This window comes from Pan paniscus, chromosome 1, assembly GCF_029289425.2.
Source record: "Pan paniscus chromosome 1, NHGRI_mPanPan1-v2.0_pri, whole genome shotgun sequence".
NCBI classification, from domain to species: domain Eukaryota; kingdom Metazoa; phylum Chordata; class Mammalia; order Primates; family Hominidae; genus Pan; species Pan paniscus.
Genome location: NC_073249.2, coordinates 96,412,351 through 96,474,992, shown reverse-complemented (window position 1 = coordinate 96,474,992; position 62,642 = coordinate 96,412,351). Strand labels below are relative to the sequence as shown.

General features: G+C 46.0%; 4 protein-coding genes and 1 pseudogene across 4 annotated transcripts; 1 reads left to right on the top strand and 4 right to left on the bottom strand.

Annotated features, from left to right (window-relative positions):
- Nucleotides 1-10,961: 10,961 nt before the first annotated feature.
- On the bottom strand, nucleotides 10,962-12,879 carry S100A12 (S100 calcium binding protein A12). The gene is made up of 3 exons (XM_003817183.4): nucleotides 12,810-12,879; nucleotides 11,707-11,864; nucleotides 10,962-11,222 (listed from the first exon to the last, which is right to left on the bottom strand). Exons 2-3 carry the CDS (start codon nucleotides 11,842-11,844, stop codon nucleotides 11,082-11,084), a joined length of 279 nt encoding a protein of 92 aa, XP_003817231.1. The 5' UTR covers nucleotides 11,845-11,864; nucleotides 12,810-12,879; the 3' UTR covers nucleotides 10,962-11,081.
- A 4,155-nt stretch (nucleotides 12,880-17,034) lies between these two features.
- Nucleotides 17,035-19,134, bottom strand: LOC100991962 (lysosomal-associated transmembrane protein 4B-like; annotated as a pseudogene).
- An 8,131-nt stretch (nucleotides 19,135-27,265) lies between these two features.
- Nucleotides 27,266-28,405, bottom strand: S100A8 (S100 calcium binding protein A8). Its single transcript, XM_003817177.4, has 3 exons — nucleotides 28,275-28,405; nucleotides 27,629-27,791; nucleotides 27,266-27,477 (listed from the first exon to the last, which is right to left on the bottom strand). Exons 2-3 carry the CDS (start codon nucleotides 27,767-27,769, stop codon nucleotides 27,337-27,339), a joined length of 282 nt encoding a protein of 93 aa, XP_003817225.1. The 5' UTR covers nucleotides 27,770-27,791; nucleotides 28,275-28,405; the 3' UTR covers nucleotides 27,266-27,336.
- A 5,376-nt stretch (nucleotides 28,406-33,781) lies between these two features.
- On the bottom strand, nucleotides 33,782-36,870 carry LOC100994509 (protein S100-A15A). Its single transcript, XM_003817182.2, has 2 exons — nucleotides 36,379-36,870; nucleotides 33,782-33,958 (listed from the first exon to the last, which is right to left on the bottom strand). The coding sequence occupies exons 1-2, from the start codon at nucleotides 36,526-36,528 to the stop codon at nucleotides 33,782-33,784; spliced, it is 327 nt and encodes a 108-aa protein (XP_003817230.1). The 5' UTR covers nucleotides 36,529-36,870.
- An 18,313-nt stretch (nucleotides 36,871-55,183) lies between these two features.
- On the top strand, nucleotides 55,184-62,277 carry LOC100994149 (protein S100-A7-like). The gene is made up of 3 exons (XM_003817181.6): nucleotides 55,184-55,227; nucleotides 56,730-56,887; nucleotides 57,809-62,277. Exons 2-3 carry the CDS (start codon nucleotides 56,747-56,749, stop codon nucleotides 57,971-57,973), a joined length of 306 nt encoding a protein of 101 aa, XP_003817229.3. The 5' UTR covers nucleotides 55,184-55,227; nucleotides 56,730-56,746; the 3' UTR covers nucleotides 57,974-62,277.
- Nucleotides 62,278-62,642: the final 365 nt, after the last annotated feature.

The window sequence follows — 62,642 nt, the reverse complement described above, 5'->3', positions numbered from 1 at the left end:
GCTCCCCCTAGGCCCTCTGCCCACCACTACTTATCACAATGTGCCTAAATATGTTTATGACTCTGCCTACCCCTCCAGACTGATAACTCCAAGAGAGCAAAGTCCATCTGTTTTTTTTTTTTCTGATTTATTCTCAGCACCTAGAGTAGTGGCTGCTACATAGAAGGTTCTCAGCAAATATTGCCTGTATAATGGCCTAAGTTTCTCATGTGTTCTATGCTCTCTTCTCAAGGGATGATGTGGAGAAAAAAAGCAAGAGGAGATCAAAACCTGCAAATGGAAGGCTTCTGCATTAGCATTACAGAATCTCAAACCTGAAGGTAAGGAGCAGCAAGTTAATGGAATCGGAGGGCCCCTCCACCCCCTGTTCAATCAGACCAATTTGATTTGAAGGAAGAGATTTGTCTTGAAAAAAGTGTGAAAACTATGGACTTAATCCAGTCTGCCCCACCCACACTCTAGAGTGATTCTTGCCAACATCCCTGCCAAGTGACTGAACCAACCCTGCCTGAATTCCTCCAGGAAAGGAGAGTTTCCCCCTTTGGGAGTGACACTTGGAATGTCCCTCATTATACTGAGCCGAAATCCATCTCCTCATGCCCACCCAGCATTAGTCCTACTTTTCCTCCCCTTTGAGGACACAGAACAAATCTAACCCCTTATCATCCATCCTCCCATCCACATGTTTATTCCTCCACTTCTTCAAAACACCCTCCCTAAATTACATCCAGGCTTTCTCCAGCCTCTTCACCTTTGCACCAAAAATGCTGTGCTCCATCCTGGTGTCTCTTATAAGTCCCTTAGGATCCATCAAGCCTCAGAGCCAGTGTTACTGCTTCCTCACCATCCACCCTTCTCAAGAAGATAGGGACTTCCTCCTCCAGGCCCACAGAACTCTGACAATTCCACCATTGCACTTCAAATACTGAATGGCAAATACTCATTTGCCAAGACTATGAACCCCTGAAAGCAGGGACTATGGCTGATTTTCCCCCACATTCAAGATCTCAGCATGGACCATCCACTTGTTCATCCACAAAGTGAAGATAGGATGGTTCTAGAGCAGAAATGGGTGCTTTGCTCGAATGTGGGTGTGAGGTAGGAGTGGCTCTCAGGAACTGGGGTTGGGGGTGCCAGCTGTCTGGAGACCTGGGACTGGCAGAGAGCAGAGCAGCTGAGTGGCAGGATGACCCAGAGACCTCCTCAGGTAACAAGGATTCTTCCATTTACCTTGTCTCTAGTAACTCAGTCTGCATGTAGGCAATTGTTTCAGACCCTGGGGGAAGGTCTGAAAACAAGCCACTTGCACCCTGTGGAATTTTCTTTAAATGTAGTTGAACAGAACTCATCAAGGTGACTTAACCTCTTCATTCCCATTAGCCTCTTTCATTTCAAAAAAAAAAAAAAAAAAAAAAAACCTCATTCTGTTGAGTAGAGCAGAGTGGGCTTCTTTTCTCAGATAGAGAGAGCAAGCATGTCCATGTCCATGTCAAGGTTAAGATTCCCACTCCAAGTGGAAATCAGTAGCTATCTCTGTGATTAATGAGTCCTTTGGGGAAACATGACCTTTGGGGACTTTCCCAGCACCATGGTGACTACAGAATCAGAGACAACCTGTCTTCAGATGACTATCCAACAATTCCTGCAACAATGAGTTGCCCTCCAGGCTGGTGTTAGCAGTGGAACCTGAACTGCTAGATGCCTTTCTGGGAGGAATGAGGAAGGATCAGAAGTGGTCTAAGCTGCTAAACTCTTCCCAGACACTTCACAGTGCTCTGAATGTGGTCTGGGGCCTGGGTGGTGGTGGGATGGCTCCAGAACTTGGGGGAGAAATGAATTCACTTGTCCACTCACTTGTATGTCCCTTCATTCACTCAACAGACATTAACTGCAGACTTACTATGTGTCAGGCACAGTATAATGCTCTGAGGGGCCTTCATGATAAATAAAGCTTGTCCATGTTGTCAAGGAGTTCTCGGGCCTGCAGGGAGACAAGACAGCTCCTCAAATTAATCTGATGTGGAAAATGAGAGGCCAGGGAGGTCCAGCTAAAAGATTTCGGTGGGATGTAGTTCGGTGGGACTTTGAGGTGGGAATGATGCCCTTCACTGGGGCCATCTCCATGGAGGGGTAAGTATCAGTGTGACATCAAGGCTGGTACCTGGAGACATCCCGGGATAAACATGAAGGTGCTTCAGGAGACCAGGTATGCAAAGGCCTGGAAATGGGCAGGCGTGGGGTTTGAGGGGGAATGAGGAGCACTGGGGGCATGGCAGGGAGAGGTAAGAGAGACAGATGAGAACAGGATAGGTACCAGGCCAAGGAACTCACACTCCATTCAGCAGAACAGGGGCAGAGCCCCGAAGGCTTCAGGGAGGGCAATGATATAATCACATTTGCATTTCATAGAAGTTTCTCTATCTGTGTTTTATGGGATGGGTTTGGGGTGGGAATGAGACCCCAGGCACATGGCCTGTGGGGAGTCTGTTGCAAGAGCCCAGGTGAGCACTTAAGAGTCCAAGCGGTGCTTCTCAGAAAAAGTAAAGCTAGAGCCTCAAACTACCCCAAGCTTCACCTCAATTAGGCGAGGTGTGACTGCAACATGATAAATAAGATCATTTCATGCTGTTTGCCAAGACCTTTCCAGGAAGGAAGATCTCAGCTTTCACCAGCCCGGTGAGCCAACCTTACACAACCCTGATGCAGCCCTGCTCTGAAGTAAGCTCCATAATCCAACCCCAATGCACTGCCCCTTCTTCCAGCAGTTGCTTAAAACATATATTTTAGAAAGCCCCGTGTCATGGATTTTGACACTCCAATTACCAAAGTGACAGCAGGACTGAAACAACTGGTTTCTCAAGTCCTATTGCCCCTTGGGGCTCTGACCTGAAACAGTTTCTCTATCCCAAGACGACAATCAGTCCCTGGATGATTAGACCACCCCTGTCTTCAGAGATCCACTCCCAGACACAGGAGACAGGGAAAGGGAGCCCCTGAGGGACAGCCAGCTGGCCTCCATCCTGAGTGTCCCACGGAATGCAGAGTCCCAACTAAACACAGAGCACCGCTATTGGTGCTGGCTCAAAACAGCTACATCTAGGCTTTCCTTTTCTGCGTGAGCTCTCCCACTCTTGCCCACGTACCCAAAATTGCTGCATGCAGACTGTACAGTGAGGAAGGGGTTTGTTGCCAAGACCCGAGGTGAAGAGGAAGAGGAGGGTGGCCACCAGCAGGGGCGGCAGGGGCAGCAGGATTCCAGCATGCAGCCCGCACCTTCAGCATCCCCCGCCTTGACTTGGAGTCTGATCCTCCCTCCTCTCCCCTGCCTCTCCCCCAACCTTTTCCCTCTTGATTTGCCCCCTCTCTTTCTCTCTCTACCTTTTCTACATCCTCTCCCTGAGCTTTTTCTCACTTACTGCCTTCTGCCCTCCTGTTCTCTGTGGTAAAATGCAGTTCTATGTGGCTGGGTGCTTTCAGGGAAGCAACTAGGGGTCATATCTAACCTTTGTGAAGTACCTATGGGTCATACCTAACCAGAAATGGCTCCCTCAAAACACAAGATGTCCCAATTTCGAGTCTACTCCTCATAACAAAAGGAGACAATCACAAGGGAAAATTGTTGAAGGTCTTGGGGAATCAAGTCTGGAAAAGGTAAGCAAAGGAGCCATGACAGCTGCCTTCAAATATCGCCAGGGTCCAGGGAGAGGAGCCCACCCTGGGGGCAAGGCCTCCAAACCTGCTGTGGTGTGGCTCATTTGCTGCCAGGCCCTCCCACTCTCCCAGCACTGCCTCAAGCATCGCCCTCGCATTCTACTCCAGGCGTTCATTCCCTCCGGTAGGAAACAGCTCCATGCAAAGAAGCCAACATTCATCAGCTGTTCAGTCTGCAAATACTCATTGAGTGAGAACTAAATGCAGAGCACTGTTATAGGTGCCGGGTCAACAAAACTGCATCTAGGGGAGAGTCAGACAAGAGGCAAGTCAAGAAATAGATAGCCCAGATCATTTTAGATGGTGATGAGTTGCACAAAGAAAATAAAGGGGACATGCTAACAGGACTGCTTTGTGGGCCGGCAGCCAGGCAAGGAAGCAACGCTGGAAATGAGGCCTGGATGACAAGAAGCCGTCTCCACAAAGATTTCACCCCAAACACATTGGAGAGCCTTTGGAGGGGTTTAATCAGGCAGGTGATGTGATATGATGTATCTGGAGGAGAATATTCGGCAGCTGTGTGGAGGGTAGCCTGGAGAACCCCAGAGCAAAAGCATGAGGACCAGTTAGGAGGCTGCTGAGCCTGGTCTTATGTCAAATAGTGTGCTAGATTCCCTGGCTTCACAGAGCCCTCAGTCCAGTGGGGGCACAATTACCAAACAGATATTTTCTCTATAATACAATGTTGTGGGCAAAAGACAAGCAAAGGCAGATGATAAGCACAAGATGCCCTGAGAGAACAGAAGGCACTTTTTGCCGTCTTATTGGCTGTGGTGTGGGGGAGGGGAGTAGAGGGGAGCCGGGGGGCAGGGGTAGAGGGAAGGAGAGAGAAGGAAAGCTTGCTTGGACTAATGCCCAAGCTGAGTTTTCAAAGGGCAAGAATTGCACTTCCGTGTGCCCAGTGCTGTGTTAGGCAATAAAAGAAATCAGAGAAACATAGGAAGTAAGGGCTCTTGCCCTCCAGATTTTTAGTTTGCTTTATCTTAACTTGAAAGGCTTCTTGTGTTGGCCAAGTCAAAATGATGAGACCTAGCCATTCTCACATCAGGGGCTTCTGATAGTCATTTTGTTGAGCCCAGATCCTTCTCCTGAGCTCCAAGAGCCTGATGCACAGGCTGGCATGGCTTGGCTTGTGGTGTACTGGAAGCCTGCCTGAAATATCCTCCTGAGGGCAAAGTATTGCACATATAGCACCCAAAATAGTGTTATTGGTGTCCTTTATCACTCAGTAATGCCTTTGCCCAGACAGCTTTGTCAGGCTCATCATTCCAGCAGCAGCCAGAGAGCAGAAGAGGGAGGTCAGCCCCAAATTGGAAGGGGCCTAAAGTCTACTCTTGATGGAAATACATGAGGAAGATATGAACAGGTGAGCTCCCTGGAGGATGTGACGGTTGAGTCAGGCCATGGTGTATAAGCAGGTGTTCTAGAGCCAGAGAAGGACCCAGGTAGCCTAGTGTCTGCAACAGAGCAGACACAAAAAAATGTTTGTGAATGAAGGGGTGAAAAGGCACTTCAGACAAAGAGAACAAGAGGACAGCAGGAGCAAAACCCAAGAAGTTTGAAAGCCGTGGAGAAACTAGAGACTGTTCTAGAGTGGCTGGAGAATAGGGCCTCTGGGGGTGGACAGAGGGTGACAGTGAGACAGGGCCTCCAGAAGCAACAGGGCCAATCCCTGGGCTCTGTGGATCTAACAGTGCTTGTGTTCATTTGCTTGTTCCACGACACCAGCCACAGTCACAGGGTCTAGTCTCTGTGTATTCATGAAGGGACTGGAGATCACTTGTGCAAACAGCACACTATATACATGAAAAAACTGAGGCTCAGAGAAGGGAAGCCATTCGCCCAAACTCACAGAGCCAAGCAGTTGAGCTGGGAGTCTAACCAAGCTCATTTGATTCCAAGTCAAGGGCCCTTGTCACTGTCCTTAGGTGCCGCTGACTGATGGATTTTGACCAAGGTTAGCAGCCCTTAAAATTTTTCTAGCCATGATTTAAGTTCAATTTGTGGTTCAGTGGGCTATTTTGAAACAAAATTACAGCTGGTGAATGTTTTCACAATAGCAAATGTGCTGGGCTTTTGTTCTCATCGGTTAGTTGTTGGTTTTTTTGTTGGTTTTTTTTTTTTAACAGATTCTAATACTACTATGTATATCAGAAGTGGTCCCAAATCAAGGTGAGTGCATCAAGGGAGTGGCCTAGTTTGCAGAACAGCTTGGTCTAGTTCAAAGGCCTTTAGAGGAAGACATTGCATAACTTCCCTTGGTTCCTTATCTTACACTGGTCAACTTTAACTATCCAAGCCACCCCTAAATATAACCTCAATCTGCTTCGGTTTAAAATAATCTATACCTATTGTGCTGTGGCAGAGGGTGGGTCAGCTACAATCGTTACCTCCTGTCTAAATTATTATCTTACTATTATTGCTAATGTTTGTTGAGTGCTTACTCTGCATCAGATACTGTGCCAAGTGCTTTCCATGTGCTATGAGATGACCTAATCTTGGCCGGTCACATGGCTCATGCTTGTAATCCCAGCACTTTGGGAGGCCGAGGCAGGCAGATCACGAGGTCAGGAGATAGAGACCATCCTGGCTAACGCGGTGAAACCCCGTCTCTACTAAAAATACAAAAAAATTAGCCTGGTGTGGTGGCGGGCACCTGTAAACCCATCTACTCGGGAGGCTGAGGCAGGAGAATGGCGTGAATCCGGGAGGCGGAGCTTGCAGTGAGCCGAGATCGTGCCACTGCACTCCAGCCTGGGAGACAAAGCAAGACTCCATCTCAAAAAATAAAAAAAGGAAAAAAAGGAGATGACCTAATCCTCTCACCAACTCTGGGAGAGGGGTGCTGTGGTTATCCCCATGCTACTGATGGGGAAATTGAGGTTTAAAGATTCTAAGTAACTTGTTCAAGGTCTCACAGTTAGTAAGTGGCAATGCTAGGATTTGAATACAGAAGCATAACTTCTAGCCTCACACTCTCGACTGCTACTCTTTAGCACCAAGGGACATCCTCCTTCCTACCCTCTCACTAAGTGATGTTCTCCTTCTAGACCCTGCACCAAGTTCCCCTCTATCCAACTGAAGTCTCTCAGAGCACTAACACTGGGTGACACCTGAGTATTCACCTAGTCTAAAACTTTCCAAAATAGATGTTTAAAATTCCTTTGAATTCTTCAAAAATAAAGAAAACAAAGACCCAGAGAGGCAAAGTGATTTGGCCAAGGTCATGCATTGAGGGAAGGCTTTCCCCAAATGCTCTCACATTCTCATTCACATTTGGTGATAGAAGCCTTCCAGGCTTGGGCCATTCCAGGACTCCCTTCCCTGGGTCACACATTCCTTCCTTTTCTGCCAATCCCACTTCACCCCCATCTTCAGGCTCTCCCCTCAACCCCATCTACAGGCTTCTACTTTCTCACACACTTTCCACACAACTGCAGTTGTTTCCTTTGATGGGGGTGGTCAGCAAAGCTTCACCCCAAGACCATGTGCCCAGGACTCATCATTTGTCACTTGTCCTGAATCCCAGCTTCCCATACACTGTCTCCGCATGGCTTCACAGTAAATAAGCCGAAAGTCAAACCCACTCTCCTGCAGTAAAAAGCCCCCCTTCCCACTTTTCCTCACATCTGTCTTGCCTGACCTCCAGCAGGGTATCTAACCTTTCTAAAATTCTTTAATTTTGCCACCTGGCCTGCCCCTGCTGCTGAAGAAGATCCAGAGGTGGAACAGGAATTAAAAGAAATTAAAGAATGTGTAAGCAGATACTCAGTTGTATGTAAGAAAACCCAATTCCCCCTGAGAAGGAGAAAGAGCTGGAGTCCTTTAAAAATTAACTGCCTGTTTTTCTGTAGCTAGTGAGCCTTATCTTTCCTCCTTTCCCAGGCATTATGAAGACCTGTTTCTCTAGCTATGCAGCTGCAAGGTCACTAGACAAATAAACTCAAGTCATAAAACGTGTTTTTCCTTGAAAAGTAAGAAATGATGTAACGCATGTCTCAATTAATTGAAATCCAGTGTATTACAGTTCTAGTACATCTCACACATATGACCATGTTTCAAGTCCTCAGTAGTCATGTATAGATCGTGGCAACCATATTGGACCCTGAAGCCCTAGATCATTTCAGAAATGTAATGGGGCTGGACTAGGGTGGTGATAATGGTGGTGACAAGGGGTGGTCAGATTATCAATACATTTTGAAGGTGGAAATGACTTTCCAGTGACTTCTGCTGATTTCATAGTTCAGGGCTCAGTCCTTTGAATGTTAATCCAACTGGACCAGTGCACCTAAATAATTAATAAATATCCTCCTCAACCCCATCGGTCTCTCTTATTTTTTAAAATATCCCGCTACAGAGGGAGCAGCCACAGGAGGGTCTACCAGAGCCCAAGGCTCTGCCCCTGCTGCCTCTTCTGTGTGTATCTTGGTGTTCCCACTAAACAGGGACTGGGGCTGACTTCTGATTTCATGCTCCCCATCAGTGCCAGACCTAACTTTAGTGGTTGGTTGGAGGAGTCAGGGGTTGGAGGACAGGGAGGTTTCCAGTGACTTCCGCTGATCAGATTGAATTGCACTTCTCACCAGGGCCCAACAGCTGTCCCTGAGGCCATGCTTCTTCATATTTTCCCTAGGGCCAGTTATAGAGAGTCAAGCCAACAGACTTATCAATTTCCACACATTTATTCATTTAAGAAATGTTTATCAAACATTGTCCTAGTGACCTCATGCCACTATAACAAAATATAGAATGGATAATTTATAAACAACACAAATTTATTTCCCACAGTTCTGGAGGCTGAGAAGTCCAAGATCAAGGTGCTGGCAGGTTCAGGTGCCTGGTAAGGGCTGCTCTCTGCTTCCAAAATGGCGCCTTGTTGCTGCTTCCTCCAGAGGGGAGGAGCACTGTGTCCTCACATGGTGGAAGGTTTAAAAGGGGAAAACTTGCCTCCTCAAGCCCTTTCATAAAGCACCAACCCATTCAAAAGGGTGGAGGCATCATGGCCTAATCACCTCCTAAACCCCGACCTCTTAATACTCACATTGGGGATTAAGTTTCAACATGAATCTCAACAGGAACACAAATATTCAATCCATAGCAAACAACCACCTCTTTCCAGGCACGGTGCTTGTGCTAGTGATTCACAGTGATTCAGCACCTGCTCTTTAACAACCTAGTCCATCAGAGAAGATGAATATTAAACAAATAATCATGGCCATGGATCCAGAATCACAAAAGAAGACAAGAGCACCAAAGGAGAGCAGCATGGTCCTACGGCAGTGTTAAGCAAAGAACCTGGCCTGGACTAGTGTGGAGAGTCTAGTCAGGGAAGTCTCCCCTGACCCTATGTTGGACAGGGCATAATACTCTTCTCCCTGGTCCCTTGCTCCTTGTTCTTCCCAACTCCTTTCCATCCCTTTCCTTCTTTAAGAAAACTAAAGAGAGTGTTTCTCACTATCCCATGCCCACAGACATGCAAATTCTATATCATTTCCCCCCTTTCAAAGTTCTGCCCCAAATTTTATGACCATGTGTCCACTCTTTCAGGTAGCCTAACTGGCCCCAGCGCACCCCCAAAGCTGGGTCACTCTCTATTCTCCCACAACATCGTATACTTACTTCTGCCAAAACATATATGATATGGCATAGGGATTCCTCCCGATTCAGGCCTTCCGCAACCAGAGATGAACATCTAAGCCAAGGACTTCTTCTTTCATCTCTGTATCCCTAGCATCCAGCCCAGTGTCTTAGGGGAAAACCTTTGGAGTAATCCTTGATTTTTCAATTTCCACCTTCAAAATGTATTGATAATCTGACCACCCCTTGTCACCACCATTACCACCACCCTAGTCCAGCCTCATTCCATCTCTGAAACGATCTAGGGCTTCGGGGTCCAGTATGGTTGCCATGATCTATACATGACTACTGAGCACTTGAAACATGGTCATATGTGAATCTTTGGATTTCAAAGTCTTAAAATGAAAGAAAAGAATGTAAACTATCTCAACAATAATTTTATATAGCTGAAGTGATAATATTTTAGATCTATTAGGTTAACCAAATGTTATTAAAATTAATTCCCCTTTATTTTTACTTTTTTAAATATGGTTTCTAGTAAAGTTTATGTTATACATATTATATTTATCTTAGACAGGATTGCCCTGGGGAATCTCTTCTTAGCTGATCTCTTAGCTTCCATGCTTGCCTGTGCTCTACAATCTGTTTTCCACGAAAGCAGCCAAAGTAATCCTTCAAAGCATAAATAGAATCATTTCGCTCCCCTGTTCAAAACCTCCCAGTGTCTCCTTAGCACATTTAGAATAAAGTCCAAAGTCCTCCCCATGGTCTATAAGCTGCTGTTATCTGCTTCCTGATACCTACAGGCTCATATTCCCCACCACTCCCCATTTCAGTCACTGTACTCCAGGTATACTGGCTTCTGTGCTACTCTTTGAGCAGGTCAGGTATGTGCCCACCAAGAGCCTTGGCTACTCACTGCCAGGAACTCTTGGCCTCTAAATAGCTGCAAGTCACTCTTCTTCATTTCTTTCAGATTTCTGCTCAAATGTATACCCTGACCACCCCATCGAAACCAACATCACCTTCCTTCCCTTTCCACCCCAACTCTACTTCTCTACTTTAGTTTTCTTCATATAACTTATCATTAACTACTATTGTATCAATATGATCACACCATGTCATATCATATCATATTATATCATATATATATGTTTAAAGACATATATATGTGTGTGTGTGTATATATGTGTTTAAAGACAGGATCTTTCTATGTTGCCCAGGCTGGAATGCAATAGCTATTCACAAGTGTAATCATAGCACACTACAGCCTCAAACTCTTGGACTCAAGCAATCCTCTCGCCCCAGCCTCCTGAGTACTGGAACTACAGGCACATGCCATGATGGCCAGCCATACAATATATTTTTATTTGCTTGTCTATTTATTTATTTTCTATCCTCTCCCAAATAATATGCAAGCTCTAAGAGGACAAGGACTTTGTGTCTTTGGTCTCTGATGCTCAGTGAATATTTGTTGAGTGAGTGAATGAATGAATGAATGAATGGTGGACATTCAATAAATAATTCGATAAATAAATAATTGGTGATCAAATGAACAAATGGGGCAGGAGTTCTAAGGGATCTAAATCAGACTGCCAGAAGAGCAGGGGTAAGGTGTGATCAAGTTTGGGAACCGCAGGCATGGAAAGAAAAAAGTTCACAGACACTATTCAGAACTTTTCATGAGTGTTTTTATTAACTCTTACTCCCCACAGGCAAGGCTGGGTTTTGGTGAGAGAAAGAAAAGAACTTCGTTGAGGACATTGCTGGGTAAAAAGCCTTCAGAGAGCTACCTACTCTTTGTGGGTGTGGTAATGGGCAGCCTTCAGTGCAATGGCTACCAGGGATATGAATTCTTGAAAGTCGACCTGTTCATCTTGATTAGCATCCAGGCCTTGGAATATTTTGTCAATGACAGCTTTATCTTTGATATTCTAGGAAAAAAGGACAACAGAGACCTTGAGTTCAGAACCTCCACACAAGACCCTTTCTTAGGCCTCTTATCCCTCAGAGCTCGGGTTATGAAGGCCCAGGCACATTAACTCATTAGCCAACACTGTGTTGGACAATCCAGTGTAACAAAACAGAGAACACAATGGTCATGAACCACCTTGGAATTAACAAGGCTTGACCTGGAAGGTACTCTTCTGCTCACTCATTCAACCCCTCCCGTGCCCTGCCTCTCTCCATTTTACATATGAGGAAACAGACTCAGAGAGAGGAACTGAGTAGAGCCTTAAGTGAGTTATTGAGAGAGGGAAGCAAAGGCCCTCTCCCACAGCAGCGGGGAGAGCATTTGGGAGCTCAAACTGGGGCCAACCCCACCCCAGTCCTTGTCCCACCATCCTCTGCCAGGCCTTGCCACTCCCCTCAGTGCAGGGTCATGGGCAAGTTTGCAGTGAGAGGGGCATCACCTACCTTGATGGTGTTTGCAAGCTCCTTTGTAAGCAGCTGCTTCAGCTCACCCTTAGAGAGGGTGTCAAAATGCCCCTTCCGAACTGAGTATTGGTGGAAGATATTGACAATTCCCTCCAGATACTCTTCAAGTTTTGTCATCTTCCCAGCCTAATGTTAACCTTCAAGGAAACAAGGGAAGTCTAGAGGCAGTTTCTCCCCCACCCCTCAACCTCCACTCTCCCCTCTCTTTCTGAATCAAGGGCCTAAAGAAAACATAACATCCTCCATATCTATTTTGTGGTCTCTCTGCTCTGTTTGATCCATGGTGAACTTCTCATGTGTGGATAGGATGGGGAGGAGAAAACATATAATACTGTCTAACGTCTAAAAAAATCAGCCTCAGTTGCCCATGTTCCATACCACCTCATCCACCAGGGTGCATAACTTGGAGGGTATTGCTTACTCAAGGTCCCTTGGGAAGGGTTCTGTGATTGGCCAGGCTGTTTGCTTTCCTCAGGTGATGGCACTATGGTCACATATCCCCTACAAATGGTCCATAACCCACCCCTGCTTAGCCATTCTTTTTTTGTTGTTGTTGTTTTGGGTTTTTTGTTTGTTTGTTTGTTTGTTTGTTTTTGAGACGGAGTCTCACTCTGCCGCCCAGGCTGGAGTGCAGTAGCGTGATCTCGGCTCACTGCAAGTTCTGCCTCCCGGGTTCACGCCATTCTCCTGCCCCAGCCTCCCGAGTAGCTGGGACTATAGGCACCCGCCACCACGCCCGGCTAGTTTTTTGTATTTTTTTAGTAGAGACGGGGTTTCACCATGTTATCCAGGATGGTCTCGATCTCCTGACCTCATGATCCGCCCGCCTCGGCCTCCCAAAGTGCTGGGATTACAGGCGTGAGCCACCGCACCCGGCCTGCTTAGCCATTCTTAAATCATGGGGCTGAGTCTACATAGCACAACAAGAGCTGATCTACTTGGGTCCAAAATGCAATATCACCCCAGAGGTGCTCAGGCAAGTGGAGGGTTGTGGTTTCCAACACCTTGTGATTTCAAAGTGGTCACCTGCAGTCACTACCCTGTGGACCACCTAAGAACCCATCCAAGGAAAATGCACTTACCCCTCAATGCACAGGAATGTGGAGCTACAGCAAAAAGCCAGCAGTGGTGAAGGGCACTGAGCCAAGGAAGGTTTTATAATCAGTTCAGGCTTCATCTTAGCCCTTGGGTGAAGAAATCTCTGATTCATCTTGAGGCAATTTATGTAAAGTACTCTGTTGCTCAATAGAAGCTTCAAACCTGTGGCTTAGGCTGCCACAGGAGCAGCCCAGATTGTACCCAGCCCGAATTTTGCCCTTCTGCTCAGCCTGAAACAAAATCACCCCCACTCCACCCACCCACACAGGGGTGCCCTGAACATTTTTTAGCCCTGAGCCAGGGCCCAGGTTTCAGGTTTAGCTCTACTCCACTGCTCCCTAATAAAAGACTAGGAGAACAAACTTTACAGCCTGAGTGTCTTGTTTTAACAGATGAGGTTACCAGCTCTTCAGTTTTGGCAAATGGAATATCAACTTAAAGATCTTTATGCAGCTAAGGAGATAGGAAAGGAGACCTCCTCCTAAGTCGTTCTGGGATGCAAAGTTCATCACTGGAGCAGAGGATCAGTTTTCAAAATAGATTCCAAGGTTTTCAAAAAAGGAGAGAGCAATGCTACTATGCCTCCCCTTTGCTTTCCCAACTTTCTAACTTGGCTGTTACAAAGACCTAGAAAGCTGGAGTAGGGTAATCATTGCGTGTGAAGCAAGTTCACCATGCCTAGGTTACTTTACCATGTTCATGAGTTCAGTAAAACAGAACATTCACACGAGTTTTAGTAAAACAACTTTATTACTCACAGAGAGGCAACAATGGACAACAGATGCCCAGGATTCATGGAGAGGTGGTCCTTCAAGATTCAGAAACCTGCCCAAAATGGATTAAGTCTCATCTGTACATTCCCCATGTCGCACCAAAGCTGAGGGACATCCAAAAGCACTCTGCCCTTGGTTTATGCCTAGAGGTCAATAAGATTGCTGAGCAATCAAGGCCATGCCAGAACCTGTGCTGCCATCTACCCCACAACACAGATATCCCCCTTAGCAAAGCTAGTTCATTTCGTGTGCCCACCGACCTCTCTGGATCTGGAGGCAAAAGTCTGTCTCTCAGATCCATGTGTCACCTTGACTGACACAATCTCAGTGCAACATTGTTAAGCCATTGACAGTATTTGTTTCACTAGGCCCAGGAGGACACCACCACAGCAGGATGATCAGGCTTGTGTAAATCAATGAAAATGACCAAGGTGAATCTCAATCATTTTAGGAGGTTTATTTGGCCAAAGTTAAGGATGTGTGCCCAGAGGTAGGTCTACGTCTTTCTCCAAAGATGATTTTGAGGGCTTCAATATTTGAAGGAGAAACAGTGGATATTGGGGGAAGAGGAAGAAATATTTTTTAAATGTGTCAGTAGATAAGAGACAAGTGATTGCATCCTTTTGAGTCTTCGATCAATCTTTCACTGAATACACAATTTTCATGTGGGAGCGGAGTAGAGGAAATAGTCACTTATGCCTTCATCTGGCTCAGTGAATCTGCATTTTTACATAAGATAACAAAAATAGGGGAGAGGAAGCAATCAGATATGGATTTGTCTTGGGTAAGCAGAGGGATGACTTTATGTTCTGCCCTTTGTCCCACACCTGTGAAGATAAGCTGTCAATTACACTGCCAGGGTGAAATTCAATAGAACTGTTTTAGGGTAGAGATCTTGAGGCTCACAAGGAATTTCCTTGTGGGCAAGTTGTGAGATTGGTGTATGGCTTTTTATCTTTGTAGCTATCTTATTTAGAAACCAACCTGGGTGGGGGCAGGCTTGCATGACCCATTTCCCAGCTTGACTTTTCCCTCTGGCTTAGTAAGTTTGGGATCCTGAGATTTTTTTTTTTCACATCTGCCTGGAGAAGGGACTAGCCCAGGATCCCAGCCATCCAGGCAAGAGGTTGCTAAATGTGGATCACAAGGTCAGGAGATCGAGACCATCCTGGCTAAGACGGTGAAACCCCATCTCTACTAAAAATACAAAAAATTAGCCAGGCATGGTGGCAGGCACCTGTAGTCCCAGATACTCAGGAGGCTGAGGCAGGAGAATGGCGTGAACCCACAAGGCGGAGCTCGCAGTGAACCGAGATCGCGCCACTGCACTCCAGCCTGGGCGATAGAGTGAGACTCCCTCTCAAAAAAAAAAAAAAAATAGAAATCAAAAAAGCAGGAACACAGACTCACATACAAATATTAACCTCCAATGTGAATGGCCTAAACACTGCACTTAAAACACATACCTTGGCAAATTTGATTTAAAAACAAGACCCATCCTTCTGCTGTCTTCAAGCACCTGTCTCATGTGTAATGACACCTGTAGATTCAAAGTAAAGGGATGGAGAAAGATCTATCATGCAAACAGAAAACAAAAAAGAGCAGAGGTTTCTATTCTTGAATCAGATCCAATAGACTGTAAGCCAACAACAGTAAAAAAGGATAAAGAAGGGCATTACATAGTGATAAAGGGTTCAATTTAACAAGAAAATTTAACCATCCTAAATAAATACACACCCAACATTGGAGCACCCAGATTTATAAAATAAGTACTTCTGCATCTAAGAAAAGATTTTGGCAGCCACACAATAATAGCAGGGGACAACACCCCACTGACATCAGTAAACAAATCATCAAGGCAGAAAACTAACAAAGAAATTATGGACTTAAATTTGACACTTGACCAATTAGACTTAATAGACATCTATAGAACAATGCACCCAACAACCACAGAATATATATTATTTTCATCTGCACATGGAACATACTCTAAGATCAACCACATGCTCAGTCATAGGGCAAATCTCAATAAATTCAAAAAAATCAAAATCATACCAAGAATCTTGGACCACAGTGGAATAAAAATAGAAATCAATACCAAGAGGAACTCTCAAAACCACACAAATAAATGGAAACTAAACAACTTGTTCCTGACTTTTGGTTAAACAACAAAATTAAGGCAGAAATCAAAAAATTCTTTGAAACATACAAAAATAGAGACACAACACAACATATCAAAACATCTGGAATGTAGCAAAAGTAGTGTTAAGAGGGAATTTTTTTTTTCATCTTGGATGTGGGCAAATCTCATTTTAATTGCAAAAGACTTCATTCACAGCACATTCAATAATGGACCAACAGGAGAGTTGCTGGCTTTTGAACATATGAATATATAAAAATACCTTGCAACTTAGGTAGTCAAGATAATAAGTGCATAAAAGGAACGCAATCCTCATTTTTCTGAAAACTTTTACATTTTAAAAGGTGACTAGGCATACTTGGAAGTTCAAAGCTGTAGAATGTACCTTGCAGGGGAAGAAGGAGGAAAATCCTTTCCATGTTTTTAGGTAAATATATAACAAATATATCCCAATTCCACTTGATAAAGTCAGTTGCATGACTTCCTTGAACCAGGCGAGGGCAGAACACTCAGTAAAAGCAGGCCCTGGGTGGGGATGTGAATCCTGAAGAGGAGCACCAGATCCCACGCAGCACTAAACACATCAGTTTTACCCTCTAACATAGATGAGGCACGCCGCCCCATGACCCTGGACACGGGATGCAGGAGAACAGACATCAGGTGGTTACTGCTCCCACTGCCTGGTGCTTTCCAATGGTTTTAAGTCAGGCCATGGAGAAAATCCTTTACCACCAAACACAAACTGCCATTGAACTTGTCATAAAGGATGTTATGGGGGAAATTCTTGAAACATATACATAAGGACTTCTATTTACCTAATTAGAACAATGATTACAGAATTGGCATTCCTGTTTTCATAAGATTTTGTTCTCTACATTGGAAAGGTTTAAGAAAAGTTGTCTATTTTTGGTTTTATTTTACACTTTCAAAAGAGAGGGAACAGAGAGAAACGTGTGATTAACTGCCCAACTTTGGGGTCCCACAGGTATGAAAGCAGACTTCTCTGACTCTAGGTCCATCTAGATTTGGGGGAAGTTTCCATTCCTAGGGAGGGTTAGTGAAGCCTGTTACACCCCCAATCCTACAGAAAGTATTCTACAGCCAATCTATCACAGTGTTCTAACAAAGCATATGTTGAGGAAAACTACAGGTTTCAACCTAACATCTAAATTTTAAAAAGTAGCACTTCGGCAACAAACAAGCGCAGAGAGCTCACCTGAAAAGTGAAATAACATAACTATTGCTCAGACATCTGAAAAGTCAAGCTGCTGCCCCCAGCTCCGCCCACTCAAAGGCTTAGGCAGACACCTAGGGTGGCGGCGGCTCCTTGGCAGCACCATTCACAGTGGTATCATCATACCGGGGTAGGAGCACCTTAGTGTCATTGCTGGTAACATAAACCAGGACATCGGAGGAGTTCCTGCCGTTCATCTATCTGTAGCAGTTCCAAACACAGCTAATCAAGTAACCCTTAAAAGTTAAGATAATGCTAATAAACAGAAGAATAATAAGGACCAAACAGGTGGATTCACTGACATGACATCATCTCTGTAGGGAAAATTAGGAGGCAGTTGTCGTATGTATTCCTGAATGGAGTTTGGATAAATAAGCACAGTGATTGCAACCAAGGTGTTCAGAGCAAAATCAAAGATCTGGTAACAGGGCCAGGTGCGGTGGTTCACGCTTGTAATCCCAGCACTTTGGGAGGCCGAAGGGGGTGGATCACGAGGTCAGGAGATGGAGACCACGGTGAAACCCCGTCTCTACTAAAAATACAAAAAATTAGCCGGGCGTGGTGGCTGGCGCCTGTAGTCCCAGTTACTCGGAGAGGCTGAGGCAGGAGAACAGCGTGAACCCGGGAGGTGGAGCTTGCAATGAACCGAGATCGCGCCACTGCACTCCAGCCCGGGCGACAGAGCGAGACTCCGTCTCGGGGAAAAAAAAATCTGGTAACAGAAGAATGGGATGATCCAGAATGCGTGTTGCCTGTATGCTTCGTAATTAGCCATAGCACATATCAGTATCATGAGAAGAGAAATCGCAATGGCAATGCACGTATTGGCGTCATCCATGACGCCCTGGGTCCTATTCCCTTCTCCATCCTTACTCACCCAGTCTCATGGCATTCAAAATCACCTCCCAGTTCAGAACTTGAAAAGCGATACTGATCCGGATCAGCCAGGGCACTCAACAAAATCAAGAGTACCACGGCGTTGATGATCAGGTACCAGACACCTAGCAGGATGGTGCTGGTGCGGACATGGAGGCACAGACAGCAGCTGTTGGAGTAGAACCGCATCCAGGGTGCGACCAGGGCGTGACCATCGTCATTGCTCCTGCAGCAGAGGCGCGAGGAGGAGCCCAAGTTTCCAGGAGTGTTGACCTCCTCGCCCAGAGTCCGCCGCGCGGCTGCTGCAGACTCCTCCGCTGCTCTGGCTTCCGGCCCGCTCACCGGTGTGCCCGCCAGCCTCCCTCCTCTATCCTCCCAAGAGGGAATTTTATAGCGCTAAATGCCTATATCAAGCGGGGTGGGAGGAGGGGGGAGAGATAGCATTAGGAGATATACCTAATGTAAATGGCGAGTTAATGGGTGCAGCACACCAACATGGCACATGTATACATATGTAACAAACCCGCACGTTGTGTACATGTACCCTAGAACTTAAAGTATAATAAAATATATATATAAAGAAGATATTAATAGAAAGATCTCAAATTAACAACCCAACCTCCACCTAAAGTAATTAGAAAAACAAGAACAACTAAGCTCAAAGCTAGCAGAAGAAAAGAAGTAACTAAAATAAGAGCAGAACTAAGTGAATTGAGACCCAAAAAGCCATACAAAGGATCCGTGAAAGGAAAACTTGCTTTTTTGAAAGGATAAACAAGATTGATAGACCATTACCTAGATTAACAAAGAAAACGAGAGAAGATCGAAATAAACACAATCAGAAATGACAAAGGTGACATTACAACTGATTCCACAGAAATACAAGAGATCCTCAGAGATATGAACCTCTCTATGAGTACAAACTAGAAAATCTAGAGGAAATCAATACATTCCTGGAAACACACAACCTCCCAAGAGTGAGTCAAGAAGAAATAGAATTTCTGAACAGACCAATAACAAGTAATGAAACCAAATCAGTAATAAAACACCTACCAACAATAACAACAACATCAACAAAAAACCCTGTATCAGATGGATTCATAGTCAAATTCTACTAGATCTACAAAGAAGACCTGGTATCAATCCTAAAGAAACTATTGCAAAAAATCAAGGAGGGACTCTTCCCTAACTAACTCATTCTATGAAACCAATATCCTCATGACACCAAAATTTGGCAAAGGCACAACAAAAAAAGAAAACTACAGACCAATATCCCTGATGAGCATAGACGTAAAACTCTTCAACAAAATACTAGAAAACCAAATACAGCAGCATATCAAAAAGTTGATTTCCCAAATAAGTGGGCTTTATTCCTGGAATGCAGGGATGGTTCAACATATGCAAATAAATACATGTGATTCACCACATAAACAGAATTAAAAACAAAAACTATATGATCATCTCAATCAATGCAGAAAAGCATTCAATAAAAATTCAACATTTCTTCATGATAAAAGCTCTCAATAAAATAGACATCAAAGAAACATACCTCAAAATAATAAGAGCCATCTATGACAAACCCACAGTTGACATCATACTGAATAAGCATAAGTTAGGTGCATTCTGCCTAAAAACTGGAACAAGACAAGGATGTCTACTCTCACTATTCCTATTCAACATAGCCAGAGCAATTAGACATAAGAAAGAGATAAAAGGAACCCAAATTGAAAAAGAGCGAATTACCTCTTTTCACTGACAATATGATTCTATGTCCAGAAAACTCTAAAGATTCTGCCAAAAGACTCCTAGACCTGATAAACAACTTCAGCAAATCTCAGAAAACAAAATCAACATAGAAAAATCAGTAGCATTTCTATACACCAATAATATTCAAGCTGAGAATCAAATCAAAGATGCAATTCCATTTACAACAGCCACACAAAAAAAATAAAATACCTAAGAAAATATCTAACCAGCAAAGTGAAAGACCTCTACAAAAATAACTACAAAACACTGCTACAAGAAATCATAGATGACACAAACAAATGAAAAAGCATGCCATGCTCATGGATTGGAAGAATTGATATAGTTAATAAGTCCACATTGCCCAAAGCAATCTATAGATTCAATGCTATTCCTATCAAATTACCAAGGTCGTTTTTCACACAACTTTACAAAACTAGCCTAAAATTCATATAGAAGCAAAAAGAGCACAAATAGCCAAAGCAATATTAAGCAAAAAAGAATATAACCAGAGGTACCACATTACCCAATTTCAAACTACACTACAAGGCTACAGTAACCAAAACAGCATGGTATTGGTACAAAAATAGACACATAGACCAATGGAACAGCATGGAGACCACTGAAATAAAACCACATACCTACAACCAACTGACCTTGAACAAGGCTGGCAAAAATAAACAATGGGGAAAGGAAATCTTATTCAATAAATGGTGCTGGGGAAACTGGCTAACCATATGCAGAAGAATGAAACTGGACCCTTACCTCTCACCATATACAAAAATTAACTCAAGATGGATTAAAGACTTAAATGTTAAGACCTTAAACTATTAAAATCCTGGAAGAAAACCTAGGAAATACTCTTCTAGACATGTTCTAGGCAAAGAATTTATGGTTAAGTCCTCAAAAGCAATGCAACAAAAATGAAAACTGATATGGGACCTAATTAAACTAAAAAGCTTCCACACAGTGAAAGAAACTAATAACAGAGTAAACACACAATCTACAGAATGGGAGGCAATATTCACAAACTATGCATCTGACAAAGGGCTAATACCCAGAATCTATAAGGAACTCAAACAACTTAACAAGAAGAAAACAAATAACCCCATTAAAAAGTGGGCATAGAACATGAACAGACATTTCTCAAAAAGAAACACAAGTAGCCAACAAACATGCAAAAACTAATCATCAGAGAGATGTGAATCAAAAACACAAGAAATATCATCTCACATCAGTCAGGATGACTATTATTTAAAAGTCAAAAAAATAACAGTTGTTGGCAAGGTTGAAGAGAAAAAGGAATGATTATATACTGTTGGTAGAAATGCAAATTAGTTCAGCAGTTTGGAGATTTCTCAAAGAACTAAAAATAGAATTGCCATTCAACCCATCAATCCCGTTACTGAGTATATACCCAAAGGAAAAGACACCTGCACTAGTATGTTTATCAAAGCACTATTCGCATTAGCAAAGACATGGAATCTACCCAGGTACCTATCAATGGTGGGTTGGATAAAGAAAATGTAGTACATATATGTCATATATGTCAATACTATGAAGCATAAAAAAGAACACGATCATGTCCTTTGCAGCAACATGGATGCACCTGGAGGCCATTATGCTAAGTGAATTAGTGTAGAAACAGAAAACCAAATACCAGAATTTCTCACTTATAAGTGAGAGCTAAACACTGAGTACACACAGACAAAAAGATGGGAGTGGTAGACACTGGGGATTCCAAAAGGAGGGAGGGCAGGAGGGGCACCAGGGTTGAAAAGCTACCTAACAGGTACTATGTTCACTATTTGGGCAATGAGATCATTAGCAGCCCAAGCCTCAGCATCATGCAATATACCCATGTAACAAACCTGCACATGTATATCCTGAATCTAAAATAATTTTTTTTTTTTACAAAAAGGCCAAAGAAGGATCCTTCAGATGGCCTCACTGTTTGAAACCAACGGGCTGGGTCTGCCTGTGGATCCCTTCCCCTGTGTCTGTACAATCCCTGAGGTGTTTACTCAGGTACAGCAGGAGGTGTTGGCAACAACCAAAGGCCACTCTGCTCTGCCAGCAGATGATCAGAGGCTGTTCAGGTGTTCATCACCAGCTTAGTTAATGCATTCAGTGAGTCTCACTGGTCCTAAATAGTCCAGGTGGTAGCATTAGTTATCACTGACGTAGTCAATGACAAGTTGGGTACCATTTTTCCCAGGGCATGTACACCTATGCCAGGTAGGAGGACACAGACAGCAAAATGGAATCAGCTATCAGAATGCCTTCCTGGCAGAGTATGTCAGGCAACCTTGCAATGTCAGAAGCCCTTCCAGCTTACGGTGTCATTTTGCACAAACACTTGAGGACCCCAAATTCCAAAACAGCATGCTCTATCTAAGGGTGACAGGTATTCTGCAGTATATCCCACAAAGGAATATACTAGCCAGGGGAGCATGTGTAACTCCGGTCAGGGAACTGTCATTATAAAACTCTCTAGTTGAAGTGTACAAAGCCTGTGTCAGATTTAGCCATGAGTTAGGTGGCAAGGTAAATTGTATGATGAGCCTGCTTTCCCATACCATTGACAATGTTTAAAATCTGTCTGATTTTATGTCTATGTTCTAGGTAACCTGCATTGAGGCCATTACTCTCCAATCAGAACCACCGATGGCTGTTGGGGCCCCATTCAAATTGGCAACAGGCCACAGATTGACTATTCCAGCATGGAGATGCCCTGAGTACATGGGTGGCTGATTCAGCAGTGTTTTAGATCACAGGGGAATTTCCAAATCTAAGACTGGAAGGAAAGCTCCTCCACCCAGGGAAGAAGACAGAATTGTTACTGGGGCAACCCCTAAGAGTTTAGGGCAATCAAAATGCCAATCCTCTTGCTCTATACATAGGGAGATTATCTTTGCCTAGAGGATTGCTCACACCAGGAAAAAACTACCAGTCCTTCAGGCCCTGAGGTGTGCCAGGTAAAGTCCTGGGCAAGGAAGAGTGGCCCAAGAAAGAAGCTCATCTGGTACCTCCTCTCCCTACTCCTCACTCTGGACAGCAGAGACCCTATAGGGGATGAGGAGAAAGAGGCCAGGCAGGCAGGCGAGGAATGGCTGTCCCATCCACACCCAGGGTGGAAAACGGCTACAAGAGAGCACCTTCATGTTTTAATTAGGGTCTCTTTCTTGGAGACAGTAGAGACCTGATTCTACCTCTGCCACTTGCCAGATTCATAAGCTTTGTCAAGTTTCTGAATCTACTCATGTACAAAATGGAAATAGTAGTTACCTCTCTCATAGGGTTGTTATGAGAAATGAGATAAGTTACCACAATGTCTTGAGCTAAAAAGCGAAATCATTAACAAAATCATTGGCCTGTGTCAAAATTTTTGTTTCAATTCATTAATGAGAGAACCAGCAAGGAAGACTTTTTTGAACTGGTTTGAAAGATATTAAGAATATGAAAGACAGTTAGAAAGTAATGTCTAAGATTCTTAATTTAGACACAAGACTAGATACAAGTCTTTTGACTTTTCATAGGGTGACAAAAACAAACCATAACAGTTTTGGGTTTAATGTCTTGACCAGCCTATAAAGCCATATTGCCCTATCCAGCAGAGGTAAACTGTCTACATCATCTGTTATGAATTGCTATCAAACATGCTTTGCCGATCACTTTTCTCAAAAGTGTCAGATGAGGTCTAGTAGCAAGGACCTTCTTTTTTTCAGACAGACTCTAGCATGAGATCAAAAATATAAGCAATCATCAGTTTGCCTTTTTCCAGGTTTGAGATGATTTTTTTTTTCTTTCACACTGACACATAGCTGGAGCCCAGTAAGTGTTGGTAGCTTTCCCTCCCCTCTTCAGGCCATTTGAATTTAGACTGAATTCCCCCAGGCAGGAGGGCAGAAAATGGGCTGGGTTCTGGACCCAATCAAAATTGTTCTGGTTCCCAAGTGGAGGGATAAACAGGAAAATCTTTTCCATTGGAATAAGGCCTTTTGCTCAGCCACTGTAGACCGACTGCCCAAGTCCAGATTCTCTCCATGCCCTTTAAGACTTTTGTCACAACCACCAGGAACACACCTGAAGTCAGGACACTTGGGCGAAGAACTTGGAAGGAGAAGCAAGACTTCAAACAGGTCATCCTTATAGGACCCAGAAATCATAGTTGCCGGATCTGCTTCAATTGGTGAGCCAAGCACTCCTTTGTGGGCTCAAATGTTGCATGCGATTTCCTGCTAAACTACTTATTTCTAAACTTCCCACTCCCTTGTTCTTCTTTTGCAGCTGGGGAAACAGGAAACAAAATCATCTTGCTCTGGGCCACAAGTCCTGTCTGATTCTGCCCAGTCAGTGGTTTCGGTAATGGGCACGGTCTTGTTTGTAAATCATCATCTCCAAGCCTGCGTCCTCTGGGAAGCTTCCAAGGCCTGCCTCTCTCACTTCTCTTCTCCAGATGGCCAGTGACAGCTGGGCCACCTCCCCTGCCCAACTGTGCACTCAAGAATCAACTGTTGACCCAATTCTTCACAACTAGTACCCATCACTTATGGTGAAACTCCAAAGGGCACCGTGGGCCACCTTCCTCTTCTGGTAGGCTCAGAAAAAGAAGACTTATTGGACTTCCAAGTAATGGCAGACAACTGAGAATAGTAACTCTCCCCAAAAGAATCCATTGACAGCAAGTCCAATAGTGCACTTTCAAGGGGAATCAAAGGCGCTGGGATAGGTTGCCCCTCACCACCCTGACACACACACACACCCCACCACCACCACCGCCACCACCAATGTGGATAGCTGAAAGGCAGAATCAGGGTACTTGCTCCTTTTTTGTACTCCTGTTACTATCTTTTCTCTTGTGAGTTCCCCTAAATGTTGAGTTGACCTGAGATGTGGCTTGGTGAACCCTGGAACCTTTCCCACCTTTTTTAGCCTGGGCCACATTCGGGTCAGCTGCTCACCTTTGCACTATATATTGGAGAAAACTATAGCAAGATCACTGTGGTGTCTCTCAGAGCTCCATAATCTCCGTTTCTGCAATGCGGAGTGTATTCCACACTCCTGACTTAAGCAGAAGCACTGGCTTGGGGGGATGGATAGATATCCTTCAGCAAAACTGAGAAGAAAGTAATTTAATGCCTAGGCCTTCCTCCTTGCCCCAGCAGAAGCCCATCTCCACATTCTGATGACTAGATTTTCCCATCCCATCTTAGATGCCAATCTTAACTTTCAGCTGGCTGCCAACCATTTTCACTAATATGTTAGCTGATAACACATAAAATTGACTGGTAATTAAAAATATTGGTGAATAAGGGCTTAAACTATTACCTTTCCCTGCTCATTTATATTTTATATGATTAAGGCCTACTACAAGAAAAAGCCCAGTGACCTGAACTGAGTAATCTTCAGCACTGGAAACCAGTTAATCTGAGTGGCATTTTGCTAATGGTAGGAAAAGGGTTTGCTCCTCCTGAAATCCTAGGGAACTGGTTACCTCCTCTTCTCCTCTTGAGCATGAAGCATGTCTAGCTTCTCCAAAGAACCCCTCCCCTCCACTACCCCAGAGTTAGCTTCCTCTCTTCAGCCCATGATCCTGGGGTTCCAAGCACAGTAATTATCCCAGAGAGGGTGGAAGGCTCCCTGCTGTATTTAGTAACTCGCCCCGCAAAGAATCAATTGACAGCAAGTCCAACAGTGCACTTCCAAGGGGAATCAAAAGCACTGGGATAGGTTGCACTCCCGCCCTGACATACACACACACGTGCACAGACCCCACCATACTCCACCATAAGTATTGGTAGCTTTTTCTCCCCTCTTCAGCCCATTTGAATTTAGACTGAATTCCCCTAGGCAGGAGGGCAGGAAATGGGCTGGGTTCTGGACCCAATCAAAATTGTTCTGGTTCCCTAGTGGAGGAATAAACAGGAAAATATTTTCCATTGAAATAAGGTCTTTTGTTCAGCCACTGTACACTGTGCTTAGGCAATGGCTGGGGCCCTTGTGCGGTGCAGAGGGACACCAAGCAGCTTCCATCTTCCAGGCCGGGGTGTATCCTCAGCTTCACAGAGCAGGAAAGCTGTGGAGGACTGTGGGCAGCAGGGTAGGAACTGATTTAGCCCTTGGCAACAACACACGTCCCCACAAAGCATACACCCACCCACCCACCCAACACAACAATAGCAATAAAAATACTCCAACCTTTGGCCAGGTGTGGTGTGGATCACACCTGTAATCTCAGCACTTTGGGAGGCCAAGGTAGGAGGATCGCTTGAGTCCAGGAGTTTGAGACTAGCCTGGGCAACATAGCAAGTCTCCATCTCTACAAAAAAATAATTTAAAAATTAGCCAAGGGCAGTGGCTCATGCCTGTAGTCCCAGCTACTAAAGAGGCTGAGGTGGGAGGATTACTTGAGCCCAGGTGTTCGAGGCTACAGTGAGCCATGATCATGCCATTGTACTCTAGTCCAGGTGACAGAGCAAGACCCTGTGTCTCAAAAAAAAAAAAAAAAAAAAGAGAGAGAGACAGAGAGAAATACTCTGCCTTTTGTTACTAAAAACCAGTAAGCAGGACAAGTGTTCTTAACCTTTTTGAGGTGTTGGGCCTTTTCAAGACTCTGATGGAAGCCGTGGAGGAACGTTCTCAGTGCGTCACTCAAAATGATGCATACAACTTCAACCCAATTTCAGAGATGTATAGACAGACAAGTTAAGAACCCTGGTTTAGTGATTCTGGTGACAGCTTCCTACCTTTTTACCCATCACTAACACCATTGCCCCAGCATCTAAGTGAGGACAACAGAAAATTCCCCATACCACAGCATGAAAATCCAGTTTGGGGTGACATTCTTGTCAAAAGGTTCCCCTTCATTTTCTTCTTTTTTTAATGTCCATCTCAGAGAAGAACCATTCGTCTTCTGGCCTTCCCCTTGTACCAGCCCTTGGGAAGTATTTTTTAGATAATTTTCTGATCACCAAAGCATAGAATCCCATAGGGCAGCATATGAATAACCTATTCTTTGACTTAAGTTTTACTAATTTATTTTCCTATTTGCCTATTCCTTTATCATTTAATTGAGTTGGGAGTTTGGGAGTGGAGAGGGAGGAAAAATTTTCAAAATCCCCAAGGACAAACTACAGGTATGTGGACAGGTGTGGGGATTATCCTATTAATGGAGGGTTCTGAACATTGTCCACCTACATCACACCACACACACAATCAGCCTCTCCCCCCTTCCCTCTCTTGCTCTCTTTCTGTCTCTCTCTCTCTCAGACACACACACACACACACACACACTTCTATGTAGCTATCACCCTAATTTCCCAAGAGCCACATCTAAGACATTTAGCTGGAAGCTAAAATTTAGCTTAGAGAACAGTATCAGTTGTTCTTATACTACCACCCTGTTCCCAAATCCCCGACCCATTTCAGAACCACTAGTAAAATCATCAGCTATAGTGTCATGGACTTTTTGGAATCCTTAAGCCTCAAATCCAATGGCTCAAGATGGAGGGGCTGGAAGGGAATGTGGGGCAGAGGCCAGGTGAGGGGTAAAGCAGGAAAGGCTTGTGAGAGGTAGGGTGGGATAACATAGTTTCTTTTTCTTCCTTTGGGTTTTCCAACCCTCCCTCCACACCGAGGAACCTCATTCCACAAAAGCATAAGAGAGAGGCGTGAGGTATTGATGACTTTATTATTCTGCAGGTACATGTCCAGGGGCCCAGCCTCTGGGCCCAGTAACTCAGCTACTCTTTGTGGCTTTCTTCGTGGCTTTTTTTGTGGGCTGCCACGCCCATCTTTATCACCAGAATGAGAAACTCCTGGAAGTTAACTGCACCATCAGTGTTGATATCCAACTCTTTGAACCAGACGTCTGCACCCTTTTTCTGTCAAGATTGAGGAAGAAGAAGCCAGAGTTTAAAGATCTCAGAGAGAGCCGAGGCATAGCCATCTATGAAGGGTGGCAGGGAGGACCGCTGGCCCAGGGCAGCCCCAGGACCAGGCAGAGAGCCCCCGCCACACCCAGCCCCTCCTCACCCTGATATACTGAGGACACTCGGTCTCTAGCAATTTCTTCAGGTCATCCCTGTAGACGGCATGGAAATTCCCCTTTATCAGGGAGTACTTGTGGTAGACGTCGATGATAGAGTTCAAGGCTTTCTCCAGCTCGGTCAACATGATGCCCACGGACTTGCCCCACCTGAAAAACAGAACCTTCTGGGGAATCCCATGGCAGGGAATTTGCATCTGGCCAGGGCAGTACGCAGAGGATTCATGCCCCAAGCGATGGCCTTGTCCTGGCCTGCACTCTCCAAATAACCAAACCAGCAGATGGCTATGGCTCTGGTGGGAAGGGTGGGATGATAGGGATACAGGTGTGGGAAGGGGAAGGGTCCATTCACACAGAGACATGTGCACACACACGGGGCCCGTAGACTTTCCTTACCACCCCACCCTCTGCTCAAGAAAGGTCCAGCCTAGGAGACAATGTGCCCTTAACCACTGGAAGGTGTTGGAGGATACTCTCCTTCCTTATCCCTGCCTCACTCCCCACCTCCAGGAGTATCTTTGCTCCAGACCTCCCTGAACTTTCTCTCTCCTCTCTCAGGAAGGCTGCTCCACTTCCCTGACCCTCCCCAAGAGAAGCCCAAAGTGTGGGGCCAACCTAGACAGTCCCACTTACCAGGTCTTCTGAAAGACAGCTGACAAGAGACATGCAGGGCTGAGAGGCAGCTCCTTTTTATAGCGGTTAGGCTTGGCCAGCTGCCCACAGCTTCAGGCCATCAGAGACAGCTTCTCCCTGCCAGAGTTGCTACAGTCTCTGGTTTCTCAACCAGGTGAATGTGGCAATCACTGTGCAGAATGAAAATTTTGGGTGGGGAGGTAGGAGAAGCGGAAAGAGGAAGGCATTTGCTGGGCAATAGTGCCCAGAAGGAAAAAGCAGATAGGGGGGCTCTTTTTCTGGGCTGCTGGCATCCACTTGCTTGATCCAGCCAGATTCCCACTCCCATGCCCTCTCCACTATTGCGATTGCTAATCCCCTGCGTTGGTGGTCAGGCCATACATCCCTGAAATTGAATTGAAGTTGAATGCATCATTTTGAGTGCATGCACTCAGTGAGAACATTCCTCCATGGCTTCTACCAGAGTTTCAAAGGGTCCAAAGACCACAAAAGGGTTGAGAACACTTGTCCTGGCTGATGGCTTTTAGTAATGAGAACTATTGTTCTCATTACTAAAAACTAAAACTATCGTTGTTGTTCTTTTGGGTGGGTGCTTTGTGGGGAAATGTGTTGTCGCCAAGGGCTATATCCATTCCTACCCTGCTGCCCACACTCCTCCACAGCTTTCCTGTTCTGTGAAGCTGGGGATGGACCATGCCCTGGGAGATGGAGGCTGCTTGGGGTCCCTCGGCTGCACAAGGGCTTGAGCCATTGCATAAACACAGCAGGGAGCCTTTCACCCTCTCTTGGTTAACTATTGTGTCTGGGACCCCAGGATCACTGGCTGAAGAGAGGAAGCTAACTCTGAGGTAGTGGAGGGGAAGAGTTCTTTGGAGAAGCCAGATGCGCTTCATGCCTAAGAGGAGAAGAGGAGGTGGCCAATTCCCCAGGATTTCAGGAGGAACAAATCCTCTCCCCACCACTAATAAAATGCTACTCAGATTAACTGGCTTCCAACCTTGAAGACTGTGGTGTGTTTCTGTTGTTACAAAGAAAATATTTGTAAAACAAACATCTGATAAGGGATTAATATCCAGAATATAAAAGAATCCCTACAACTCAACAACAAAAAACAAACAAACCAATCAAAAAATGGGGAAAAGACTCAAATAGACACTTCTCCGAAGAAGATATACAAATGGTCAATAAGCATATGAAAATTACTAATCTTTAGGAAAACATGAAGCAAAACGACAATGAGATACCACCTGACACCCACAAGGATGACTACTACTTCTTTTAAAACCCAGAAAACAACAAGTGTTGATGAGGGCATAGAGAATTGGAAGCCTAATGCACTGTTAGTGGGAATGTAAAATAGTGCAGCTGTTATGGAAAACGGCAAGTTTGTTCCTCAAATAAATAAACACAGAATTACCATATGATCCATCATTCTGCTCCTGGGTATATATGCAAAAGAATTGAATGCAGGGATTCAAACAGATGTTTGTACATTCATGTTCATAGCAGCATTATTTACAAGAGCCAAAAGGTGGAAGCAACCCAAGTGTCCCTCAACACATGAATGGATGAAGAAAATGTTTTGTGGGGACATGTGTTGTTGCCAAGGGCTAAATCCATTCCTACCCTGCTGCCCACACTCCTCCACAGCTCTCCTGTTCTGTGAAGCTGGGGATCCACCGTGCCCTGGGAGATGGAGGCTGCTTGGGGTCCCTCTGCATTGCACAAGGGCCTGAGCCATTGCATAAACATAGCAGGGAGTCTTTCACCCTCCAAAATAAATCCAGCTCTCTCTGGATGTGAGCCATTGGGGACCCAGCACAGTGCCCAGCACACACAATAACAGCAGCCACAATCACTGATCAGAGCAAATCATGGCAAAATACTAGTTCACACTCACTGAGCTTTTCCCATGTCCGGGAACTATTCTAAGTGCTTTATTTGCATTGATCATTTAATTCTCACACTAATCCAATGACGTATGTACTATTATAATGCCCATTGTACAGATGAGGAAACTAAGCCCCACAGAGAGACATAGTAATTCAGCGTATCAAATGATTGAGTGACTCATGATGTGATGTGACAGCATCCACTTCCTATTCCTGCCTGTAATGCCTTTTGTCCCTGTAATGTCCTCCTCACCATTCCTGATCCAGCTCAGGCATCATCTGCTCCAAGTCCATCCCTGATCCACCTGCCCTCACCCCATCAAGGCAGAATTAATTCTTCTCTCCTCCAAGCTACCCAAATCCTTACCCATCACAGCATTTGCCCTGCTATGTTATGATTCACTTGTTTATTGTCTGTCTTTTCTTTGGGACCAGGAGACCATTTAGAAAAGAAATCACATTTCTTTTCACAACCCTAGGGCCTGGCACCTACTACATGTTCAATTAATACTTATTGAGGGATAAATGAATACAAAATTAAGTTTGGCCCTTCCCTTATCCAAGGCAGAAATTCTCTTTATCACAATCAGCCATCTTAAATCATTTCTGGAAGAAGGCAGGGTATAAATTCATCAAACAAATGCAGTCTGACTTCCTTGACAAAAGATGAATCAAGCTCCATCTAGGAAAACAACGCCATTTCTGACATGACAAGTTTTCAACCAAGGATCCACCCTTGGTTAATACCTATTATTCACCACGTACTATCCTATGTGACCAGCATAACAGCACCTGCCTCAAAGCACCATATCATATTTTCAAAGTATTTTGCATCCACTGACTCATTTGATATTCCCAGCAACCTAGTGATGTGGACATTACAAGTATAATTATCCCTATTTGACAGATGGGGAAACTGAGGCACAGGGCATTACTTCAGGTCCTTCCCCAGGTCCAGTGAGGGAGTCCTAAGTGGTGACCTCCTTCCCACATCATGTACAGGCTGACCAGCAAGATCGTGAAATGTCACCCCCTCCCCAGAAACTGCGCCCCTGGACAGCCTTGGGTGCTTTGGGGACAGCAGGAGCCAGGCTGAGCTGACCTTGCAGCAAAAGGTATCAGGACTTGGGTAAGCACATCTGGGGAAAGGCAGAGGCTGTAAGCAGCCTGGCGGACATGGGGCAACCTAGAGGGAGCGGAACCTGGTCATGTTTACAGGAAAGGGCTCAGTCCCTGGGTGTGTCCCAACAGACCTGACAGGCCCATCCCTGAGGCCAAGGAAATGAGGACAGAGCAGGCAGAGCTGGTGAAGAAACCCCCAGAAGGGGGCAGGAGAGGGCAGGGAGGACTCAGGCTGGGTGTCCCTGCTTCGTACTCAATGCCTGTGGAGCCCAGCACTTCTCAGGTGAGACAGGTATTTCTCCCCTGGGCCTGCAAGAAGAGCGGCCCAAGTAACTCAGGCGATGGTCTTCATGCCTCTAGACACAGCCAGGGGCCTGCAGGAAGGAGCACAGATCTAGGTCATCAATTCCAGCCCCACAGGCCCCAATTCTGCATTCCTTCCCCAAACACCTGCTGAGCATTTATGGGGACGCTGAGGTCCTGTCTCGGTGGAGAGTACGAAACAAGCACAGTGTGGCAGAAGATGCCCTTCCACAGGAAAGAATGCAAAGGGGAATGGGGTGCAGACATCTCCCGAGGAGTGGAGGGCCCAGCTAGGTCCTGAAAGGCAAACTAAGCTGATGGCAAGTGTGGGAGGGACAGCAGGCCAGGCCCAGAGCAGCAGAGGCAAATTCTGCCCCAGAGCCTGACTGATGAGAAACAAGGTCTCCAGCTCAGCTCCAGGGACAATCCACCATGTATGGCGCAAAGGACCAGGTGGGGAGGGAACCAGACCAAGTTTCTTAAGTGACCCTGCAGTCCTGTATGCAGGTGGTATATCACCTGCCATCACTCTTTCAAAATCCATGATTTCTATCTCAGTAAGCTCAGGACACCGGTTCCCAGACCAACCCTCAGAAAAGACAACCCTCTAAAGTGGGCTCTGGCATTTCCTGAAGGCAGAGGAGACCCTCCCTAAGGGATTCTGCATTAGATTCCTAGAGTCCCAGGGGAGAGGAAGAGGAAAAAGAAACAGAGCAAGGGCAGGGACAGGTCTCAGGTAGGTGGGGTCAGGGACACCGGAGGACTCAGATCAGTGGTTCATGAATAGCCCTGGGTCAGGAGTAACCCTCACATCCATCATCAAGTTGTAGAAAAAAACAGACCAAATCCTTCTCTCCCTCAGGAAGCCTTCCTGGGTTGCCTGTCACCCAGGTTCTACTCGTTGCTCTTCCCTTAACAGGTGTCTGTGGTTCTGCCAGGCTGGATTGTTGGCTCAGCTCCTGTCAGTGTCTGACTCAGCATGTGCAAACCCAGCACACAATATTCCCTGCAGGCTGGCTCCCACACAGGCACCGAGGTCCCATGCCAATCGCCAGCACCTGAAACCTCCACCTCATTCTGGATCCTCCTCTCCCTCAGTCTGCGCCCAGGTCTGGACTTTGATGTTCTGCCTTTTCTGATGCCGCCTCCCTCTCTTCTGTCCCCATGAAGCTGTTTACCTCCTCTTCACAGCCTCTAGCCAGGCTGTGCAGGTCTGATCTGTCTTCCTCCACCCCAAACCGCTACCACTAGTTTCCTAAAGCACAGAGCTGGTCCCAGAGCCCTCGCCCCTTCCCCACACTTAACAACTAAGGATCCCTTACCAAAAGGATAAAGTCCAAATTCCAATGCTCAGTTTTCAGGGACTTCCAGACTCTGGTCCTAACCCACCCATTCAAGCTGACTTCCTACTGTTTTCTCCATGAGCACTAATTTCCAAGCAAACTTTCTGTTGCTCCTAGACATACTTTATGATTTTCTACTGTTGTTCCCTCTGCTAGAAATGCACCTGCCTCCCGATCCTGGTCTCTTCCCAGGCTCAGCCCCACCCTTGCTCACTGATTCTTGGGGCTCTCTTTCAGAGCAGGGATGCTGTCGGAGCGGCATGTTAGTTCACCCCTACTCTCACCCCTGTGCTACCACCTATGTGGTGGGTGAGTGAGTGACCACGAGCGAGGCTTCGCTATCTCCCCAAGAGAGGAGACTCTTCCTTCTCAGGCTGAACACTGCGGGTGGGGACTGTCTCCCTATCAGATAGGGCCCCCTGGAATCAGAGGTGGTGTCTCTCCCATCCAATATAAACTCCCTAGAGGAATAAGCTGTGTCTCCTCCTCAGACAGGGGCTCCCTGGAGATAGAAGCTGTTTCTTCCCCTCAGACAGGGGCTCCCTGGAGGCAAGGGCTATTTCGTTGATCTAAAATGGATCTTTCCCAGGTTGGGACCGAAACTTCTTTTTCTGGATTGTAGGTGAAGCCCAGAACCATATACTGACAAATCCTTGGAAATATGTATGAAATTGCTTTATTCTCTCTCACATTGATGTCCTTTCCACAGACATGTACACACATGTGCACACACACACAGGGACACACACAGACACACACAGCTGTGTTCTCCATTCAGTACCTGATATCCAGGTCACACCTCCTCCTGGGTCTGGCTCTGGTGGGCAGGAGGCTGCCTGAGCCCCCTCTAGTAGAGGCTGTGTTGGGCACAGTAGTGGGCACACAGCTGCCGGTGGTACTGCAGGTGGTAGTCCTTCACCAGCTTGCCCAAGATGTAGAGGAACTCGTCGAAGCAGATCTGGTTGTCCTTGTTCTTGTCTGCGGCCTGGAACAACTCTGTGATATAGTATGGCTCCTTCCGGCCCTGAGAAGTGGGCAGAGCATCAACAACCCACCCAGGCATACAGCCCACCTGCCAGGCTCCCCACTGCCCACTGGGAGGGGATGGGGTAACTGTGGCATGGCCTTGCCTGCAAGGAAATGACTCCTCACTCCAATAGTCAGTGACTAGGACTCTGAATGCTGCAAAGTCAGGCTCAAGAGACAGGGGCATAGTTGGTGCCCCCATAACCGAGCCTGGAGCTAGCTGCATGTGTGCAGACAAAGGAGGTAAACTGGGCACCATTGACGGTTTACTGTCTGCAGTGCCCAAGAAGCACTGGCATCCCAGACGACTTCGCATCCACTGGCAGCAGCTGTTTATACTTCTCTTCACAGCTGAACTGGAGGCTCCTCTGGAGAAACACCCCAGCCAGGGCTTCCTCAAGGCAGGGCAGTGCCTTCCTCCTCCACACTGGGAGCTCCCCAAGAGCAGAGTTGACCTGGCCCTCGAGTCTGCATCCCCAGCGCTGCTGCAAGGCTGGTGCCCAGGGGGTCAGAGGTTTGCATGTCTGTGCATTTGCCTGCATCAGGAGCAATTCCCAGGCAGATGGTCAGCATGCGAACCTCTGACCCCCTGGGTGCTGGGCCCACATAGAGCGCAGAACAAGGGAAAGGACAAAGCCAGGAGCCCTGGAGCTGTCCAGGTTGTTCCGAGGCAGGCGGCCCAGATGTAGCCCTGAGGGCTGAGAAATGGGGATGGTAGAGGAGAGGAAAGAGGCATTTGAGGTGGAAGAAACAGCATGAAGAAAGTCAGGGGCCAGAGCACAGCACGGGGACAGAGCGGGAAGAGACAAGGTGGGCATCGGGAGCACTGGGCAGGGCGGGTGAGGCAGCTTTCAGCAAGATTTGGCTGGTGGGCATGAGGACCAGTGTGAAGCCCTAGAAACCATCTGGGGAAGCAGCTGTGGATAGGTTTGCAACCTCTCTCTCCTCAGGGCCCACCCCCACCACCTGTTCCTGTGATCTTAACTGTTCCACAAAGCTGGTTACCCAGAGAGGAGCTGGAGGCTCCCTGCCCGGGACAGGCTCTCCCAGCTTCCCTCACCTTGGCCCACCTTCCCCAGGACTGCCTTCTGTGTCCAGGTTCTATCCCCGCAAGGGCCCCGTACCCGGGCGGGGCTGTGACCCCCATGAGTGCAGGGTCCGGGCCATCCTGGTACAGTTTGCCCTGGAAAGGACAAGGTTTCCTGGAAACAGGACCACCAACAATCACTTCCTCCTCACTCCGTCCCTCTCTACAACCCTCAGAGTAACACTCCAGTAAGCAGAGGCAAGGCAGGGGAGATGGGAAGTGACTGAAGAAGAGCCTTTTCCTGGATGGAGTGGCCTTGAGTCAGGATGGACCAGAAGTCCTCTGGAGATGACAGTCCAGACACCCCGGGGCATGGATAGAGAGTAGCACCCCACAGACACCCTTGCAGACCCCAAGGAGCCCAGTAATCATGGGTCTAGATCTGATGACAAAGAAGATGGGCAGGGCCTGAGGGCTGTCTAAGCCCGGATTTGGGAGCTGGGCCTGTCCAGGTCTGAGAGACTCTGGGGATAAGAGGTGGAAGGGGAAGTAATGTTTCCTAACCCCACCCCACCCTACTCCCACCCTGGTTAGGGGGACCACTGCAGCCCCTGCTATCCTTCCCCCGGGCATGGGGGCAGGAGGGCCAGGTTTGTACAGCCCAGGAGAAGGGGCTGAGCTCAAAGGGCTTGGAAGGTGGCATGGGGTGAGGGGCAGAGGCGCTGCCTGGATGGGCCTGTGGGCAGAGGGGAGGTGGAAGGCCTGTACTCAGGAAGCAGGATGGGCCGAGGCATAAACAGATTTGGGGTTAGGACTGAGTCCCAGGAAATCAGCTAAGTTTGGGCTGGAGTGAGGCCAGGCAGGGAATTCTGGGAGAGGGAAGGACAAGAAACACAGCTGTGCTGGGGCCACCACACTGTGGCCACAGATCCTGCCGTCCCATGAATTAAAGATTCTCAGGGCCAGGCACGGTTGCTCACACCTGTAATCCTGGCACTTTGGGAGGCTGAGACGAGTGGATTGCTTGAGGCCAGGAGTTCGAGACCAGCCTTGCCAACATGGTGAAACCCCATCTCTACTAAAACCACAAAAATTAGCCAGACGTGATGGTGTCCACCTATAATCCCAGCTACTCAGGAGGCTGAGGCACGAGAATCACTTGAACCTGGGAAGCGGAGGTTGCAGTGAGCAGAGACTGTGCCATTGCACTCCAGCCTGGGTGACAGTCAGGCTCCATCTCAAAAAAAAAAAAACAGATTCTCATGGGAGACAGCGCCCTCTGTAATAACCTCAGCATTTGCTTTCAACACTCACTTGCCACCCCAGAATCCACCCTGTACCGGTGCCCTGGCCCCACTTCAACCCCCACCCTGATCCCAGACCCTGCGCACCAAGCTGTCCATGAAGCGGGGCACGTTGTCCATGAGCAGGGCCTGCAACTCCTGCAGGGACAGGGTCTCCATATCACCTTGCCAGGCTGCATACTGGTGGAAGCAGTGGATGATTTGGAAGAGGGATTCCTCCACTGGGGTGTCTGTCATGACTGCTGGGCCCTGGCCCCAGGCAGGGGGCAGACAGACCTGGAGGTGCAGGGGTGCAGCAGCCGGGGGCAGTGGATGGAGAATCTGGGAGAAGAGAACAGCACCTTGTCCCAGCCAGTCCACAGATGGTGCTTCCTCCAAGAACCTTCCACCCTCTTGTACCTGCCCACATTCCCGCACCCTGTCTCAGGCCCCCAGGGTCCCTGCACCCATCTGACCCCTTGCAAACGTGACTCAAAGTCGCTGCCCTGCAAGAAGCTTTCCTGAAATTTCTCAAGACAGGACTCTGTCCGTTCGCTGGGACTGAGGGCTTCCTGGGCACAGGAGCTGCATCCTCCTCCCTCCAACCTACCCCAGTTTAGCAGATGCCTCAAGTCAAGAATAAGGAGAAACTAAAGACTCTGAAGCAAGCCAGTGTTTGTGTTGCTTTCCAATAGAAATATTTTTAAACACTTGAAAAGGCAGAATCCGCACTACCATAAACTGTCTTGTGCGACAAATGGAATATTAGAATAACCACACTACGCAGAAAACTGGGCCCTGCTCTTGAGTCGTTGTTTTCTTTCCCAGTTGAATGCACAGGCAGCACATGTATCCCACCTCTCTTCCTGCTGCCACCACACTGTGCCACCCTCTCCAGAGGGAGTCCCCATGCCATCAGCACCATCCCTTCAGCCCTCACATCCCATGGCCCTCCCAGAGCCTCTGTGCAGCTCCTCTCTGGTGCTCTGATGCCTGTGACCTCCCATTCCCCACTTCCTCTGGAGATGAGACAAGATCACCCTGTCAGGTCAGCAGTGCTCCCTGGACTCTACAGATAGGAATCAGGACAACTGCTGCTTCCACCGCTCATGGAGCCAGCCAGGCACCAGGTAAGCACTTTACACAAATTATCCCGTATCCCACGTAACCCTCACGTGGGCCATAGAAAGCAGGCATATTTACCCCCAGTTTCCTAAGGGGGAAATGAAACCCAGAGAGGATAAGTAATTTCCCCAAGATCACACAACTGATCCACTTGGAGCTTCGTTCAAACCCATGTCTTTGGGAACAAGCCCAAAGGCATGCTTTCAGTTCCGGTCCTACACCCGCCTTGGGCCACAATTGTGCTGTTGGGATGCCCATCCACACTGTAAGTGTTCTCCAAAACAGGTAAGCTGTCCCCACCTCTGCTTTTTAGAACCCGCACAGACCCAACACAGACCCTCACCCCCACAATTCTCTTGGAAGAGGCACTGACCTGTCACTGTTGGGGTGAGTATCCAAATCCACAGATCCAGCCTGTAGTTGATCCCAGAGATTCCCCAACACTCAGGCAGGAGGCACCTGTGTGAGCCGCGAACCCACCACCAAGCCCCACATCCCACCCATCCTCAGTGCCTCCAATTATGGCAGCCAGTGTTGTGATGCTTCACAGGTCCTTCAGGAGCAGGACTGAGCCTTAATTGCATTCCTGAAGTGACATCACAACACTTAACTTGCTAAGATTAACTCAACCAGTTTCAGGGGCCCATATCCCTTGGAGCAGGATCTGAAGCATCTAAGAATCACAAAAGGTCCCATTATCTGTCTCCCTGCCTCAGAGCTTGTCCTCTCAGCTCCAGGGCTTGGGTGGGGTCAGACACACACTTAACTACATCTCCCTGGGTTGTCCTCCCTCCATTAGCGAACCCCCAAACTCCACTGTCATGAAGCACATTCATTCCTTCATTCATTCAACGAATATTCTTGAGTACCTACAGTGTGCCAGGCCTTCTGCTAGGCAATATGCATCAGATACAGGGCCAGCTCACAGGGTAGGGACATGTGAGGGGACAGTCACACACTGTCACTAGGCACATGGAAGCCAACTGAGTGACACAGACAGGTGCTCCAGGCACCCAGAAAGGGATACCTTCCACCTGGGGAGTTGGGGGGGGACTTCCTTAGGGAGGCGATATTTCAGCTGCGACTTGAAGAGACATTTTGAGTTGCAAGGAGGAAAGGAGAACCAGGCACTCTAGACAGAGGACATGGCACAGGCAAAGGCCTGGGGCTGTAAAAGAGCGCGGCCTCCTCAGGGGATGGAGTCCACAGGGTGCACAATGAGAAGTTAGAAGAAACAAGGCTGGAGAGGCAGGAGGGAGACAAGACCGGAAGACCCTGTGCCAAGCTACAACTGTGACTTTATCCTATCCAGCTCATAGTCTGTCAGTGGAGGCAGACATCTAGCCAAAACTCCAAGGTACTGTACTTAGAAAAGCACCACAGACTTGGTGCCAAACACGCATCTCCCACCTCACAACCCCCACTACCCATGGCCAGGGCAAGACTGTGATACACAAACAAGAGAGGAAGCTAATAGAGGATTTTTTAAATCAGTTGGGTGATGGATGGGAGGTGAAAGAGAAGTGGTAGAACCAGATTTGTTTACTAGTAAATCACCGACTGCAATGTGGAAGTCACCCTACTCTGAGGGGGGCCAGACCTTCAGGCTCGACATCCCTACAGATGCTACCTGGGCCCTTGAGTGAGTGACAGGTGGGGTCCCCTCTGCCAACTCACCCCAACACAAGACTTCTCCCAGCCGGCCCCTTCTACTTGGCCCCATTTCACCCCACACAGCTCCCTTGGGAGGGCCCGCACAGGCTGATGACTGAATCTTCCAGAATGGGGCGCCAAAGGGCAGGTCATCAAACCAGAGACTCCATCTATGCATCTCTGAAGGCTGGAGAGAAAATCATAGGTAGATACCGAAGCCAACAGCTTTTCCAGTTTGCTGGGTGAGCCTTCATCTACTCAACTTAAAGATTTCCCCAGCAAACAAGTGGTTCATCAATACACTTTCCTGTTTCTAAACTAAAAACATGGCTTGAATTTCTCAGCATTGCCAAGCTAGAGCTACAAAAAATTGTATCGAATTCTTTGGTTCAGCCATCATTACCCTGGCAATTTCTCCCAAAACAATTAATTAAACAGATATTTTAAAAATCATCAGGAAAATGTCCACCATTGCAATATCCATAACCAAGAAACAAAAATAAAAGCAAAACCTTAAAACTATCTAATTAACAAATTTGGTATACCCATATGGCTTACTGTTGGACAATTGCTGGATAACAGCTTGTTGTTTAGAAGAAACTTCATTTCTGACCTATGGCTGGGGATGGGGGGCAGACTGCACTCCTTTTCACCCTACCTTTTGTTCACTCTGGGACAAAACAGCCCCCTACGCCATGCCAATACCCAGTGATGATCCCTTGCACAGCTGCGCTGTAACTGCACTTTTTGCTTAATGTTATGCTGTGGACATCTCACATGCTTAATCAATGCTAGCCTGATTTTTGGCGAGTACATAGCGATCATCTGTTAGCATTTATCAAAATTTGTCTTATGAATCCATTATTGTTAGACATTAAATTACTTTTATTTATACATTTTAATGTCAACTCTTCCTTAATGTTTATCAGAATTTTGCCACGTGTTAGGTGCTAGGTGCACCTGTGCTAGGTGCTGTGGAGAAAGGGGGCGGAAATGAATTGAATAACATTCTGCCTTCCAGAAACTCATAGTCTGTAGGTGGAGACAGACATTTGGCCAAAACTTCAGGTTACTGTACTTAGAAAAGAACCATAAACATGGTGCCAAGCATGCATCTCCCATGTCACAACCCAACCACCCATGGCCAGGACTAAGATTGTGATCTTGACAAACACAGTCTTCATGTCTTTCCAGTGTGCAGACCAGACAATGAAAACAATGTCCCGTGACATCCAGAAGCCAGTACAGCAAAGGAGTAGCGCTTTCTGGTGAAATTGAGAAAGGAGGTTACCCGAAACTGGCCCTGAAGCAACCCCATCCCCGCTTCGGCCGCACCCAGGGTTTTAGACACCTCAAGAATTGGAAATACTTCAAGCAGGATAATATTCAATTTCTGACTAAGAGGGCGGTGAGGTGGTGGTGAAGAGGATCAAGTAATTACCTTAAAAATTAAAGAAATCTCGTATGGTACTTGAGACGATGAATCAGGTTATACTGATGGAATATTGAGGGATTTTTGCCAGTTCTTACCAGCGTATATCTATTTTCTTTTTTCCAAACCTTTTTTATCTTTAGGATTAGAGCAACCTGATATCCCAGTCAACAGCCTCAAGAGTATCTGAAATGTGTGTTAGATGGGCTGTGCTTGAAGGGGGAGCTGCTAGATGCATTAGAATCCTCACAGAAAATGTGATAAAGGAAAGAAAGGGTACATTATTGCCATGTAGAGAAAAAGAATAGGATTTGAGCATAGGGAGTCCCTAGGCTGCTTCTGTAGGACCAGGAGGCTGCTGGAGAGTGAGAAGATGATTAACAGTATTAAGTTCTTCCTCTTTGCTGAGCACTGCTCCATGGGCTTTACATCCACCCATTCATCTCATCTTCTTAACAATTGCTGAAAAAGCCCAAGGAATGACAATTACAGGAGCATGCTGGGGACACACCTAGTAATGCAGAGGCACATTTCTAACCCAGGCCCATGGGCCCCACATACCCGTTCTCAACCGCTACATTACCTTGTCCCCGAATAACAGGAAATCCAACCTTGGGGAGAGCAGGAGAAGGGCCCCATGGTTAGAGGAAAGAGCTGGAACAGAGGTGCTCAGGTGGGAGCCAGCCAGGGCTGACAGAGGGGCAGAAAGAAGGGCTGGAGTGGTGTAAATGGAGCCCAGAAAGACAGGAGATGAGGTCTGAGGGGCAGGCAGAGGACAAGCCAACGAGGACTTTGCAAAATTTGGACTTTAAGCAGGATGGGAAGCTACTAAAAGTTTTTAGTAAGGGATATGCCATGTTCATAGCAGTTTTACATGCTATTGTAAAGCTGACAGTTCTCCCAAACGTAACCTATAGATTCAGTGCAATCCCAGTCCCAAAGTCCTTGCTGGAATTTTTGTAGAAATTGACAAGTTAACTGTAAAAAGTATATAGACAGGCCAAGAATAGCCAAGGGAATCATGAAAAAGAAAAGACATGGGAGGATCTACAGTACTAGATGTTAAGATTTATCATAACAGCTCCGGTAACTAAGATACTGCCTGACTGGTTCAAGGACAGTCACATAGATCAACAGAACTAAATAGAGGTCTGAGAAAAAGACACACACGTATGGTATATTTATTCTGTGACAAAAGTGGCACTGCTGAGCACAAGCTTTTCAATACATTTTACTGGATCAACTGGATGCTCATGCTCATGAAACTAGACCACACAAGCAGACAAAATGACAATTCCAAGTGGATGGTAGGTCTAACTGTGGAAAGTAAAGTCATAAAGCCTCAATAACATATGCAAAGATATTCAAGACCTCAATCTTGAAGATTTACTTCTATATTTTCTTCTAAGAGTTTTAGTTTTAGCTCTTATGTGTAGGGCTGTGACCTATTCTGAGTTAATTTGTGCGTATTAAGGAAGGAAGGGGTCCAGCTTCATTATTTTGCATGTGGCTGTCCACTTGTCCCAGCATCATGTGTTGGAAAGACTACTCTTTCTCCATTGAATTGGCTTGGCGGGCTTGTTGAAAATCAATTGACTGTGAATGTGAAGGCTGAGAACACTTTATCATGAACTGTTAGCTTCACCTATGTAAAGATATCTTCTCTCTGCTCTACCTCCTGTCGAAATCTGACACGACTCTTGCTCAAAACAAGCTTTGTTTCCTGAGTTCCGTGGCCTTGTCTTATGTGGAGCAATCATGTCACATTAACCCCCTCCCCACCCCCACTCCACGTCCACCCTGTGGGCCACGGCCCTGCCCTTTCCCAGCTGTTTCATGATCTGCTTTTTCAATTAGGACTATGTTTAAAACATTTCCCCAGTTCTTAAATATTTTTGAGTGATTGATTCCAAATAGCTACATTATATGGAATTCCTGAACCATTCTGACTAACAACACTTTTGACGCCAAATGTGTGGGGGTTATATTTCCTTTTTTTAAAATCCCCACACCAACCAATTCTCCAATACTCTGAACACCATCGGGGTATCGTGCAATTCCGTTCTGATCCTAACTACTCAGAGTTAGCACAGACCCCACAAGGTGAAGGTTCAGCCCCACAACACTGCTCCCACTTCAGATGCCAATCGCAGCACCTGACTGCCCATACTTCTGACTGACTGGCTAAAATTGGAGGTTCCTACAAGCCCCCTCCTCAGGTTAGATAATCTGCTACAAGAGTTCACAGGACTCAGGGAGGCACTTTACTCATGATTACTGGTTTATTACAAAGAGTACAACTCAGGAAAAGCCACGTGGAAGAGACACACAGGGCCATGTATGAGGGGCAGCACGGAGCTCCCAGGCCCACTACAGGAGCCCACCCTTCTGGCACCCCACCTGCTCAGCAGCCCGACAGTTCTCTGAACCCCATCGTTTGGGGTTTCTATGGCAGTCACTTCATTTAGGCATGGTTGATTAAATAATTGGCCACTGGTGATTGAAGTCCTTCCCCAGCCGCTCTCTGGAGGCCCAGTGTGGGGCTGAAAGCTCCAGCCCTCTAATCACATGGTTGCTTCCTCTGGCAACCAGCCCCATCCTGAAGCTATCTAGGGGTCCACCAAGAGTCATCTCATTAGCACACGCTCAGTATGGCTGGAAGGGGATTGTTATGAATAACAAAAGATGCTCCCTCTCCCCTGTCATTCAGGAGATTCCAAGGATTTCAGACGCTCGGAACAGGGACAAAGACCAAATGTCCATTTCGTATCATCACAGGGATTCCATGTGTATAGGCATCAAGATTTACTTAACCCACCATTACTAAAAATTTAATTATTTTTATCTCTTCCTGTTTCTACCAACTTGATTAACAATTGTATCCCCAATATACTATTTTATGCAGTGTCCTCTGGTAAGCATTGGAGAGAGAAAAGAATACAAATTAAGTAAGAAAAGCCCTCTGCCTTTCAGAAGCTTTTGGTGAAGATCTCTTTTTTTAACAGGGGCAAGATTGGTGCCCGACGTGGGACTCACAACCTGAAGAAGGGCGGGAACTACGAAGGACCCAGCCACGTGGTACTGCCTCCGGCGACAACCAGGGCGAGGTGGGTGCTCGGTGGCGCCACCGTGTGGAAGCTTGGGAAACAGAAAACCAATTCTCCGCGCTCAGGGCCAGAGTTTCGTCCTGGGCCTCTGACTGGGGCCAACTGTAACAGGAACAGCCCTGACTGCAAGTCAGAATCCTACAGTCCTCTTTGGCCAGGGAGCCTTCCTGGAGTCCCCCCCACCCCGCACTGCTTTCTCCAGCTTGCCAGTTTTACCTACACGGCCCAGCCTCCTCTTGAAATTGGGCGAGATGAGGAATGATCATTGTCAACTTGAAATTTGGTTGAACAGATCAATTTCTCAGGGTATGCATGGGTCACTTCCCAGCACTGTCTGTGTATGTGGCCTCCGAGAAAGCAACCTCCCTTATCAGGCTAACAGAATTGACAGTAAATCCTCCCAGCAAACCCATTCGACAGGATGGTGGGTGTTAGTCCAAACTGCACCATTTTGTAAGCCCCCTGCCATTTTGCGGACCCTGGTCAGACTGAAACATTCCATGTGGATTCAGGCCATGAGAAACATCCTGCCTAACCACCTGACCGCAAGGCACAAGAGCATCCTTATCATACCCTGCTGGGCAAAGGCGCAACTGAAGGAACATCCCCATCATATCCTGCGGGGCAAAGGTCCAAGAAACAGCCTATCACATCCCACCGGAAAAAGGTCCAAATCACCTGATCACAGGAACATCTTATCAATGTCCTCCCGGTGAGCTAGCCATACTGCCCAGATCCCCACCTAGACCTATAAATTACCCCAGCCTGTAAGCGGCAGGGGGCTCTGGCATTAAGCTTGTCCCCCACCTCCTCAGGTCTTGTGCTGGATATAAAACCTGCCTTTCCATAGAGCCACCGACTCTCTCTGTGTCTTTTTTTAACCCTTGCCTTCCCTTCAAAACCTAACAGTGGGACCACAGGCTCTGGGCTGCAGCTGGGTGTTCTCATCCTCCAGTGTGGATGGCTCACAGCAGAACTGAGTCCTAATAACTTCTTGTGAATGCTGCGGAACTCTCTCTCTGTCTCTCTGTCCCGCTCCCCCAACTGCTGCACGAGTCCAGAGATGCAGCTGGCCAACACCACCCAGAAGGACCCCAAACAGAACAGCTGGCTGTCTCGGAACATTCCCGTGGCTCCCTCTGCCCTGTCCCTCTCGCCGTGGCTCCTGGAAGTGCTCTATGGCCTATTGAAAGGACGCCCCTACAAAGCTTCCCCTGGTTCCCCCACCTGAAAAGTGATTTCTCCTCTTCCGAATTCCCACACACTTTATCTGAACCTTTCTGAAGACACCTGCCTCACTTGCTAGTTTGGCCAATGTTTATGGAGTTCTCTGCACTGGAGGCTGGGGACACAATATAAGACATGGCTGGGCGGCAGCAAACATAGCATATGTGTGGCCAGGGCTGTCACTGAGACATGCAGGGACATGGGGATGACGGCTCTGCCTGGAGAAGGCTTCACAGAGAAAGTGACCACTGAACTGCCTGGGGACCTGGGGGCTTCCAGGCTCTGTCAGACTCTACTCTCTCACCACCCAGTGCCTTATATTGGAGTTCTCTTCTGGGGCCAGAGCATTGCTCAAAGCATGGTCCACATCCACTCCATCTCCCTGCCACCCTGACACCTGCACACCCAGAACAGAGTCAGCACTCACAGCATAAATGAATGGATAAAATACAGCAAAAAGAACAAATTGCTTTCTGTCCTCTTCCCCCAGCAACTTGAGATCTTCTAGAGACCCAGGAGTATGTTGCTTCTACCTCAGGCTGGGGAGAGGCGAGCTCCCCAAAACGATGGAGGAGATGAAGATATCAACCAGCCAAATTCCTGTTCACGACCAGCCTGTTGTGAGCTCTCCTGGGGGATCAGCAGTGGCTTGGAGGTTGGATGTGTGATAGGATGGGGTGGGTTTATGGAGAGTGTTTGTTCCAGACATGACACAGGGGAAAGGCTCACAGGGTTCAACCTGATGAGCAGGTGCAAAAGATAAGGCCCCTATTAAAGGTAATTTGCTAAGATTTTGATTTTAGCAAAAACAAATGATCAGTTTTTTGGATGTCTCAAATATGTTTGATATTTTTGGAGAGGTTCCAAGATGGCCGAATAGGAACAGCTCCAGTCTACAGCTCCCAGCGAAGCAGAAGACAGGTGATTTCTGCATTTCCAACTGAGGTACCGGGTTCATCTCACTGGGGCTTGTCAGACAGTGGGAGCAATACGGTGGATGCAGCCCACAGAGCATGAGCTGAAGCAGGGTGAGGCATCACCTCACCCAGGAAGCACAAGGGGCCAGGGAATACTTTTCATAGCCAAGGGAAGCCATGACAGACGGCACCTGGAAAATCAGATCACTCCCACCCTAATACTGTGCTTTTCCAGTGGTCTTAGCAAACAGCACACCAGGAGATCATATCCCGCGCCTGGCTCAGACAGTCCCACACTCACGGAGCCTCGCTCACTGCTAGCACAGCAGTGTGATATCAAACTGCAAGGCGGCAGTGAGGCTGGGGGCAGGGTGCCCGCCATTTCTGAGGCTTGAGTAGGTAAACAAAGCAGCCAGGAAGCACGAACTGGGTGGGGCCCACCACAGCTAAAGGAGGCCTGCCTGCCTCGGTAGACTCCACCTCTGTGGGCAGGGCATAGCTGAACAAAAGGCAGCAGAAACTTCTGCAGGCTTAAGCGTCCCTGTTTGACAGCTTTGAAGAGAGTAGTGGTTCTCCAAGCACGGAGTTTGAGATCTGAGAACTGACAGACTGCCTCCTCAAGTGGGTCCTTGACCCCCAAGTAGCCTGACTGGGAGGCACCTCCCAGCAGGGGCCAACTGACACCTCATACAGCCAGGTGCCCCTCTGAGACAAAGCTTCCAGAGGAACAATCAGGAACCAATATTTGCCATTCTGCAATATTTGCTGTTCTGCAGCCTCCGCTGGTGACACCCAGGCAAACAGGGTCTGGAGTGGACCTCCAGCAAATTCCAACAGACCTGCAGCTGAGGGTCCTGACTGTTAGAAGGAAAACTAACAAATAGAAAGGACATACACGCCAAAACTCCATCTGTACGTCACCATCATCAAAGACCAAAGGTAGATAAAACCACAAAGATGGGGAGAAGCCAGAGCAGAAAAGCTGAAAACTCTAAAAATCAGAGCACCTCTTCTCCTCCAAAGGAACGCAGCTCCTCACCAGCAACGGAACAAAGTTGGATGGAGAATGACTTTGACGAGTTGAGAGAAGAAGGCTTCAGATGATCAGTAATAACAAACTTCTCCGAGCTACAGGAGTTTGTTCAAACCCATTGCAAAGAAGCTAAAAACTTTGAAAAAAGATTAAATGAATGGCTAACTGGAATAGACAGCATAGAGAAGACCTTAAATGACCTGATGGAGCTGAAAACCATGGTACGAGAACTACATGACTCATGCACAAGCTTCAGTAGCCCATTTGATCAACAGGAAGAAAGGGTAGCAGTGATTGCAGATCAAATGAATGAAATGAAGCGAGAAGAGAAGTTTAGAGAAAAAAGAGTAAAAAGAAATGAACAAAGCCTCCAAGAAATATGGGACTATGTGAAAAGACCAAATCTAAGTCTGATTGGTGTACATGAAAGTGAGGAGGAGAATGGAACCAAGCTGGAAAACAGTCTGCAGGATATTATCCAGGAGAACTTCCCCAATCTAGCAAGGCAGGCTAACATTCAAATTCAGGAAATACAGAGAGTGCCACAAAGATACTCCTCGAAAAGAGCAACTCCAAGACACATAATTGTCAGATTCACCAAAGTTGAAATGAAGGAAAAAATCTTAAGAGCAGCCAGAGAGAAAGCTCGGGGTACCCACAAAGGGAAGCCCATCACACTAACAGAGGATCTCTTGGCAGAAACTCTACAAGCCAGAAGAGAGTGGGGGCCAATATTCAACACTCTTAAAGAAAAGAATTTTCAACCCAGAATTTCATATCCAGCCAAATTAAGCTTCATAAGTGAAGTAGAAATAAAATCCTTTACAGACAAGCAAATGCTGAGAGATTTTGTCACCACCAGGCCTGCCTTACAAGAGCTCCTGAAGGAAGCACTAAACATGGAAAGGAACAACCGTTACCAGCCACTACAAAAACATGCCAAACTGTAAAGACCATTGAGGCTAGGAAGAAACTGCATCAACTAACGAGCAAAATAACCAGCTAACATCATAATGACAGGATCAAATTCACACATAACAATATTAACCTTAAATGTAAATGGACTAAATGCTCCAACTAAAAGACACAGACTGGCAAATTGGATAAAGAGTCAAGACCCATCAGTGTGCTGTATTCAGGAGACCCATCTCATGTGCAGAGATACACATAGGCTCAAAATAAAGGGATGAAGGAAGACCTACCAAGCAAAAGGAAAGCAAAAAAAAGCAGGGGTTGCAATCCTAGTCTCTGATAAAACAGACTTTAAACCAACAAAGATCAGACGCGACAAAGAAGGCCATATGGTAAAGGGGTCAATTCAACAAGAAGAGCTAACTATCCTAAATATATATGCACCCAATACAGGAACACCCAGATTCATAAAGCAAGTCCATAGAGACCTACAAAGAGACTTAGACTCCCACACAACAATAATGGGAGACTTTAACACCCCACTGTCAACATTAGACAGATCAATAAGACAGAAAGTTAACAAGGATATCCAGCTTTGCACCAAGCAGACCTAATAGACATCTACAGAACTCTCCACCCCACATCAACAGAATATGCATTCTTCTCAGCACCACGTCACATTTATTCCATCACATTTATTCCAAAAATGACCACATAGTTGCAAGTAAAGCACTCCTCAGCAAATGTAAAAGAACAGAAGTTATAACAAACTGTCTCTCAGACCACAGTGCAATCAAACTAGAACTCAGGATTAAGAATCTCACTCAAAACCACTCAACTACATGGAAACTGAACAACCTCCTCCTGAATGACTACTGGGTACATAATGAAATGAAGGAGGAAATAAAGACGTTCTTTGAAACCAATATGAACAAAGACACAACATACCAGAATCTCTGGGACACATTCAAAGCAGTGTGTAGAGGGAAATTTATAGCACTAAATGCCCACAAGTGAAAGCAGGAAAGATCTAAAATTGACACCTTAACATCACAATTAAAAGAACTAGAGAAGCAAGAGCAAACACATTCAGAAGCTAGCAGAAGGCAAGAAATAACTAAGATCAGAGCAGAACTGAAGGAGATAGAGACACAAAAAACCCTTCAAAAAATCAATGAATCCAGGAGCTGGTTTTTTGAAAAGATTAACAAAATTGATAGACCACTAGCAAGACTAATAAAGAAGAAACGAGAGAAGAATCAAATAGACGCAATAAAAAATGACAAAGGGGATATCACCACCGATCCCACAGAAATACAAACTACCATTAGAGAATACTGTAAACACTTCTATGCAAATAAGCTAGAAAATCTAGAAGAAATGCATAAATTCCTGGACACATATACCCTCCCAAGACTAAACCCGGAAAAATTTGAATTCCTGAATAGACCAATAACAGGCTCTGAAATTGAGGCAATAATTAATAGCCTACCAACCAAAAAAAGTCCAAGACCAGAGGAATTCACAACCGAATTCTACCAGAGCTACAAAGAGGAGATGGTACCATTCCTTCTGAAACTATTCCAATCAACAGAAAAAGAGGGAATCCTCCCTAACTCATTTTATGAGGCCAGCATCATCCTGATACCAAAGCCTGGCAGAGACACAACAAAAAAAAGAGAATATTAGACCAATATCCCTGATGAACATCAATGGGAAAATCCTCAATAAAATACTGGCAAACCGAATCCAGCAGCACATCAAAAAGCTTATCCACCGTGATCAAGTGGGCTAAATCCCTGGGATGCAAGGATTCAACATATGCAAATCATTAAATGTAATCCATCATATAAACAGAACCAAAGACAAAATCCACATGATTATCTCAATAGATGCAGAAAAGGCCTTTGACAAAATTCAACAGCCCTTCATGCTAAAAACTCTCAATAAATTCGGTATTGATGAGACACATCTCAAAATAATAAGAGCTATTTATGACAAACGCACAGCCAGTATCATACTAAATGGGCAAAAACTGGAAGCATTCCCTTTGAAAACTGGCACAAGACAGGGATGCCCTCTCTCACTACTCCTATTCAACATAGTGTTGGAAGTTCTGGCCAGGGCAATCAGGCAGGAGAAAGAAATAAAGGGTATTCAATTAGGAAAAGAGGAAGTCAAATTGTCCCTGTTTGCAGATGACATGATTGTATATCTAGAAAACCCCATCGCCTCAGCCCAAAATCTCCTTAAGCTGGTAAGCAACTTCAGCAAAATCTCAAGATACAAAATCAATGTACAAAAATCACAAGCATTCTTATACAACAATAACAGACAAACACAGAGCCAAATCATGAGTGAACTCCCATTCACAATTGCTTCAAAGAGAATAAAATACCTAGGAATCTGACTTACAAGGGATGCGAAGAACCTCTTCAAGGAGAACTACAAACCACTGCTCAACGAAATAAAAGAGGACACAAACAAATGGAAGAATATTCCACGCTCATGGATAGGAAGAATCAATATTGTGAAAATGGCCATACTGCCCAAGGTAATTTGTAGATTCAATGCCATCCCCATCAAGCTACCAATGACTTTCTTCACAGAATTGGGAAAAAACTACTTTAAAGTTCATATGGAACCAAAAAAGAGCCCTCATTGCCAAGACAATCCTAAGCCAAAAGAACAAAGTGGGAGGCATCACGCTACCTGACTTCAAACTATACTACAAGGCTACAGTAATCAAAACAGCATGGTACTGGTACCAAAACAGAGGTATAGAGCAATGTAACAGAACAGAGCCCTCAGAAATAATACCACACATCTACAACCATCTGATCTTTGACAAGCCTGACAAAAACAAGAAATGGGGAAAGGATTCCCTATTTAATAAATGGTGCTGGGAAAACTGGCTAACCCATATGTAGAAAGCTGAAACTGGATCCCTTCCTTACACCTTATACAAAAATTAAATCAAGATGGATTAAAGACTTAAATGTTAGACCTAAAACCATAAAAATCCTAGAAGGAAACCTAGGCAATACCATTCAGGACATAGGCATGGGCAAAGACTTCATGTCTAAAACACCAAAAGCAATGGCAACAAAAGCCAAAATTGACAAATGGGATCTAATTAAACTAAAGAGCTTCTGCACAGCAAAAGAAACTACCATCAGAGTGAACAGGCAACCTACAGAATGGGAGAAAATTTTTGCAACCTACTCATCTGACAAAGGGCTAATATCCAGAATCTACAATGAACTCAAACAAATTTACAAGAAAAAAACAAACAACCCCATCAAAAAGTGGGCAAAGTATATGAACAGACACTTCTCAAAAGAAGACATTTATGCAGCCAAAAGACACATGAAAAAATGCTCATCATCACTGGCCATCAGAGAAATGCAAATCAAAACTACAATGAGATACTATCTCACACCAGTTAGAATGGCGATCATTAAAAAGTCAGGAAACAACAGATGCTGGAGAGGATGTGGAGAAATAGGAACACTTTTACACTGTTGGTGGGACTGTAAACTAGTTCAACCATTGTGGAAGACAGTGTGGCGATTCCTCAAGGATCTAGAACTAGAAACACCATTATTTGACCCAGCCATCATATTACTGGGTATATACCCTAAGGATTATAAATCATGCTGCTATAAAGACACATGCACACGTATGCTTATTGCAGCACTATTCACAATAGCAAAGACTTGGAACCAACCCAAATGTCCATCAATGATAGACTGGATTAAGAAAATGTGGCACATATACACCATGGAGTACTATGCAGCCATAAAAAAGGATGAGTTCATGTCCTTTGTAGGGACATGGATGAAGCTGGAAACCATCATTCTCAGCAGACTATCGCAAGGATAGAAAACCAAACATCACATGTTCTCACTCATAGGTGGGAATTGAACAATGAGAACACTTGGACACAAGAAGGGGAACATCACACACCGGGGCCTGTCATGAGGTTGGGGCAGCGGAGAGAGGTAGCATTAGGAGATATACCTAATGTAAATGACAAGTTACTGGGTGCAGCACACCAACATGGCACATGTATACATATGTAACAAGCCTGCACGCTGTGCACATGTACCCTAGAACTGAAAGTATAATAATAATTTTTTTTAAAATGTTAATTATCTAATACAGATTATATAATTAATTTAATAATAACCTCAATACAAAAAAAGAAATTTATATGTATTCTCTATGGTCAGGCACAAATTTATGAATGCACGTGTATATAAATAAATTTAAGTGTGTCCTTCAAATATTTTGTATCAGGAATCAGCAAATTATGGTCTTAAAGCCAAATCCAGCTGGCCAACCGATTCTGGAGATTAGTGTTTACTAGAAACAGCCGTCTTCATCCACAGGGCCCTTATGTCCAGGGCTGCTTCTGGGCTGTGGCAGCATCTGCCCGCCCTGCTCTGCACCACTACTGGTGTTTTGTTATCTGACGACTCTGTTGAGTTCCTGGGCAGACTCTGCCAAAACCTGCCAAGTGATATAAATTTGTCAGTTTTCATTAATTTCTTTCAATGTTTGCTTTGTATAATTCAATATTATGTTCTTGTGTATATAAGGATAAGACTATTGCCAGGTGCAGTGGCTCACAACTGTAATCCCAGCACTTTGGGAGGCCGAGATGAGTGGATCGCTTGAGGTCAGGAGTTCGAGACCAGCCCGGCCAACATGATGAAACCCCATTTATATTAAAAATACAAAAATTAGCTGGACATAGTGGCAGGCACCTATAATCCCAGCTACTCAGAAGGCCGAGGCAGGAGAATCGCTTGAACCTAGGAGGAGGAGATTGCAGTGAGCCAAGATGACACCACTGCACTCTAACCTGGGCTGCAAGAGCAAAAGTGTGTCTCATGTAAAAAAAAAAATTAAAAAAAAAACAAGAAAGAAAAAAAAGATAAGACTATTGCATCTTGGTGACTTGCACACTAATCAATAGGAAATATTCTTCTTTTTCATTTAATCCCTTTTCTTAGAATTCTTTGTTGTCTTGTATTAATATTGTTGTCCCTGATTCCTTTTGTATTGCATTTCTTCTGTTCCTTTTTTTTCTAAACAGTGATGATACGTAACTCAAAATGAATCATAGACCTACATGCAAAACATAATATTACAAAACTCCTAGATGGTAGCATAAGAGGAAATTTGATCATCTTGGTTTTGGTGATGAGTTTTTAGATGCAACACCAAGGCACAATCCATGAAAGAAAGAATTCATAAGCTGGACTTCTTTAAAATTTAACATTTCTCTTTGTGAAAGATATTGTCAAGAGAATGAAAAGATAAGCCACAGACTGGGAGAAAATATTTACAAAAGACATATCAGACTTTGTATGTTATCCAAAACATACAAAGAACTCTTAAAACTCAGAGATAAGAACACAAACCAAACAATTAGAAAATGGGCCAAAGACCTTAACAGACATCTCATCAAAGAAGATACAGAAGGTGACAAATAAGCATATCAGCTGATGCTCCACATCATATGTCCTCAAGGAAATGCAAATTAAAACAACAATGAGATACCAGTACACACTTATGAGAATGCCCAAAATCTGGAACACTGACAGCACCAAATGCTAAAGAAGGATGTGGAGCAACAGGAACTCTCATTCATTGATGGCAGGAACACAAAATAGTACAGCCACTTGGGAAGACAGTTTGGTGCTTTCTTAAAAAACTAAACATACTCTTACCATAGGATCCAGAAATCACACTCTTCGGGATTTACCCAAAAGAACTGAAAGCTTATGTCCACACAAAAACCTGCATACACATGTATATGAACACATTGCACAGTGGTGAAGTCCGGGCTTTTAATGCAGCCATCCTAAATAACATGCATTGTACCCACTAAGAAATGTCTCCTCCTTCACCCACCACCTGACCTCCTGCTCTTCACTGTCTCCAGTGTCTATGATTCTACTCTCTCTCTACCTCCATCTGTATGCATGATGTACCTCCCACTTACACATGAGGGTGCACAGTATTTGACTTTCTTTTTCTGAGTAATTTCACTTAAGATAATAGCCTCCAGTTCCATCCATGTTGCTGCAAAAGTCATCATTTCATTCTTTTTATGGTTGAGTAGTATTCGTCTGTGTGTGTGTGTATGTGTGCGTTTGTGTGTGTGTGTGTGTGTGCGTGTGTGTGTGTGTGTTTGTGTATCTTTTGCCACTAAAAGTAATATTGCCGTCATATGGGAAACTGGGAGAGGGAGAAACAGGTCCCCCTGGTTACATAAGAACTGACAGAGAAGGAAGTTGAAGAAAGATGATGGGTGGAGAAAATAGGTCCCACCTAGGGAGACAGCACATCAGCTCTATGGAGCCCCAGAGTGCTTAAAGGGCTGGCAGTAAATGAACCAGGACCTCTTGCGGCCTACAAGGAACATTGTAAGGGGGTAGCACAAAAAGTCCATTTCAGTGATTCATCATCTCCTTTTCCTCACCATGCCCCAGGGACTCCTGTGCCTTCCCAACCCTCTTGCCCCTACCTGGGTCAGCCTTTCCACAGCAGGTTAGGGCACATTATAGCCAAGGGCACAGCTCCCAACTCCTACACAGGCTGTTTTGCATAGGAGGAGGAAAAACACTGAAGACTTTCTGGGAAGTTAGTGCCATGGGGCAGGAAAGAACTTTTCCCACTCCCTACCTCCAGGCTCATTCCATGGGGGGGTCACTCCACCACTAAACCTAGATAGTGAGGCCCCTGACCCCAGTCCCCCCACCTAAATCCAGGGCTTCTGTGAGGGGCTGACCAATGGTTAGCAATGAAGTAACCCTGCTTCCCTGCCCTGTTCCCATAGGGCAGACCCTGATGCAACCCAAGACCTATAGCACAGGGGATAAGAGTAAGGATTTGATTCAGGCTTTTCTTTGTTCGTGTGATGATTTGTTGTGTTTACTAGCTGAGTAAACTTGGGAACATCTCAACTTCTCCTTTCCTAAAATAGAGATTGCAGCACCTGCCTCTTAAGACTATGAGGGGAGGGTTGAGGAGGATGCAAGAGCAGCAGGTGTCTTGATGTCTAGACATTAAAACGCTCAGTAAGCGGTGGGGGTCATAGAACAGGCTGTCACAACAAATGTGTGGAAGTACTGGGGGAGGGAATAAACAAGACCATGCTGCCTTTGGGAGTCTGAAACTCCAACCTCTTTGGGTCCAGAGGCCCAGTGCTCTTTTCTCCCATTTCGTGACCTGTTACTACACATGTACCACTGCCTTACCCTCAAATCAAGATTGAGCCAGAGAAGGCCCCAGCTGAGGTCTCTGGGGTGGGGTGGGACCTGGTGACCTGGGACCCTGGCCAGAAATCCTGAGCACAGCCTCCTGGGTGTGTCCCACCCACCTGATATGGGGCAAGCCTCCAAGAAACAGATGACAGAGGTGGCCCCAGGCCTCCCAACCCGTGGGAAGAGCCAGGCTGAGCCTTATAAAGGACTGCTCTTTGTCCAAACACACACATCTCACTCATCCTTCTCCTCGTGACACTTCCCAGTTCTGGTAAGTCTCACCTGCCTCTTTGCATTTTCTAGAAGTGCCCAGTGCCCGGCCTGCCATGCTGCCTGTAGGAAGGGAAAGGGCTGTGGACAAAGACTCAGAAGCCTGGGTCTAGGCCAGCTCTGCCATTAGCTGGGCTGTGTGACCTTCACTTGACCCCAAAAGCCCACATCTGTACAACCAGGTGGCTGAACCAGACCTGTCCATTGCTCCTTTGGGATCTCCTGAGACAACTCCTGTGGAAATGTCCCCAGTGGGACCTGAGCACAGGACCCTCCCTTTCCTTCCTGTCTTCTTCCTCCCTGGATTCATTCTCCTTTTGGGATCCCCGTTGCTGAATCCCCTCGCCAGCTCTGCCCCCACAGAGGGAGGAGGGATAAGGATCCCCTGTGAATGCTTTGGAGGCTCTCCAAACCCCCAGGCCTGGGACCTGTAAATTCTCAGTCAATCTCTGGGCATAGGGCTTGGCCTCTGGCCTTGGCCTTGGCCTCAGATTCAGAAAGCTTTGAGTGGCTTCTCTTAGTCAGTTGCTGGCACGGAGCTTTCTCCTGCGTTGAGAGGTGTTGGGGGTTTATTGTCAGATGCCCACATGTGTTAGCCAAGGTCCTTTTCTGGTTCTTTGGAAAGTGTAGAAGTGAGAGCTGCACTGTCTTATTTTTCAGGCTTGGGGTGCAGGGCAGCCCAGGCTGGCTACTGGCTGGAAGATCTGCTTTGGAAAGTCAGACATTTTTATTTAAACAGGGTCAACCCTTGGTGATTCGGAGGGTGCAGATATTTCCCAAGAGCCGACATGAAGCGACTCCCACCTCACTCCCACCCCATCCAGCAGCTTAAGAACCAGGGAGTTATTTCTGTTCCTTGTAACAGAGGCAATTCTTGTTTCTCATTCCCAAGGGAATGTAGGAAGGGCCCCCTGTACTCGGGAGAGGGCTGTGTTTCCTGCTCACACTCACGTCCACGCTCACATGTGCACCTGGAGCCTGCACGCACTGTGTCATGCAGGGCTTGCACTTGAGTCAAGGTGGGGCCCACGGTGTCTGGTTCCTGAAGCAGCCCAGGAGGGTCAGACACCAGATCACTAAGGCCATTGTCCTGCCCCCGTGACTCTCACCCCGACTGTGAAGCTGGAGGAGATGGATTTGGTGCTGTTTCAAGAGTGGGGTCTGCCATGTGCTGGCTGAGGCTGGGGTGTCCCAGCTTAGTTCTTCCATGTGTTGCTGGCCCCCGACTCTCCCTGCTTCTCTTTCTCTGAAGCACTGTCCACAGCTGGACTTCTGCCATCCACCTGCATCTCTTCTTGGCCCTGGCCAGGATGGGCCGGGTCTCAGACTTGGTCCTACCCTCTCGTTTTTGAACAACTTATCCCATCACATTTAAAAAAATCAAGTTCCTTCTGCTCCATCTTAGGGCTGTTTTTACTCTGTCCTCAGCCCTCCTTCTAACACCCCCACATAGAGACCTTAATTCAAACTAAGGTAAGAAATGATTGTCTTTATTTCCTGAAGCCTTTTTGAAAGCAAAGATGAGCAACACTCAAGCTGAGAAGTCCATAATAGGCATGATCGACATGTTTCACAAATACACCAGACGTGATGACAAGATTGACAAGCCAAGCCTGCTGACGATGATGAAGGAGAACTTCCCCAATTTCCTCAGTGCCTGTGTGAGTTGGGGTCTAGCTTCTCAATGTCGGTTGGACACTGGCATGGCTGAGGATACATTTTGCTATGTGGCCCTGGACAGGTCACCCTCATCCTCTGATTAAAAAGTTTCCCATTTGCAAATAGGGCTTTATTGCTTGGATCATATGTGAATCTAAGGATGGTAGGCGAAAAAGTATGAAAATGGGAAAGAGTTATACAGATATAAAGGAGGTTATTAGATGGTCAGCAAAGTGTGCAGCTTGAGGAGAGTGCACAGTCCCCTCCCAGCGCTCACTGACCCTCTCTCTGTGAGACTGAAACTCACATGCTCAGGTCCTGCTTCCCAAAGGCCCCACATCAACATCCCTGAGATTACTGGGAAAGCACTAGAAGTTCCATTGCTAGTAGAAATCAATAGCCCTCTTTGCAATAAAGAAAACTCATTGGCAAATCTGAAAAAACCTGTGGGCTACTAGGTACCAAAGGGTCTAGATGACCAAGAGTAGGGAACCCAGAAGATGAGTTTGGTGGAAAAGGAGAAGAAAGGAGAGGAGGTCAGAGAAAGAAGAGAACAAAGCATGAGGGCCAATTTTGAGGCCCTGGGGTAGAACTAAGGTAGGCAGTGCCCTTAAATGCTGGGAACAGGCAAGATTGAGGCTGGGGCAGGGGACTGCTCTCCCCAAGGTCACTTAACGGAGTGCCTCGGGACAGGACCTGCCTCCCATCCTGAGGTGTGAGACAAAAAGTCTCCCTAGAGAACTCCAGGGATAACACTCACGTCCTCACCCCAACTTCACCCACTCACCCTGTGCTCTCAGCCCCACCACCATGCCTGTGCAGATCTAGGTACTTGTCTGTATCTCTGCCTCCTCCTCTCCCCTCCCAGCCCAAAACTTGTTTGTGATTGAATTTTTCTATTTTGTATGTTTTTCTCTTCACAGGACAAAAAGGGCATACATTACCTGGCCACTGTCTTTGAGAAAAAGGACAAGAATGAGGATAAGAGGATTGATTTTTCTGAGTTTCTGTCCTTGCTGGGGGACATAGCCACAGACTACCACAAGCAGAGCCATGGAGCGGCGCCCTGTTCTGGGGGAAGCCAGTGACCCAGCCCCACCAAGGGGCCTCCAGAGACCCCAGGAACAATAAAGTGTCTCCTCCCACCAGACACTTGCCTTATTTCTTCTTCTCTTTGGTGACCTACATTGTCAAAACTACCAATTCCAGGTTAACTTTGTTGGAGAATTTCCCCCACCCCCATCCAGTGGGTCACCCAGGAGTAATGTCCCTCCAGCAACGTTCCCGCTATGGCCTCCAGCAGAGCTGAGCTGCCTCTCACACAGGTCCTGGTGTCCGCCTCTGCCCCGTTCCCTAAATGCAGCCACCTTGGCAAGTTCCAGGTGGAAGTTGGTAAAAGGCCCTGCCAGGTCACAGCAATGCTCTCCTTGTCAAGGCATGGACCAGAGTCATTCAGACACATTCAGATACTGCACTGAGAAGGAGCTGGCATCTCTCAGTGTGCTCCTGCCCTCCCACTCCCGCACCAGCTGTTCTCCAGGGCTTGGAGAAACAAAAACCACTCACATAGGGATTCCTGGATGGCTTCAGGTTCAGCGCCCTTGTGGCTATGAATGGGAGGCTCAGCAGTGCCCTGAGGATGGGCTTCCTTGTCCTGTGGCCTCTGCTCCAGGGGCAGTGTCCTTTCCCTGTGCTGTGTGCTTGTGTGCATGTGCCTATGTGGGTGACCCTGTGGAAGTGAGAAGGAGTCACTGTGATGCTTAGCTGTCCTAAATGATGGTTTGCTCAATGCCAGGACTGGGTTTCTGGTGATGAATGAATATTCCAGATTTTGAGGAGCTCTAAGTGGTCCAGGAGTCCAAGTAAGCAGTCTGGCTGGAATAAGGCAGCATCACGGAAATTCCGTAAGGACTGACACAGAGAGCTCATGCTGACTGTGATGAGAAATTGCAGCACCTCTATCTCACAGGTAATGGAGTAGTTTGCTATTGGTAGTCTACTCCAGGCCAGGCAGTGTGTTATGGGCTGAGGATGCAGAAACAGGCAGGACACAGCGCTGTCCTAGCAGTGCACTGGTGGGTCTCTCCATGCAGGCCACAACACAGGGTCAGTGTTCACCTGGTGTCACTTCCAGGCAATGTTCTGTGCAGCCACTCTTAGTATTCTTCCTTGAGGCTCACATCATGTGTCCCTATCACTCTTACTACTCTGGTCAGTCTCCAGCTAACCTCTCAATCAGGCAAACATTCTTCTTGGAGGAATCAGGCAAACATCTCAAAAATTCTCTTTCCATCCCACCAGCAGCAGTGTGTAAGATGGGCTATTTGTTCTTTGGAATGACTGCTCCACTCCACACTCACACCTCTATTCACAGACCAGCATCTCCTCTCCTTATCAGGAACATTCCTTCCTGAACATATTCTGCACCTCATCAGCCTTCAGGACTGATCTGCCATTTTCACCTCTAAATCCCCATGTCTGACCATTAGTTTTCTTCTCTTTCCTTCTCTCCCTTTCTCATTCTCATTCCACCTGTTCTTGGAACTCACGGAGACCTACAGTCCCTGGGCTTTCATTTTCTCCTCCCAGCCCCCTGCTGCCTTCTCTATGCAGCCTGCCCCCCATCATCCACCCCAGAATTGCTCTCTTTCCTCTCTTAGCTCTGTTGCCCACTTTCCTTGGGCCATACCTTCCCTGCAGATCTCCAGCCCAGAACCATCTTCCCCTGTTGTCCTCCTCTCTCCTCCACCGGGACTGCTGGTCACTGCTCAGAACCGTCATGCCAGGGTCCCAAAAGTGTGGGTGCATGACTTCCTCTCTGTGCAGCACTCTCTGAATCCCTCCTATTCACCTAGCTGCTGTTATTCCCAGAATGCGCAACATACCCCCGATCAATATATCTCAGTATTTCATGTCTCAATACCAATCTTTTAAACTACTGCCTCTACCAGAAATGTCTTTTAATACTTCTTCTGTCTCATTAACATTACATTTCAAGGCTGAGCTTTAATGTCAGTGTCTCTTAGACATTCAGAGGGTGAACCACCATCCCTTCACCCCAAAGAAATGATCTCTGCTTCATTTGTGCCTCCCTCACCATGACCCCACTCTTACCATAGTGGCTACATTACTTCAGATTCCCCTAATGTCTTTCCAGCCAGACTTGGAATCATGGAGGGAAAACACTGTTACCTCAGATCTCCTGGTTACCCAGCACATAGTAGTACTGGATTCCAGCTCATAATAAGTACTCTATATCATTTTTCAATATAAAATGCATTTGTGCAAATTCTAGTCAATACTACTTCATGTAAACAGCAGTGGAAAATCTAAAAACTTCCAGTCCTGGAGGCAGGTTGTGCAGCTTAGGAGAGGACCCCAGAATCTGGACCCCAGAGTCTGGAAGCAGGCCAGAAAGGATAAGGCAAATGACTGAACAGTTCCCTCAGGACTCACGTACTGATCTCCCAAAAGAAGAGAGGGTCTCCCTGGGGTGGGGTTGCTGGACCTTCAATCCATCGCTACAATCCAGAAGGCAATTGGCCACTCCTAATGTGGGCCTGCCCTCCCTTTATTTTTCCAGTTCTTATTTCACCTGATAATATTCCGTCCAATTGGCAATGGCACATAAAAATTAGGATGGAGTGTGTGGACAAATACTTCTTCATCTTCTTGTCTAGGATTAGAAATCACCTTCTCAAGGGAGCCTTGTCTAATGTTCCTGAGACTATTTCACACTCTCCATGCTTATGTCAATGCAGGACTCATCACATCTATTCAGCTATTCTGTTTACACACCCATGTCATCCCAGAGAGGTGATCACAGGGCAGGGACACATGTGTGGCATACAGTTCCTAGTTAAGATCCCAAATCCTGAGATATTGCTGATTTGCTATGGCAGGTCGTCAAGAGAACTGTGTCATTCCAAACTCACCAAGGTGGCTTATGGAACAGAAGCAGATGGATATAAAGAGGAGAGGGGACCAGACTATCTCCACAACCACAGCCCAGAGCTCCAGTCACCAGATAGAAAATTGATTTGATTTCATCCAATATTCCTTCGAAAGAGTATCAAGGAATAGGGTGGGGCAATGTGTCATTCTACATTGGAAGGAGGACATTTTAGAGCAAGGCCTAAGGGCACAGGTATTAGTGTCATATTGATCAGAATTCAACCTTTGTTCTAACACATACTAGAGCAAGAACTTACCTGATTTGGAATAATTAATAGCTACTGGACATTATATTGGTACTAAAGAGAAAGAATACTTGACAGCTCTATGCCCACACTCACATTACAGCTGATGTGAAAGAGATTCTGGAAATCCAAATGTTCCCCAGAAATTCTGATATCAAAACATTCCAATAACTTTTTTTTTCAGGCGCAGTCTCTGTCGCCCGGGCTGGAGTGCTGTGGGCTGTCCGTGGTGCTGAATTCACTGTGACGTCACTCCTGTCTCTCTTTGCTTTCTTCTGACTGACATTTATTCAGCCTTCTCTACAGGAATCTCTTATGTTCCCCCACATGCAGGTGCTTTTTCAGTAGGCTCCTGAAGAGTGATCTCAACTTTCCAGGAAGAAAAGAGGGCAAAGGGAACAATGTGAAAAGAAGCAGAAAATCATAAAAGACCATGTGTTTGATAAACAACCAGATTGTTTCTGGTTCCCTGCCACTATAACAACACCATGACAGCATACTCATACATGTTCCCTTATAAATCTGCGAGGTAGTTTCTTTGGTATTCTTGCCCAGGAAATGGGTTGATTCATCACAGATTTTATATATATACTTTTTTTTAACTAAGTGTGAGATAATATCTTATTGTTTTTGTAACTTGTATTTTACAAGAGTTCTGACCAGCACCAGATAAGCTTCAGTGCTCTCCTTTCTTTGGCCTCAATATTATTGGATTAAAGAATTACTGCCTCTCACTAGGAGCATCATTTATTTACCATTATTTTCAATTTCATATTAAAACTCAATTTCTAGTAGAGTCTTTGGTTTCCTTGGTTTATTTTTCTATTTAAATATTTTTTATCTTTTATTATTCTTTACCATGTTTTGAAGTAAATTAAAGCAGTTAATATGAGCCAATCAACTTCTTTGGGAATTACATAGAAGAGCATGAGAGCCTTTATTTCAGGCAATTCAACAATGTAACTTTAAAGAAATTTAAAGTGGAACTCCAACTCATATCCACATTGCTCTATGCACAGTTAGCATTATTACATCCGAGCTACATTTACTTCATAATGTGCTGCCACAGTATTTGTCTACCCACTTCTCCACGAATACCTTCCCTAACCTCATATTGCCTCCCACTCCTTAACACCACAAACAATACTATGGGGAACATCATTATATATATTTCCTTATGTATCTGTGTGAATATTTTTTGGAATATATATATATATATATATATATGTATATTCCAAAAAGTAGACTACCTGGGACACAGACTCTATGTGCTCTTGGCTTGACTATTGTTTTCTTACCAACAGTACCAAGAGTTCCTATAGCTCAGCATTACTGCCAATATGTCTGCTTCTGGTTATGGAGTACTTTCATAGCAGACTAATTATCCTAACAAAACATAGAAAACGTGGATGAAAATCAGAAAATTATCTGCTTCAAAGCATCAAAAAGCTACCAAGTAACCAGGACTTGAAGGCTCTGGTTATCCAAGAGAAAGAAGACTCGATCAATGCACTCAAAATTAAAGCTGCTTCTCTTCCTGAGGAATTTATCATTTCTC

What these genes read in the sequence shown, in the direction of transcription:
- S100A12 (XM_003817183.4), bottom strand. Translation starts at nt 11,844, where the DNA reads ATGACAAAACTTGAAGAGTATCTGGAGGGAATTGTCAATATCTTCCAC. An exon ending in AGCTTGCAAACACCATCAAG is followed by an intron (nt 11,223 to 11,706) that starts GTAGGTGATGCC and finishes CTTTTTTCCTAG; the next exon opens with AATATCAAAGATAAAGCTGT.
- S100A8 (XM_003817177.4), bottom strand. Translation starts at nt 27,769, where the DNA reads ATGTTGACCGAGCTGGAGAAAGCCTTGAACTCTATCATCGACGTCTAC. An exon ending in AGTGTCCTCAGTATATCAGG is followed by an intron (nt 27,478 to 27,628) that starts GTGAGGAGGGGC and finishes CAATCTTGACAG; the next exon opens with AAAAAGGGTGCAGACGTCTG.
- LOC100994509 (XM_003817182.2), bottom strand. Translation starts at nt 36,528, where the DNA reads ATGACAGACACCCCAGTGGAGGAATCCCTCTTCCAAATCATCCACTGC. An exon ending in CCCGCTTCATGGACAGCTTG is followed by an intron (nt 33,959 to 36,378) that starts GTGCGCAGGGTC and finishes CCCACTTCTCAG; the next exon opens with GGCCGGAAGGAGCCATACTA.
- LOC100994149 (XM_003817181.6), top strand. Translation starts at nt 56,747, where the DNA reads ATGAGCAACACTCAAGCTGAGAAGTCCATAATAGGCATGATCGACATG. An exon ending in CCAATTTCCTCAGTGCCTGT is followed by an intron (nt 56,888 to 57,808) that starts GTGAGTTGGGGT and finishes TTCTCTTCACAG; the next exon opens with GACAAAAAGGGCATACATTA.